General features: G+C 38.1%; 3 protein-coding genes across 3 annotated transcripts; all 3 read left to right on the top strand.

Annotated features, from left to right (window-relative positions):
• The first annotated feature begins 3,299 nt into the window (after nucleotides 1-3,299).
• LOC140229453 (uncharacterized) lies at nucleotides 3,300-13,761 on the top strand. Its single transcript, XM_072309705.1, has 6 exons — nucleotides 3,300-3,395; nucleotides 6,769-6,799; nucleotides 7,480-7,620; nucleotides 8,926-9,061; nucleotides 10,889-10,995; nucleotides 13,415-13,761. The coding sequence occupies exons 1-6, from the start codon at nucleotides 3,393-3,395 to the stop codon at nucleotides 13,435-13,437; spliced, it is 441 nt and encodes a 146-aa protein (XP_072165806.1). The 5' UTR covers nucleotides 3,300-3,392; the 3' UTR covers nucleotides 13,438-13,761.
• A 14,890-nt stretch (nucleotides 13,762-28,651) lies between these two features.
• On the top strand, nucleotides 28,652-34,721 carry LOC140229448 (uncharacterized). The gene is made up of 3 exons (XM_072309701.1): nucleotides 28,652-28,791; nucleotides 31,521-34,226; nucleotides 34,687-34,721. The coding sequence occupies exons 2-3, from the start codon at nucleotides 31,826-31,828 to the stop codon at nucleotides 34,719-34,721; spliced, it is 2,436 nt and encodes an 811-aa protein (XP_072165802.1). The 5' UTR covers nucleotides 28,652-28,791; nucleotides 31,521-31,825.
• An 8,622-nt stretch (nucleotides 34,722-43,343) lies between these two features.
• Nucleotides 43,344-51,577, top strand: LOC140229989 (uncharacterized). The gene is made up of 7 exons (XM_072310186.1): nucleotides 43,344-43,481; nucleotides 47,068-47,308; nucleotides 47,653-47,884; nucleotides 49,046-49,174; nucleotides 49,456-49,684; nucleotides 50,162-50,300; nucleotides 50,992-51,577. Exons 1-7 carry the CDS (start codon nucleotides 43,381-43,383, stop codon nucleotides 51,484-51,486), a joined length of 1,566 nt encoding a protein of 521 aa, XP_072166287.1. The 5' UTR covers nucleotides 43,344-43,380; the 3' UTR covers nucleotides 51,487-51,577.
• Nucleotides 51,578-61,584: the final 10,007 nt, after the last annotated feature.

The following is a 61,584-nucleotide window of genomic DNA, read 5'->3' as shown; positions in this document are numbered from 1 at the left end:
TAAGCGAGGGTTGACGTAGGCCTACCATGTATAAGAATCTATCTCGGTCCACTTTTGTTTATGGTTTGTGTTTGAAATGACTTACCTTACTGCCTTATTGTTGCAATATCCAGGCGTTTCAATGTACGCTGATGACACATGCATTTACTTTCTTGCTGAGAGAATAAGTCAAAATGGAGCCAGACTTAATACCGATCTGGAAAATATTTCCAAAATGGCTTGTGCCATGATTCGAAGATGTTTGTGGGAACTTTGGAATAGTGGATTAGACCCCTGACTCCCAGTTAAAGGACCCGCGTTAAAAACCAGTCCAGTGCTAACGTTCCTGGACAAGATGTTTACTTGCCATGTATACCTCTCGTCCCAAGTGTATAAATGGGGTATCTTACAACGCTAGTGTAATGATAATAACAGGACCCTCTGGTTAGTGTCAACACTGAACCGGTTAATAATAGGCCCTACCTTAAAATTACATCTTGTTATCATTATCGTTCTTCTCTCACACACACATTCTCATTGAAAGGTTAATTTATACTCAAGTTATCAGAATTTTTAGCCTAGATGCTAAATTGCATGCAATTTTACGTAGTCTAAGCATTTGAAATAGTATTGAAATAGTACAATATAATAGACTACAAATCATAATCTGCTAAACAATGCTAAATATACAAAACGTACACAATGAAAAAGTATTACACACCTTCACGAGTATTGAGTATACGAGTATTGCTCACCATTGCTCACCTTGTACTGTGGTATATGTTGTCACTGTTTTTACTCTATATTGCCAATATCAACTACTAAGATGAAAAGATTAACTTTGTGGCACTGAGATATCACACCTTTACAATGTAATCTGCAGCTTAAAGGGATGGTACAGTATTGGTGGAGATGAGAATATTATTGGGCTTACTTTTTACGAGATACCAAGAAAACACTTATGATATAGTACAGAACATACCATTTTAAGAGGAATTCAAAGTTTATTTGATAAAAATCGGGTTTGGAATGACTAAAACATCCAAAAACAAAGTAAAACAAAGCGATCGTAATAAAACGTGGGTCCCACACTTTATTAGAATCGCTCTTTTTTGGATATCTCGGCCATTTCAAAACCAATTTTCATTAAATAAACGTTGAATTCATCATAGAATTACATGCTCTTTCATATTTCATAAGAGGTTTCTCATTATCTCACCAAAAAATGTTAGAAACGTGAAATTAGGTCTCAACCAAAACTATACCATCCCTTTAACGATTGGTATTGATAATCAAAATGCATAATATAACATGAGATTTGCAGGATTTATAGGTGGGAAATACCGTGGCAAACTTTACCACAGTAAGTTTACTGGCATGGAAAGTTATGCTATTGAAATCACGTCATGCACATAGTTTTAACCAGAACCACCCATGATAATACTACATCACTCTACCCAGACCACCCTTCTTAAAGTTACAGAAGACTGATTCAGTTAATGTGGATGAAGGGAAAATAATTGTCTTATTTACTCTATTAACCAGCGGAGAGTTTTTGATATAAATTACGGTTGATCACTTTCTACTCCTCAATAAACTGCGCGTAATATAAGGGTCCTCAAACTTGTGCATTGTTTGGGGATTATCATTTGAATATTCGCTTTCACTACACCGTGGATCTGAGTATACAGTAAATTCAACGAAGGTAAAATCCAACCCTTAAGTGAGGGTTGGCGTAGGCCTACCATGTATATGAATCTATATCTCGGTCCACTTTTGCTTATGGTTTGTGTTTGAAATGACTTACCTAATTGTTGCAATATTCAGGCGTTTCAATGTATACACGCTGATGACACATACATTTACTTTCCTGGTGAGAGAATAAGTCAAAATTGGAGCCAGACTTAATACCGATCTGGAAAATATTTCCAAATGGCTTGTGCAATCAAAACATTTTAACATCCAAATTCGAAGATGTTTGTGGGAACTTCGGAATAGTGGACTAGACTCCTGACTCCCAGTCAGAGGACCCGCGTTCAAAACCAGTCCAGTGCTTACGTCCCTGGACAAGATGTTTACCTGCCATTCCTCTCGTCCCAGGTGTATAAATGGGGTATCTTATAACGCGATAATGGCAGGGCCCTTTGGTTAGTGTCAACACTGAACAGGTTAATAATAGGCCCTACCTTACCTGTATTGTTGTTATCATTATCGTTCGTCTCTCTCACACACACATTCTCATTGAAAGGTTGATTTATACTCAATATATCATAATTTATAGCCTAGATGCTAAATTGCATACAACTTTACGTATATAGTCTAAATATTTGAAATAGTATTCAAATAGTACAATATAATAGACTACAAAAATCATCACCGCTAAACAATACTAAATATACAAAACGTACACAATTAAAAAATATTACACACCCTCACCCTGTCATTTAACAAGGCACACACCAAGCATGTCAAAATTTATTCTTATAGTGTTAATAAAACACTATAAGAATAAATTAGAATGTTGATCTTGTCTGACTTTACCATTATACGAACTTGCCTGGAATCTTTGGGTGGTGTGAGTTTTGTATGATCATAAGTCAAAACTGGGGAAAGTCAGAATTCTCAGCATCATTATTAGTACATGTATTATGATCACAGTTTTATTATTATCATCAGTATTGTTATCATTATATTCACTGCGTCTGATCTCTGTTCGCACTTGCGGGGTTAAATAGTTGCTAACGACATGGCTCCTGATGATCATGGGACTTACTATTAACCAATCACGAGCTTCAAAGCTCATAAGCTGAAAATCGAGTTGATCAGATTCGCAATTATAGACACGCATACACAACACGGATTCAACACAGACAGATAGACAGACCATATTGTATAGCTCACCCTCTGGAAAGTCGTGAGAAAAGTCTCATCGAACGTAACCGACTTTTGGTGTATGCTAAGCACACGATTTATTGTACATGTTGTCAAATTATGAAATTCTTACGTCGACCAAGGGCAAATTTGTCAATCAGTTACAATATTGTAGGCCTACATAATTTGTTTTTATGTATAAGTTGGGCTTTTGAATTGTTTTAGTATATTGCACCTTTTTATGAGGTGAATGGAGAAGAAATAAAATGAAATGAAATGAAATAGCGATGAGTAGGTGGAACCATGGACCCACTATCATGGCGGAACGATGGTGTGAGTGTAATGTGTATGCACGCGTCATGCGCAGGGGAGATGGGCGTGGCAGACACGTGCTAGCTGAACAGAGAGCTGATTCGTTGTTAGAAAGTATTTAACTGGCTCCACTCAGGACTAAAAGCCTCAGACACGACCAGCCCGCCGCACTCTTCTGCCGAACTTCAAGTCCCTCCAATCCCAGCGGTATACCCTTTGAACGACTGACAATGGTGAGTACTTTATAGGGAGCCAAGTTTCCTTCAGGAAATTCTGGTCGGTGAACGCAACACACCAAAGATAATACGACGTCTTGAATTTTATGAGGCTGTCTTGATTATTTTCCATAATTTGTCGGCAGTCATCCGAACCGTCGTATATGCAATTTTCGCGTAAGAATGATATTTCCAGATAATCGGATTTGAGGTTTATCCATTTTTCAATCATGATTGCTAGTATTTGTTACAGTTTTATGTCTGGCATTTCCAATTAATTTTGTGATACGTCAGGCTTCAATTCTTACTCTAACGTGTGATGTTTTCGTCGAATTGTATTGTTTGGAATTATGCAAGAAATCGCAAGAGAGCTACAACAGTACATGTATGTTTGGGGTTTGCAAAGACCATTGCCATTTACCATGTAGGCCTATACGACAGTTTTGTTGACCGCGCGCACTGTACAGTATGTCCAAAAAGAAAAATGCAGTCCGATTTTCGCATTGATAACTTTCAATATGATTAAACTGTCTGAATGCTATTTCAGGATCTAAAAATAGAATATCTTACCGATATTTAGCAGACAACCCCATTCAATTTTGTTAAATGGTCACAGAGAAATGTGGATCGTTGTATCATGTCATGGGTCTGCTTCTTCCATGTTTAGCACTTGGATGCTTTTGGGACTGCAAATTAATGTGTGAACACAATGGACAAAACTTGGAAGGAAGGGATTCTTGACATGCTCTACAAAGATTAATATTTTTCTTTGACCACTGGAGACAATCGGATGGGATTTTTCTATAAGATGTGGGTAGTAAATTATAGTTTCATACCTCAAATTTTATTAGGGTTGATTCACTATTTTCAAAGTTATCGTTGCGGAGGGTCCCGTAGCGTTTTTTGTTGTTGTTTTTTGTTTGTTTGTTTTTTTTTGGGGGGGGGAGATGTTTTCTTTTTTATCTATTTTGATACAGAAAGTTGTCATCTAGAATAGATTCGTTTGGGTAGGAGTGAGGGCATTTTCGGATGAACAGAGTACTTAAATAAAGGCCTATAAGAAACAATAACAGAAAACCCTTGGATTAAAAATCATAATTTCAGTTTTACCGTCTGTGGATCAATCATCTTAATGTATACAAGATGAATGTCATTTGCTTTATGTCCTCAACTCAGTTTAGTTGATGAAAATTTCATATTCTCACACAAAAGTGGGAGGAAGTATATTCGTCTCTTTCTACAGGTAAAACTCTACACGATTTGAACTGAAACAGCTTTACAGAGTGCTATATCATCTTTGCAGCAAATATTCTCTCCCCTTTCCTTCTCCTTATATGATGTTTGTATAATATTGACTGTCTTTCTCAGTCGCTTCTTCCCACAACCCATTTATCTGTGTATTTGTGTGTCTGCCTTTCTTTCCATCTATCTGTCTGTCTATCTGTGTATATCTAATTTTTAAATGCATTAATATCTATCTATCTATCCATCTTTCCTTGCTTTTTTTTTTCTGGTTCCCCTCCCTCTCCTATAGTTCTTTCTGTCGCAAACTTTCTGTAGTAGACTTATGGGGAAGGCTATATGGCTCGTTGCGTATATAATATATCATCGTTAATTCAATTCTCTCTTTCTCCGGCCCTCCTTTTGTAGTGAACAGTTAGTTTCTAAATTCAGCGCAAGAATCCCTGATGTATAGTCTCCAGTGGTATAGACAACCAAGGCTAGGTAGATAGTCACTCCAGTTCCTGCCGTAAGCCTGAAACGCATTATCATTCCTTGTTCACTGAAGCCAGTGAATCTATACAAGATGTGCACTCACCAGATCCGAGATGTTACCAAAAATTGTTGAAATTTGATTAGATTTGATTTGGCATATTCGCTGTATGGCATTTTCTTTCCAGGTAGGGCCTATAATGAATTCTCTGGAATTTTACTAATATTGTTTAAGTATTTATATTTTCAACAATATTTGTCATTGATATACATCTGTATATTCAATTGCGTAACATCTTAATTTCCATACAGATTAAGAAATAGGCCATTTTAAATGACCATACGGCATCTAAACAAAGTGGAATAATATCTTACAAGCTTAACTGAACGAAAAGAATCGTCATTTGCATGCTGTCGCCATTCACTGAAATAATAGCCTTATAAAAATACATAGCTTGACTTTAGTACAAGTTTTCAATGTAAGCATGTCGAGACAAAACGCTGAAGACCACAAAACTAAACGAAAACAAATAAACAAACAAACAAACAGACGATCTTTTTGGAGAAGTCTGCATGCCAGGGGCTGAACCTTAATGTTTTGCCCGATGTTTCTTTTCTTTTTTCTTTTTCTTTTTCTATTTTGATGGATTTGGTCATATTCGAGGTTGCTAAATCCTAATCTGAATGACGCAACTCTTGCATCCTTGAGGGTTTAGGGATGTGTAAAATGGCTTCCAAAATGGCCGCCAAAATCTGAAATTCCTATAATTCCTTATACATAGTAAGAAAAAAAAATGGAAAAACGAAAGTGAAGGCTTTACCTTATATGCTGAATCCGAATCCGGATGAGGCAACTTGCATCCCTCAGGGTTTGAGATGGCTAAAATTACCTACGCGTTATTACTCACACTGCAGGACTACGTTGTTCAGTAGAGCTGTACTTTGTAGACTATGCACTCAATATATTCTTATACTAAGCGACATATATACGAATCTCGTAAACTGCGTTAGTTTACATTTATATTCTCTATTCGAATAACCCTTCGGTGATGTGAAGCATAATTATTATGCTATAATCATAGACTGTTTAAATGTGTAGGTGTGTTGCCGCGTTGGCTTCTTGGTCTTTGTTTTTCTTTTGTTATTTCTGTAGGATATTTTTGTGCCTCACTCCTCAGCATGAATTTGAGGGAAATGATTCGGGACTTAAGTTTCAAATAAAGCGTAATCGAGAGAATTTTCATTTTTTTTTTAAATCCACAACTGTGTTTATGATAATACAATGTGTATGTTATTACATTGTATCATATTGTACTATTGATATTTAATATGTGAATGATACAATGTTATACTGTTCTTGATTATGAATGGCAATGTTCCGCTTTTGATCAAGCTTTTCAGACTTCAGTTGCAGCAGCTTGTGACTTCCTTAACATTATATGGTGAATCCTTATAAGACCCACAGTGACAATAATAAGAGTATACTACAGTTAGGAACAGTTTCGAAGTCATCTAATTAAGCATCGCAATAATTTGATTATTCTCTCTTTCTCTCTTTCTCTCTTATGTCCTTCCTCCCTCTTCTTTCTCCAATCGTAACTTTCTCTCTTATTTCTCATTATCTTGCTCTCTCAAATTTCCCTTTAAAAAAAATCTCCTCTTTCTCTTTTCGTTACAGGCTTCTCCAGTGACGGACGCCCAACGCGAAGGTATACTAACATGCCAGTGCTGCAATATTTTATTCGACCTTGTTGAAGTCTTTTCGTGTGACTTTACCCTTGAAAACAATGATTGCTTATACACAGTCTTCATATTATGATTTCCAACTTGACTATCACAGTCATGAAATTACAGTATATATTATGAAGAGTTTGATCGCAAATATATGATAATTTATATTTGCGATTAAAAAAATCATATCAAGAAACTACTGGATTCTTTAAAAATAACTTACAGAATATTCATTAAGTTATTGTATTGAGAAAAAAGTGCAAGTAACGATCGGTCTAGAGGAGAAGTCTTTGGTTATCTGTACTAATACCTATACAACAATATTGTCAGTTTATGTCACTGGCAGATTCTTATTTAGGAATGTGTGTGTGTGTGTGTGTGTGTGTGCGTGTGTGCGTGCGTAGTCCAAGTATTCTGACGAAAAAAAATAATGGAAACGTTGTAATAAGAATATAGGGAACGTATTTAGATATTCTTTTGGCCACATAAGTGATATTAGGATGTCATGAGTCATTGCAAGTCAACATAATAATTCCATATATAAGATACGTTTGCATTGCATAGGTACTATAATACAAAGCTTACAAACTGTCCCTATGATTGATTTGTAATTATCTTTATGTCTACTCTAATTTTCCAAAAACTGGTTTTCCTGCAGAATACCGCAAGGCCTTCGACAAGGCAGACAAGGATAGCAGTGGGAAGATTGACGCAAAAGAATTTTTGCATTTAGTCGAAGTTCTCGAAAAGAAGTACCTCCCCCATCTCCTGCCAGAGTTTGGTGACGTGGATAAAGACGGTGAGAAATACAATGTGCACGCTCATGTGTGTGTGTGTGTGTGTGTGTGTTTGTGTTGTGTGTGTGTGTGTGTGTGTGTGTGTGTGTGTGTGTGTTTTCAAGCATATGTGTCTATATGTGTGTACATATTTGCTCTTTTGATTTTTGTGTTTTTAACCTTCATTATATACCCGCGCAAAAACTGATGTTTTGTTTTCTGAACATAATATTTTTACAATAAGAATTTGTATATATCTGAGCTTGATCACTGTATGTGTAATTATAATTGCAATAATATCAATGTGTGTTTGTCAATATTGAGGAGTATGCATTGTTTCTGGACAGTTGTTCATATAGGTGTATCAAACTTCATGATTAGTATTTCTTACAAAATACAAATGATGCTAACAACATGATTTAAAAAAAAATAATGTATGCTTTGTACTTATAATACGTTTTGTTATTGGATGGGAAGAAAAGCACAATAGAATTGAAAACTGACTTGATTTGACCTTTAGTTTATAGATAAAAGTTGAGTCATTCCCTATAAGTTATTTACACTATAAACTTGATATTTTCGAGTACGTCTGGCTGGTAGTTACACTTAAACAGCAATCATTCATGAATTAATTGGTCAAATTATAGGTACAGTTTTACAAAGGCTTTGGTATTGCCGACTGTTGTCCTATAAGCAGAGATTTCTCATGCACACTCGACGCCGCAACACACTAGCACTTATGGCGCGTTTATACACCGAGCACGATACGGGAAAAGGGCCGGGATTTCGTACGCCAAAAGGAGCCTGGTCTGATTCTGTTAGAAAAAGGGGGGAAACAGAAATTCGGTATCACTCAAAATATTATTGTTATGTCAAACTCAAGAGCAACAAAATCAACAGTAAAAGTTTAATTTTGTAACAAAATCATGAGCGGAGAAGTCATATTGTAACAGATTCAGACATGGTTCCTTTTGTCGCACCATCAAACACCACGTTCCGTGACCCTCGCCGGACGTGATAATACGACAGGACGATATTAACTTTTCATGCAACACAAGATGAAGACATGTCACCAAAGGACGCCACAACGAAGATGATACATCTTAACAACTGCCCCGCGCATGTGCAGAACACCGTTTTTAGCCTGACAGCGTCGTCCTCGTGCATTCGCATAGCAGATCTAAAGCTCGCTAATTTCACAGTACGACACCAGCCCGTGAACCAGTTGAACAACTGACCGTACCAATTTAACAACCGACCATCAAATGTATTTAATCAGAATGTCTATACACATCAAGAATTATTCATTTTCGTATTTTTGTGCACAGCCAACAAAAAGATTGACTTCGATGAATTCGTTGTCATGATGGAGAAGCTGCGACCAGCGAAATTGACTGAAAGCGAACAACAGATGGCCATGGATGAATTCAAGAAACTAGACAAGGACGGAAATGGCCTCATCACGTGCGTACATGAACATTTTCTCTACTATTTTTTTTTTTTCATTTTGAGATTTTGCGTCATATGCAGTTCCTCGTTTTATTACACAGGATATTACAAATACAACAATACAAGAAAGAATGCTGAAAATAGCGCTAGAGCGTTCATCGAATTCAATAGCAATACACTTTATTTCTAAAATATTGTTTCCGAAATGAAGGTCATTGAAGTGATGAAATTGGATGAACATGAAACGTATATCAAGTATTCTATAGTATTATGTAATATTTTTGTGAATTTATTTAACTCCCTCAGCTTTTGAGCAATTTGATTTACTTGGTACATGTGACAGCTATGATAGGCCCTATATAGTTGCGCATATTTCATTTTTCCCCATATTTTTTTCTTCATGTCAAACATTGTGTTGCCATGGTAATAGCATTCCTCAACAAAAATCATAGAAATTGTTTATTCCAATACCTTACTCGGGTTATGAGCATTTGATCTGAGATATGGCACATGTGATTATTAGTGAGCAAAGTGTACAGTTGTGCAATGTTGAGCCGCCGCAGCGGTACATTGCCATGGTAGATTTTTGCTTCGTTTTTTCCTTAATAGAAAGCATGCAGTATAATCATTGCTGGTTGAGCTGGCTCCCTGGGTGTTGGGTTGGGTTGGGTTGGGTACGTTGAGTTAAATATTCAGCTACTTATGATGTTTTTCTCTCTACATCTTCTTCTCTCTCTCTCTCTCTCTCCCTCTCTCTCTCTCTCTCTCTCTCTTCGTTAATTGTCCAAATATAATGGAGTTAGAATGAAATGTGGTTAGGAAATATGGTTTACATAGAAACTTCAAATTTATGCATTGCTGGTTGAGCTGGCTCTCTGGGTGTTGCGTTGGGTTGGGTATGTTGAGTTAAATATTTAGTTATTTATGATGGGTTTTTTTCTCTATCTTCTCTTTCTCTCTTTCTCTCTCTCTCTCTCTCTCTTGCAGTTCTGTTTTTGTTAAGTGTCCAAATATAATGCAGTCAAAATGAAATGCTGTAAGGGAATATAATATGGTTTACATGGAAACTTCAAATTTATGCATTGTGCGTTAACTGTATGTATTTGTAAGTGAGTCAGATTTTGATGTCTGTAGCCATTTAAGAGTTCACAAGCATATACGCAATGTATTATTAATATTTGTTCTTAGTTTTGTTATGTAGAAAATGACCTCTGATATTTGAAGAAAGATTGGTAGTTACACATATCCTAAATTGACACTTATAAAGAAACAGTTTTTTATTTTTTGTTTTTGTTTAAATGTATGCCTGTTAATGAAATTTGTATTTTTTATATTGTAAACTGACTGTTTTGGGTGCACCAGGTGGGTTGGGGAGGATGGCCTGAGGGCCCAAGTCATTCAGTTGGCTCATTCAAGACCCGGGCTGCCCAACCTGGTGCACCCTTACCACTCCACTGTATGTTCTGATTTCGAAATATGTACTATGATAGGCTATTTGTGAATGAAAGCCGAATAAATGATAATAATGATAATAATAATAAGTATTTAAAATTACAAAATGAATGACAGAACATACACATGAAAGACTTTTTGAGAAGTGCCGGCAAAACAATACGAAATGAGTAAACATTTTCACCATAATAAAGGCAAGTGTATATTTACTTGTACTATATTCCTTGAGTGCGTCACGTGGTTTGACTTCATCTGTTTTGTATGGATATATTTTCGTACATGATGTATATCATATGTTCTCACAATGTCACATAATTATAAAAACCGTTGACCTTATAATTATGTCTAAGTAACATTTTCCGCACATTGCTCCCGGTTATTGCTTTCTAGGCTAGATGAAATGGTCCAGGCGCTGTCCTTTGCGTACACTGAGGAGGAGCTCAAGAAAAAGATCGCTGACGTCGACAAGGACGCTGATGGGAAAATGAATTACAAGGGTGGGTGCACTGTGGAGTATATACTGCAGCTCAGTCTCTCAATAATATGATTAGGCCTTAGCATTATAGGGCTGTTGTAACGATGTTAATATCTGTGTGTATAATTAAATCACGTCTTCTTTATGCCAGTTAAGAGTGCTTACAAGGTGGTAAACATTGCAGATGTATTTCTATGATTACTATTCTCATCGTCCTGAGGTCGACCTCCGCAAAAATGCGAACAGTCCTACCCAAGATATGTTTTTTTCTTCAAAATGTTCCGTCTCACCAAAATTGTTTTAAATGACTGCCAAGCAATGACACACAGCCATGGTGACATATGGACCTCTGAGAGACAAATATTAACTGTGGAGAGGTTTATTTGGGCTATAAATAGGTCCTACTTGTTTTTTTTTACGTTTTGCTCTATATTCCTCCATTTTCTTCCAATAAGATCACATTCACATCTGCAAAAAAAAAAAACAACTCTCCAATATTAACGTCACATTATTTCCTCCTTTACAGTTCATATCAATCTATTGTTATGAGTGCGTGTTATGATTGCTTGAGGCACATGTGACCGGGTATGAAGCATACTGGTCATGAGCTTGATGCTCCCAATTCTTTTCGTTTGTTTGCTTGTTTGTTCGTTTGTTTGTCTGTCTGTGTGCAAAATAACTCAGAAGTTGTGAACGTATTTGGATGAAATCACAGGAAAGATTAAGACACAAGGAACAGACGATTAAAGTTAGGTAGTGATCTGGGAATTATTTGAATTTTTGAAGGATTTTTATCTGCGAAGCTGATGATGTAAGCAAAAGGCTTATAGTAGCGTTGAGGAATTTGGCGATTTTCAGCATGCATGTATGAGTGGAAATCACTGATGTCTGCAACTGTGGAAGAACATCAAGATCAGGGGTGAAAATGAGCTGCTTGGCGGAGGTCTGCGCTCTCAGAGTACATTTCTAGTTCATAAAGTCGTAACCAATTAACAGCAAACGTTAACCGACTGTCTCATAGATCATGAAGGGAAACTGGGAGAACTAGAACAGAAACTATTGCGTGCATTTATTAGCTGTCCTTCGATCTATTGCTGTTACATAAAGTTGGGTTTCCGAGTCAGTACCCAATACATTAGAGTTCAACTCTAAAGACGCATGTCTCTATCCAGTATTTTATTCGAGCTCGCAAGACTCCATGACTGTCACACACCAGTGCTGATACCAAGACTGACTTTCACTCCAGTCAACTTCAGTGGAGTTACTCCTCAAGACTGACTCTTAATTCCTTACAAAACCAGACATCGTTCATTCATGTATACAATAAACTACTTTAAGAACAATAACTGTATTGAATAGTGACCGTAACCGATGACCATTTTATGGTTTGGTCTGGGACAGAGAGTCTACTTGGGGGTGAAAAACTCTATAGGGGGCTCGTCCGTGGTAAGGGGAAAGGAAGAACCACAGATACAATGTTCGCCGTCAATGTGTCCGCCCATAAGACTTTCAAAGTAGAGTCCCAATTTGTCTAACTCTGGGTAGTAACAATAAGTTTTTGTTGTTGTTCTTCTTCTTCTTCTTCTTCTTCTTCTTCTTCTTCTTCTTTAAGTTATCTTTTCTAAATATTGTAAATCGTGATTTTGGTTCCATTGGTTAGGTATGCTGTCATTTAGATTCATGCCTACTTCTTGACATAGTTTGTGTGATTTTATGTGTAGTTAATTGTTTGACTACCACCACGAGTAGGGCAGACGACAATTTCCTAAAAGAGCAACAACGAATTTTTGAGTCAACAAACTCTCGCTAGTGATACGCAGATGGCATTGCTGCTAGAAATCTGTGCTTGCTCAATCATGCACACCACATTACCTGACACTCCTATTATATATTTTGCCCAGGATCAATGTAAAGAATCGTTTTCTCGTAGCAAATTTCCTTTGATCTCATGGAGTCTTGGTTCGGTGTGAAGTCGTAACTGCGTCAGCGATTGTGACAAGAATTTTGGTTGTATAGCTTCCAATTATCGAAACCCACCGATTTGGAGTAGGTCGTAAATTCAGAGTATAAGACGCAAGGAAAGAATAGTTGTGATGGTTTTTGCTCCTAAAACGACGCTTGAAAAGGTTTGTGGCTTTTGCGTGTCCCAGTTTTTTTTTTTTTTTTTTCATTTTATTCCCATGATTCAGGAGACTTAACATGTCGTAACTGGTGGTCACCCAAGCAAAGTCACAAAGACGTACAGCGGGGGAAGAAAAGTGCGGAAGAATTTATGTGGCAGAAAATCCCTCACTCAACTATTGACCTTTGAATCTGTTTGGATTAGATTCAGGTAGTCAAGTGTGTATTATTCTTAATCTTCACCGGATTAGATATAGTTAGTCAAGTGTGCATTTTTCTTAATCTTCTCAATTCCTTCATCTTTATTTCTCTTCCTGCAGAGTTCCTCGCAATGCTGTATTAGGAAGGACATAATATGGCTCGTGTGCACTGCAGACAAATCGGAAAACGTCTTCGGAAAAGGGCGTGCCCTCACTCAAACTTCTCCCGCAACAGCATGCCATAAATCTGCATGGGCGCTCGGAGCATCATTGTTCTTACTTACAATATAGTTGATGCACTTTATGGGCAATAGTTTTTTGGGTGTTTTTTTTTTAAGACAAAAAAAAAACTATTTCGCATTCTACTTTTATTCTTCGATGGTGAAACAGCCTTATAATTACAATGTATCAGCAAATGAAAGAAATCTAGCGTTGTATGATGTAGAGTTAAACACGACAAAGGATAAATCGATGCTGCGTGCATATACGCATTTTGCTAATCGTAAGAGAATACAGTGCGCAAAGGTTTTTATTATCATAAGTAGTTGTAGTAGTAGTATAGTTGTAGTAATTGTAGTATAGTGCTAGTAGTAGAAGTGATAGTATGATAGTGGTAGTAGTAGTAGTAGTAGTAGTAGTAGCAGTAGTAGTAGTACTTTATAAGTATCACATTCAAACACACAGATATACACAGAAGTCATCTCTCAACAGCGTGACGTTTCCACAGAAAAGTATATGTGAGCTTACAGCAATTTCATTCTGCTGGCCTTCCTTCTTTCAGCAACAGGGCAGGATATAATCTTATAAATTATTACGATGCGATGTATACATCGTAAATATAACTACTCAAGTTTCTTTATCTGAATAGGTATATATAATAATATATATATATATATATATTATATATATATATACATACTGATATATATACATATGTATATATATATATATATACATATATATATATATATATATATATATATATATATATATATATATATGCTAATTGGTCTTTCTATGTTTTGCTCAAAATTTGGTCAAATCTTGGTCAAAATTATACCCTGCTCATGATTTTGGAAGCTACTGATGAATAAATGAGAGATCGCCTGCACTGCCAGTTGCCGAGTATTTGGCCTACGTACATTTAGATCTAATGAGGTGTTATGTGGTAACGTTGATAAATTCGACACCTTCGAGTCATTACATAAACTGATTATCAACGTTTGTTTGATTTTACCTTTTATTTCAATGGAGAAGAGAAGGGAGAGCGAACGTGTTATGTGTACGTGTGCGTGTGTGTGTGTGTGTGTGTGTGTGTGTGGACAGATAGAATATCGCTATATATGTATTTGCAGTTTGCCCATCAAGCAAGTACTGATTTCAAATAAGATAGGCCTACTTTTTAAAACAGTTCAAACAGTATTTCATGCATTATGAATTAAGACCTCATAACACAATCCTATAATGAACTGTCTGTACGAGAACACTCGTGATAATATTTGTCTCCAAAAGGAGATCATATAGTTATTCCTAACTAGAAAATCGATAGCAAGTTCTCTCTACCCAGGGCAGGGGCTACGTTTATTAAAGTAAAGCCCCCGTTCCACTATGCCGTTCTCGCTATACGATTTGATAATTTTCTCAGATCGGGAAGGATCGGGTAAAACCTGAGCCGATCTGGACACAGTGTGACGATGTTAGAACGCTCTAAGTACGCTGCAGTTACGACTATACCACGTGCTTTCTGCGCTCTTACTACGATGATCGGGAATGAGGCATTACGATCTCTGCCGCTGCAGCCACGCTTTAGAACGATGAAGCTACGCTGTCAGTGCGATGTTCGCGATGTTATCCGACCGATGTGAGTTGGCTCAGTCGGTAGCGCGTCTGCCTCACGATCACGCGGCCCGGGTTCGAACCCGAGTCTGGACTGAGCATATGTTGTGTGTAAACATACCGTCCCCTCTAGCAAGAGGCAAAACACTCTGTCCCTCGGATAGGACATAAAATGGAGGTCCCGTGTATGAGAGAGTCGCAGCTCATGCACGTAAAAGATCCCACTTCATTCATTCATCGCAAAGAGCAGGGTGTCTAACCCGGTGAAGTGGTCCCCACCCCACATCCAACTGGACCCCATGGAAGACCAGCTTAGTGTAGCTGAATATGGGCTATCCAGCCATCTTCACAGATGGAAAATGAGCAACAACAACAACCGATGCACACTGTATCTACGCTCTGAACGATCTATACGATTTTATCACGCTGTCACCCCGTTCAGAGAGCTGAAAAGTGCCCGATGTACCCCGATTCGACTGTCGATCTGCAGTCAGTCAACTTATTAGCATGCAGAACCGAAGAATTATTATACTGTGGACCTCGAAGAGGCTCCTCAACTCACGGTTCTTTTGCAGCAATGCATTGTTATAAACAAAGACATGCTGATTTTTCCAAGGCTTTTTCTTGATGTCCTTGCTTTGATAGTCCGTCTTCCTCCAGTTGTAGATGACTTCATATTCTTCAAAATTCTGCTATATCCTCTCCCTCCTCTTTAAGCATCACGTGCAGTCTCTCTTTCTTCGCCTTTTGAATAGCTGCTTTGCTGTGCTTTCTTCTCTTCTTTTTCTTCATCTTTTTCTTGAGCTCCTTCTTCTTCTTCTTCATGTTCTGCCCTGACAGGTGCAGCGACAATGCCCTCCTCCTCCTCAACAGTTCTTCCTCTCGATCTTCTTCTGGCAGACATTTTGTGTAAGTTTTCGTTCCGTTCTTGTGCCGATGTTACTACGCTCAGAAAGACCTTGTTACGCTCATCCCGCTGCGTTTACGCCGTCACTACGCTCTCCCCGCTACGGTTATACCCCGTTCCCACTGCCGATCAGATCAACTCGATCAAGCGAGATCAATCCCGATCACCTATTTTGACCAGAGCAATCCCGACCAAATGCTCGATCGTCCTTCAACACGATCCCTTCCCGACCGCTATTCGACTTTGTACGATCCACACCCGACCATTCTCGACATCTCCAGAATCTCTCCTCGACAACCACATAGCTCTCTACTCGAACATCCCGATCTACACACAATCAATACACGATCGTTACACGGTCAATACTCGATTTCTACTAGACTTCTTAGACCAGCTCGACATGACACGATCTGTGTAAGATCTTGCATTGAACGGGTCGGCAGGTTCGTACAGTGATCGAGTGAAAGAAGAATTGGTTACAGTTATTCGTTTGGTTATATAAGACAATTCAGTATTTACACTTCAATTTCAATTTCAATTTCAATTTATTTTTCATACTTCTCAATGAAGGAATGTACAGCAAATATAATAAAAACATAGTGAATCATAGTATCCGGCTTGGATGTACAGTAAATTAATGTAAGAATATAAAACATAGTGGTCAATCATCGTACGTTTGGTTCTATGTATAACGCTAAAGAAATATGACGGAACCTACTTAAAAGCGAGCTTGTTAAGCGTAGGTCCCAAATTCTGAACAGAGTGTAAAGATGAGGAGCACGGATGCAACGTAGGACCACAATAAAGAGAAACAAAAATGAAGGGCAAAAATACCTGGTGTACTAACAGAATCTTCTCAATACATTAATAGTGATATACAGACAACCACATTCTGCAGATGTAAGAACAGTTGATTTAACAATGTTGACAATAGTGTAGTAGTATGATTTGAATAACGGTGAAGAGAAAACAACTCGACATGCGAGTCCTCGGAGGAGATACGGGAAACCTAAAAAGTGAACATACAAGTACTAACATTCAAAGAAAATTTGGAATAAATTAGAATTAGAATTACCAGCCAGTATAGCACTAAGGGGAATACAACAAGCCAGCTGTTCACGCGTTCCGAAGTCTTAGGGTATCAAAAAGGGGTACTGGTGTGAAGGAATTTAAGAGCGCAAACAGAGAGGCTTAGCTGATTTGAATAACAACAACCAACACAGCAGGTAGAGGCACATAAACAAGAAAGAAGGAAATTTCAATGGACTTACGCGATGTAATTATTCAATAAATTATGTCTTAATTTGTATTTGAAGGTCGACAAGGACAAACAACCTGCGAGTTCTATGGGGAGATCGTTCCAGTACTTAGGCCCTGCATACATAATTGTTTTTTTCGCAAAAATGGTTCGGGTACGTGGTAGGTGATAATCGTCACGTTGGCGGGTGGGATAGTTATGAATAGAGTAATTTCTTTTAAACATATGCAAAAAAATATCAGGAAGATCATTTTTGGATAATTTGTACATGAATATCCCTAAATTGTAATAAAACAAATCTGACAATTTTAAAATTTTGTTCTTATGGAAAAATTCATCTGTATGAGATAGATACCCGGTCTTATTAATTATTCTAATAGCGCGCTTTTGTAAGAGAAAGAGCGAGTCAAGCAAAGACTGGGTCGTGTTACCCCATGCCAGTATTCCGTAGTTGAGGTAAGGGGAAATCGTAGTCGAGTATATAATTTGCAATATATTGGTGGGGAAGTAATCTTTCAGTTTATTTAGAATTCCTGCATTCCTAGATAAAACTTTGGTTAAAAAGTTGATGTGAGACTTCCAAGATAAATCGCTATCAATATACAGTCCGAGAAACTTGACACTATCAACCTTCGTTAAATTAATGCCATTAATTTGGACATGACCAGGAATAAATTGCAAAGAGTTACTGAACAGCATATAATATGTTTTATCAATGTTTAGTGATAACTTGTTGGCATGAATCCAGGATTGAACAAGTTTCAATTCGCTGTTTAACATATGAATAAGCGTATTAGGATTGCGATGTGAAAGAAATAGATTTGTGTCATCTGCAAAGCATATAAAAGAAAGAATCTTTGATGAATTTTGGAGATCATTTATGTACAAAATGAATAGTAGCGGGCCGAGTAGGGAACCCTGGGGGACACCACATGTAATTGATTTCATTGAGGACTCATGACCATTAAGATAAACATACTGCTTTCTATCAGTAAGATAATCTCTAAACCATTCTAAAGCCGTCCCGCGAATGCCGTAATGGCTTAACTTATAAAGGAGAATATCGTGGTCTATCGTGTCAAAAGCCTTCGAGAAATCAATAAAAACACCGATGGTGTGTGAAGCATCGTCAAGGGCATGTGCCACTTTATCAATAAAAGCCAATAAAGCGTGGGTTGTGCTGTGTTGCTTTCTGAAACCGAACTGAAAATTCGAAAGAATATTACAATTAATAAGAAATCTGAGAGTTCTTTTATGAACAAGCTTTTCCAAAATTTTTGAAATTGAAGTTAAAAGAGATATCGGGCGATAATTATTAACATGTTCTTTAGGACCCTTTTTGTATATAGGAACAACTCTAGCGACTTTCATTTTATCAGGGAATTTTCCGCTTAATAAAGATTGATTGAAAATATAAACGAGAGGAGAAACTATTTACACTTGAATACGGCATGGCCCAAAAGAGTGCTATAAAACTGACTATTAATTGCAAAAGAATGAATGAACGAAAGAAATGATTATCTTTGGTACAGGTTTTCCCGGCCAATTTTCGCACTTTTGTCAGTCCATTTGATAAAAGGATCATTCAATTTAGCAAAATCCTCGTCACTGCACATTCTGTCATTCAAAATTGCAAGTTGCTCGTTCAATTAGCATTCCGATCCATGAGATTTGCATATGTGCCTTTCGAATTCGTAAAAGGGGCATTCAAATTGGCACGTGCTCTTCAGTCATTCAAAATCGCCAGCACTGGCGAAAGGGGTACTTCAGTCATTTAATTTCGCGTATGGGCAGTCAAATTCCTAACATGTTCAATCAAATTAATGTCATGTTTTTCTTTTTTGAAAAGTTGATAACATTTAAACGCGTACAATGTATTTGTATGTGACTTATTGTTTCATCCACGCACTGTTAAGCAGTAAAAGTATCGTATTTTTGATCATTACTCGAGTCTGCTGTTCTGTAACGCCCCTTTCCTTTCATACATGCCATTTTAGGCCTACATGTACCAATACTATTATATAGTTTAACTTCATCTTCTTCCAGTCATGACGGCACAAGTTAGATACACACGTATTACAATTTTCTCAAGGGGACAGAAAAAGAATTATAGGAATATTTGATGATCATAACCTTGACTTCCTAGAAGTGGCCGACACACGGAATAAAGCGCTCAACGGCGAGATAAGTTGTGGCCATGCACATATTGCATTATCTTCGGACTTGAAAAGTCACTAAGCACATTAAAGAAAAAAAATGTTGCCAAAATGTCTAAAATGAGTACGAAAATATGAAATATAATGACGCTTGGAAAACAATAACTACATTAAAAAAATAAAGAAAGAACCAGACCATAAACATGCGTGCTAAATTGACTGCAAAAGATGTTAAATTGATTGCCAAAAATGAATTTCAATGAACGAGAGCAGCATGCCCGTGATCACGTGACTATATATCATTCTAAACTGAATGAACGAATAACGAAATGGTGCTTGTTTTACGAATTTCAATTGAAAAAGTGTTAATTAGAATGAGGCTAAAGGTAATTTGAATGCTCCAAAATGAATTTGAATGAAGAGATCATAAAATTGAACAACCGAACATGCGGATTGTCATCCTATGCTATATTTTGCTAAATTGAATGCAGCAATTAGGAACTGGACTGACAAAAGTGCGAAATTGGCCAGCAAAACCTATAGTTGATAGAAGAACACTTCCTATTTTGAAACCACAATCATCAATTCTCGCGCAGGCGTTTCGATTCTATAGTCATTTTTCCTGAAAAAAACGATGATAAAGACTGATCACTCTGTTTGTGAGCCACTCAAAAAGGTACCAAAAAAAATGCATTCACTTGCATTCATTCATTTTATCCGTTTTCAGTAGTTATTTTGGACGCATTCGTTATCAGTTTTTACGGCTTCACTATCGCTCAGTCAAGTAGGATATCAGTGCCCAAAAGTTACAGATTTTGTAAATCACAAATTTTCATGGAGATCAAAGCGCCTGCACGAAGATTGATTATCATTGTATCAAATAGAATTTGAGGTGTTTTTCCCTATTGAATAATGTAAGGATTTCATTCAGTCGCTCATATCTTTTTAAATAAGAGACAATTTTGTAGCACTCTGTCTGCCGGGACACCATATTTTAACAGGTTCGTTCATATTATACATTCAATATTGGCATTGGATGTGAAGAATAGCAAATCAAAGTTTGATGTCTCATAAAAAAAAAAAAAAAGATGTTACACCGCCACGCTTCGTAAGTGCATTACATATAGGTGGGCTGAAATTAATTTGGTCTAAAATGAAACATAGGCCTATATGCCCATAAATGCACCATTATATAGAGTTAAAAAAATAACTGTTCTACAACCCTATTGAGTCGTGTTATCTTTGTCATTGTTGTTCTCATTATTTAAGAATGAAAAAGTGAATGAAAAAAATATATGTATTAATTGATAAAGTATAAGCCCAAGAGTGTGTAAAAGAAAATGCATGTATCACATTAATTTCTAAATTCATGAAGTGTGCTGATAGGTGGAACAGAGTACATTATTATGAAAATTAAAACAGTATAACATTTTATATTAGCAAAAATGATGAAAATCTTGGTTGTTTATTTTTTTTTTGGTCAACTCATCCCAGCCAATCGATATCAAGGTGGACTTCAAGCAATGTACATACAACTCTCAATAAAAAAATTACATTATTAAGCGAAGCAAAAGTGTAATATCTACGTAAATAAAAGTAAAGTAAGTCACTGAGCATTTATGAATCTAAGTTACAACTACTGTTTTAACACGTCAGCGTAAGAAAAAGATTTTATATCAACGTAATCAACTTCAACTTTGAAACAGACAAGCTAGCAAAAGAATTCAAGAAACAGTTCTCAGTTTATAACTAAAGTAAATAATTTCTTTTCACGTTACAGTCATATTGCCAGAATACTGAATTTTTCTCAGTTTCAGTCGTGTTTCCTTTCTTTCTTCTGAAATTTTTGTCTGGAAAGTCTAATTCTGCCATGTCTGTTTAGGATTTGTTGTCTTTTCTTTCTTCGTGGCCCTTTTCTTTTCTTCAGTGGGCCAGAAGTGGCTGAAGATACTGACGACATTTAACTTTTTAACGTGACCAAGGACTGCATATATTTTTCATGAACAATAAATGAGTGTTAAGAAAGTACGTCTGCACCTGCTGTGCAAGCACTGTCAAAAAGTGCTCGGTATTTGATCGAGTGCCGGTCGAAGCATGATCGAGTTTAGTCGAGTATCAATCGACAGCAGTCCTGTATCGGTCGTGTAGCGGTCGAGTTATTCATGAAACTGATGAATCCTGGATCGAGATGATCTAAAATCAATCGTGCAGCATTCGAGTATAACTCGAGATGATCGGGAACTGAGCTCGGGGAAAAATCGGTCCCGACCACACTAGATTTCTATACGACCGATTCCCGATCAGCTCGATCTCTTCTCGATCACTACCCGAGCTGTTGGTGTTCGGGCTTCCTACTCGAATATTTTGGACATGTCCAAAATTATCGTGAAGGAAGCAGGAGCGATGCCGATCAAGGTAGATCGACAACGAATACCAATGCCGAGCGAGCCCGACCAGGCCAAAAAAGCTTGATCGGGATTGATCGAGTTGATCTGATCGGCAGTGGGAACGTACCATTACTCTGTCACTACGCTCTCCCCGCTTGCCGTACGATTAAAAATAGGTCAATTTTGATCGGGGAGATCGGGAAGAAATTTTGACCAGGTTCAAAATTTCTTCCCGATCTGAAAAAAATGCCCGCTCCAACCCCGACCTCCTTACGCTGCTGCTACGATGCTTCCGATCCCCGGACGCTTTTGCCGCTTTCTCCCGATCTGCTATAGATCGGGACAGATCGGGGTCCAGATCGTGATAGTGGAACGGGGCTTAAGGGGCCCATTTTATGGAACATGAAGGACGTCGATTCGTTTGATGCATGGGGTCGAGGGGGAAAGCATTTTGGATAACAACAAACACACACATAAACAGAGCTAAATATTTTTCTAGTTTCCCTTTTAAAAAAAAAGAAGGATGGCTTGATATTAAAGGGATAGTATAGTTTTGGTTGAGACCACATTTCAGGTTTCTAGCATTTTTTGGTGAGATAATGAGAAAACTCGTATGAAATATGAAAGAGCATGTAATTCTATGAGGAATTCAATGTTTATTTGATGAAAATTGGTTTTGAAATTGTTGAGATATCCAAAAAGGGCGATTTTAATAAAGTGTGGGACCCACACTTCATTACTTTTGCTTTGTTTTACTTTTTTTTTTGATGTTTCAGTCATTCCAAACCCGTTTTTTTTTTAAATAAACTTTGAATTCCTCTTAAAATGGTAGCTCTGTACTATATCCATAAGTGTTTTCTTGGTATCTCGCAAAAAGTTAAAAGCCCAATTCTCATGATTCTCCACCAATACTGTATCATCCCTTTAACACCTGTTGTTTTCTGGCTGGCAGCAAAAAAAAAAAAAAAAAAAAAAAAAAAGCAAACAGGTTATGTATTAACACAATCGGTGTTTTCTGGTTTTTGATGCCACTTCCGGAATTATATTCCGGGATGCAGCTATCTTTCCTGTATACGCAAAACGTCTGATGCGGCGATCAGAGACTTCAACCAGCGTGCCCACAAGAAAAGATGAATGGATTTCTGAAAGAAAAACGTTCAGCTAATGTTTTAACAGAAAAATGGTTGTCACAAAATGTAGATTGTTCATGAAAGAAACGATTCTAGCAGAGAACAAGAGAAAGTTACGAGAAGAATGGCGAAACCAGACGAATCATAAATGATGATTTGGATGACGGATACCCCGATGTCTCTGAAACCGTGCTGAAAAGGCGAACGCTCTGTGCACAGATAAATGAATTGTCAAAGGAAAATCAATAGTTACGAAAATACAAACGTTTTACACAGAGATAAACGATTTCAACCAGACGAATGATTTGCAAAAAGAATTGCTTTATGAAAAGACAAACAGTTCACAACAAAATGAATGGTGTCGCTGAAAAGATTCATCTGATTGGAAAATCAACTGGATGAACGTTCGTTTTAGCACAATCAGTGGAAATTACCTTTGCTTGATAAGACTTTCGCCTGCTGGATCTCCAGGCTTCTTCAGATCGAGCGCTGTGAGAAGGACTTCCCACGAGCCGACGTAGCTGGCGCACGCCAATCTGAGAGAATGGGATCGTATATTGTACTGGTATTGGGGGAAAAAAAAAGCGGACTCAGTCGACAGACTCAAGGCACACTTGGATCAAGTTGATGACACAGGCTGCATCTAATTCACTCATGAGCTAGAGGTTGATAACTCCATCCCTTTCCTGGACACCAAGATCACCAAAAGACCGGATGGCACAACCAAGATGGTCGTCACAAGAAAAAAAAAGACACACACGGGACAGTACTTGAACTTCCAATCACACCATCCACTCCACCAGAAATTAGGGGTTATCCGCACACTCATGGATAGAGCGCACTGCATCGTCACTGAGGAGGCAGACCTGAAGGCAGAGGAAGAATACATCCAGTCCTCTCTCAGGAAATATGGATACCCTGGCTGGTCCTTCAAGAAAACCAAAAGAAATAGGGGGAAAATCAGACCAAGAAGAACTCAGAGACCAAACTAACCAATCAGAGGAGGAAGTTGGTAACCATCCCATGTGTAAAGGGTACCTCTGAAGCCTTGCGAAGGATTTACCAGAAATACCACATCTCCACAGCATTCAGGCCACACAAGATACTCAGGAACTGATCTTAGTACACCCAAAAGACAAAAGATGGCCAAGCGGGGGTAGTTTACCAGATCCCATGTGGGAACTGCGAAATAAGCTATGCATTGGAGAAACAGCCAGGAGATTTGGTACATGTACCAGGAAAAATAGCTAAAAATGCAACACAAACAAGAAGTGGACACAGTTAGTGCATCCTATACTTCATGAGAGGAAAAAGAAAGGAAGCCACCTCCCACATATGCACAAGTCGGCCATCAGCGACCATGTGCCAGTGAAAATCGCCACATCAACTGGGAGAAGTATTCCATTCTAGCCAGAGACTCTGGGAAAACCTCACACTGGATAAGGGAAGCCATTCACATTCGAAAAGAAAAAACCCCAAGGGAAAACTTTCAACTGAGACCTGGGACAATACTCACTTTCCTCAATACTTCATATACAATCTTATTCTCTCAGATCAGAGCGGGTTGACTGTCTCAGATCGGCATGCGCCAGCTACGTCGGCTCGTGGAAAGTCCTTCTCACAGCGCTCGATCACAGAACTCTTACAATTCCACCTGTGCGCTCGATTTGAAGAAGCCTTCAGATCCAGCAGGCGAAAGTCTTATCAAGCAAAGGTAATTTCCACTGATTGTGATAAAACAAACATTCATCCATCAACCACTAGATGAATGGTGTGAGGGGGGGGGGGGAGATAAATTGTTTTGCTGGCAACGGTGTTACTACAGATAAATGATTTGCAAAAACAAGAATTGATAATGAAAACGCAAAAAGTTCACTAACAAAATGACTGGTTTACAAAGAAAACGAATTGTTTGCAACTAGACCTAGACGAACTATAGTTAAGTTAAGTTAAGTTAAGTTAAGTTAAGTTAAGTTAAGTTAAGTTAAATTAAGTTAAATTAAGTTTTGATAAGTTAAGTTAAGTTAAGTTAAGTTAAGTTAAGTTAAATTAAGTTAAAGGGTGTGTACAGTTCTGGTCGAGGTGAGGATTTAGCTTTTAACTTTTTGCGAGACATTCAGAAACCACTCTGTGAGATGTCAAAGAGCATGCAATTCTAAGGGGTATCAAAAGTTTATTTGATGAAAATCGGTTTTGAAGTGGCCGAGATATCCAAAAACAAGGTGAAACAAAGAGATCCTAATAAAGTTGTGGCCTGTAGTCTTTTATTATTATCACTTTTTTTGATATCTCAGCCATTTGAAAACCAATTTTCATCAAATAAACGTTGAATCCTTCCTAGGATTGCATGCTCTTTCATTTTTCATAAGAGGTTTCTCATTATCTCACTTAGGAATGTAAAAAAAAACATGAATCCCCACCTCAACCAGTACTGTACAGCCCCTTTAAGCTAAGCTAAGTTAAGTTAAGTTTACTTTAGTTTAGTTTAGTTAAGTTAAGTACATGTAGATTAATATCGAAGTCAGATAATCCATTGTTTCAAAATCAAATGAGTTTAGAAATTACACAGAAGAAAATGGAGTTATCATGCTGGCATTTGTCCTGTCTTTGTAAAAAAAAAAAAAAAAAAAAAAAAAAAGTTTAATGTATTCACAGGAATCCTTTGAGTGGTTCACAATTTACAAACATGCTTCTCAGTGAACCTCTCAGTTCTTTCTTTTTTTTCTCCAAACATAACTTTGTATTTTGCCGGTATGCATGTATAATTTCGTATTTTGTTAACCATTATCTACCATGTAAAGTCGAATACATGCCTATGTTATATCTTCTGGATTCATTTCGTGTTATGTTTGTCGAAAAAGAAAGAAGGAATGAAATAAATGAAATGAAATGAAATACACGGATGGATCAAGAAGTCGGACAGGCTTTAACCCTATTAAGCCCAAGCTATTTTGACCACTCGCAGGCCCATGGGGGGGGGGGGGCACGTTGTGCCCCCTATATAACTATTTTATTATATGATGTATCATCATCATATTTGGCACGTGGGTAGAGTAACTCATACTCTACATGACCGTGCGTTTGAATTTTCACAAGGTCACCAATGGAGGGCGCTATTTACCAAAATATAAAGAAATACATAGGAAATATGCTAAAAACATGATTTTTCTGTATAATTTTTTTATCCCCATATATGTCTCATTATAGACCAATCATTTTCATATTTGCCACAAATAATAAGCAAGTGGAATTTTATCATTTTTTATGGTTGAACTTTCTCAAGGTCACTACATGGGGGCGCTATTCATATCAACATAGTGATACATTATGAGACCTGAGATGAAATGTTTGGGATGGGTACATGTATAGTTATGACATGTCATATTTGCATAATACTGGAATTTTGAGATTGCAAATTTATAATATGATAAACTAATGATATTAGAGGCATAACTTGGGTGAAGCAATCAAAATAACTCAAAATATAAGGGGTAATCTTTAGAAAACATTATTGTTTTCAATTATCTCTATTATATCTATTGTTTTATGCCTTTGTCACATAAAAACAAAGGAAACAATAAGAAAAACTTTCCAGGACCATAATTACTTCAAATTTTGCTCCTTCAACAAATTTCAGCCAAGAAATACCCATCTCATACACTGTAATGCTGTTAAATGAAATGGGAACAGAAAAAAGATGCAAAATCTGACTGACATGGTTGTCACTTTATGGTTGCCATGGCAACCAGCAACATCAAATATAGCTAAATAATACCAATATCAAAATGTGCGCAATAAGATTTTAGGAAAAGTCACCAAATTTGGTTGAAATCAAATGAGTAGCAAATGAAAAATATGGTAGGGGGCACAATGTGCCCCCCCCCCCCTTGGGCTTTATACGGTTAATAGTGGGAGCTGCTTTTTTCGTTCCCTCAAGTACACTGAATCGAAAAGATTGCAGGATTTCACGTCGTCATATAGGTCGAAACTTGCTGCAATTCGTATGGCATTAACCTGGTTGAGACAACTAAGGAATGTGTATACAGGAGTTGTAATTTTCACTAACAGTTTAAGTGCCCTCCGGGACGTTGGAAAATGTAAATTTGAGGATGCTTTTGTTAAAGATATACACATTCTTTCGATGCATTTGCTGTTCAGGGGTATGATAGTGCATCCGTTGAATGGGTGCCTGGCCACTGTGGCATCGCGGGAAATTAGACAGCAGATAAAGTGGCAAAAACAGCCCTACAAGAAAAATATCTCGGAATCAATAATGGACTCAATAAGACGGAAGCTAAATATGCTTTAAGTAGTTATTTTGATATAAGAAGTGGCAAAAAGATGGGAAGAAACACAGTATCCTTTAAAAGAAGTACAGAAGTATGTCTTTGGAAAATTTGAACGAAGATTTGAAAAACAGGGATGAACAAAATAATACTTATTCACCAGTCCGTATGGGTAATATTGGACTGAACTATCATCAACTATGACAAGTGGAAAGTAAATTTGCATGAAACAGGCAACTGCCCCCATTGCCCGGAAAAAGAAAACTTAAGTCATTTCTTACTATGATTGTCCGAAATATTTGATAGAGAGACACATGTTGATCGCAGACATTGGACAATGGTTACAATGGTAACCATTTGAAGGCATTCATTTTGTATGTGAAGAGAACCAGAAGGTTTTCCAAAAAAAAAAAAAAAACAACAAAGACTGATAGATTTAAGTAATTATTATTTGAGTTTTGTTTAACTTAAGACTTCCACATTGCACAACCGGATGTTTGCTTATTACATAATGTAAAAATAGAATTTTTTGTAAATCATATGTGTATTCATTGGAAAGTATTATGAAGTAATTGTTTAGATGTTTATATATTGTACTCGGGAGTCTGCTTGTGCACCATTTGCGTTGGGCAGAGGGTCAGTGCCGGGCAAATGAGGGGTCTAGGTCTGTGTGCGCGACCGAGAAGCCTGCTCAATGTAACGAGCCGGGCTGGTCAGAGTCAGCCATCAGCATGCTCTGTACTATTTATTTGCCCTATTAATATTTACCATTTATTTTTCCTATTATTTGTACTATTTGTACTACTTATTTGCCCTATTAATATTTACCATTTATTTTTCCTATTATTTGTACTATTTGTACTACTTATTTGCCCTAACCCTATGACAGCAGACAGAGAGCGCGCATACAAATAATGTTGAAGTATTAAGTTTATTATTTTTTTGAGAAGTTGATTATATATTTTATGTAAAATAATGATACTACACGTACTTAGATGAAGTCTCAACTTACTATTCATATCTGAATGACGCGCCTCAAATACAACAACAGCAACAACAACAACAACATATTTGTGAAAAAGATGAAAAGTTTTTGAACAAATAGACGAATGCGAGAGCGGAATGAGAGTGAAATGGTTGAGTGACGTGAAGGACCTGTGCAATAGACGAATTGTCTTTGTTTTGTTTTGGCTTTTTTTAGGGGGGGGGGGGTTTGTTTGTTTGTTTGTTTGTTTTTTTTGTTTTGTTTTTTTTTGTTTTTTGTTTTTTGTTTTTAACGAATGGTGGTACCAAAGCAATGAAATGTACCTCCTTGGTGGTGGCGGGGTATGTCGTTTTGGGCCGATAAAGAAAAGGCAGCGCCTGCCTGCGCATAAATGCACGCGTCGTACCTACACACGTCGTGTTGAAGTTTTTCACTTGATCTGTAGAACATGAACGTTTGACAACAGGATTGGAATCTAGGTCTAGGCCCAGGCCTTTAATTCGTATGGACCGATGGATTGCAGAATGGGAGACGAGTAGTCTTTCAAAATTGGTGAGTACACCCTTTATTGAGCTAGTTTCATTATTCTTTTGACCCTCCTGCGCGACTGTGTGTGTGAAGACGTCTGTGAATACGATTTGCATTGTACCACATATTGATTTTGCTGTGTGGTGATCAGTGGTGATGTCGGTTTTCTTCACTCAGCTCAGGACAGGGGAGAAGCTTTGTCCTTCTTCTTCTTCCGAGTAAGTGCAGTCCACCATCTGGTGTATTTTCACACTGTTTCCTTGTCTCCTATAAACGTCTAACAACCTAAAATCAATGCTGGGAACCATCAAAATATTTTCTGGATAAGCATAAAGTTCTGTCTTCACTTTTCTAGCATTAGATCTGGCATTATTATGAAAGAGCACTTGATTAACCGCTTTCAGAAAGCAGGGGGAATAATTGCATGCTACCTTTAACATATGTTAGTACCAAGGTATCCAGTTGATGGAATTTGTAATTTTCATGAAAAATGATTTTTTTTTTTTTTTTTTGGGGGGGGGGGTGGAATTTTCTTTGTATTTTCTTTACATTGTTGTCCATTCATAGTACATCATAACCTCTAGTAGTCTCCTCATCCAGCGGTTCCAACACCAAAACTTTACAAATTCATAAATTTTGCATCGATTGTCCGATTTTCTTCAAACTTTCACTGATGTGTTCTACTAATGTTGCTGCTTTCACTCAATCCACATTGCTCTTTGAGTTTGTGTTCCCTTTTCTTTAAGGAATATTCAATGATATTCTTCTCTACAATCAGAAGTGATTGATAGAGCTCTAATTCTTTTTTTTTTTAACTGCAAAGTCAAATATTCTGTATTTAAAGTACGTTGTACAGTGTACTTAGCAGGTATTTTTACCAGTGTGATGAAACATACAAATGCCACCATGCCTCCAGCTCTCAAAGCTGCCCCCCCCCCCCCCCCCCAAGTTTCCAATGTTCTCAGAAGAGGGTCTGCCTAAATGCATCATGGAAGGTTATTTACCCTTCGGTGACCGCGAGACCCCCAGATCTCTTGTTGCTCAAACTTTCACTGCTGCATTTTCTCTATCCTTATGTATATGAAGGTAGACTTGTCCTTTAGCAATCATGCCCGACAATCATGAATTGCATTGATCACCAACCAGCTGATTACAAAGCTACAAAGCTTTAGTTTTCTGAATAGAAATATCACAAAAGTGGGGAATTTTTCAGAGTAAGGACTTTACTCTGCAATTTATTCAGAGAACTAAACCAGTGACCATCACTATTAGAACCTTAACCATGTGCTTGGCAATGAGAGACTCAACACAATACATGTAATAGTACTACAAGTATACTTTATTCAAATGCTGTCTCCCAAATGGCCCAGTTATGCATTTGGGTATGCAGTGAGGGTCTCATGCTTTAAACAGATGTTGAGAGCTTCGTATTATTTGCTCGTCAATGAATTTGGTTTATTGCCACTTTGTCTATTGTTAGGCGGTATACTGTCCAGTTCATCTAAGACCACTGTGACTAAACTCATTTGGCCTACTATTAATTTCGTCTAATGCCCGTTCAGTCCAATCTTCACTTTGTCCAATGCCCAGTTTGACTAATTATAAATTTGTTGAATGATCAGATGGTCTAATTGTAATTTCATCTGCTTGATTTTTTCCAGCTTCATCTAATGTCATTTTGTTAAATTCATCCAAGTAGTATGTACAGACCAAATGGCAATAGACCAAATGGATATTATAGATGAAGTACATGTAGGTACAGTGCACTCCCGTTATAACGAAATGCTCGGGACCGGCAGTTTTCTTTCGTTATAACGAAATTTCGTTATAACCGAACAAATACAATATAACGAAAACAAGGAAACCACGTATATGTAACATATTCTGTTTGCTGAATACTCATCATACACTGGAAAGCTATGTGAAATGTGATGGGATAACTGTATTACAATAATAAACGCAAGTTCCCCTCAGAAACTGTGCGTGACACAAGGAGCGAACACACAGTGGTGTGAAGCGTTCACCCATACAGAGACGCTATAAATGCTTGTTCCCCTACATATTTTCGAAAACAATTCGCATTTCGTTATAACGGAGCACATTTCTTTTGTTTTTCTTTGTCTGTGGCGCTCGGAAAAGACTTCGTTATAACGGAAATTTCGCTATAACCGTGTTCGTTATAGGCGAATTTTGTATCATAGACTTTAATGGTGATAATTTTGGGACCAGACGATTGACTTCGTTATAACGAAATTTCGTTATAACCGTGTTCGTTGTAACGGGAGTGCACTGTATTACCTGTCTGATAGTGGTCATGTGGTCATGAGGCTGAGTGGCAATTGGACTAAAATGGTTATTATTAGACAATGCAAATGAGAATATAAAATTACACATGATTCAAGTTTGTCTTTTCAATGTGGGAAAAGATGAGGACTTTGCACAAGTTTGACATGAGAGACATTAACAGCTTAATGGGTTCCTTGAGCATCTTCTTTTGCTTCAAACAAAAGGGCACTGTAGCATTTATGTAAGCTTTAGCAGAGACCAGAAACATTCATGTTTTAATTGTTTCAGTAGGCAATGTATGCCTAGTAAGAGCATGCATCTGTTACTGCTCTATGAATTCCAAATTGACTGGAATGTTTGCATAATCATTCAGATTGTTCCTAATGTATCGTCAAAGATTCTAAATATGACACTGAATGATTTTTCTTCTCTGTCCTGTTCTTTTTGTTGAACATGTGACCAGACAGGAAAGCAGACACAGTGACTGTGACTCCTGGCTGTGCTAACAAATCTGGACTGCAGTGCAGCAGCTGGCAAGCGAACATCTCGTGAGTGGACTGGATTTGATGAAGTGAAAAAGGACGGAACATCTGCATCTGTGCTGTGGTGGAGACACAGTGATTTGACTTGACTACTTTCAAAACAAAGTTGGTATTGAGTATGTTGAAAGTATCACATTGTATTTAAAACCAAATTTGATGAGAAGTATCAACAGAGTGTGCCATTTCATCTACACGTAATAAAATTTCTGGAGGTCGACAAGCTCTGAACCATGTCATCAGGGTCAGACAATACACAGTCATCTGAAGGTAATGACATCTCTGACTGTGATGAGGCAGGTGCTGACACTCAAGGCCAACAACATGATGACTCTAATTTTGAACAAGCTGATGTTACTGAAGAGTCAGATTCTCCTACTTGTAATCTTTCTGAAAACATTTCCAGAAAAAGGGATTTGCATTTGAAGCACAGGCAAAGCTCATTAGGAGACATGAAAAGTCATCACAGAACCTTGAAGCAAAATCAAACAGCAGTCAGGAAATTATCATGTAGAACTGGAAAGTGTGAAAAACCCAATGAACCAAGAGCTATGAAGGAAAATCCGAGTGGCAAACTGCCTGTGAGATGGAATCTGAGACAAAGTGATGGATTGATAAAGAAAAAAAAGATGTATGCACGGATAAAATTAATCAAATGGAAAGGATTCCCTTCAATAGAAGCTGCTTCAGTCAGCACATCAGCAGAGCCAGTCCACAAAGGTAGTTGCAGACAAGAGTCAGTTTCCGAAAGTGTAGACATTAGTCAAGGAGAGACGCTTGATAACCCCAGAGAACCTGAGCTAGAAGACCCACTTAAACTCAGTGCAATAAAGTTTAGGCAGGCTGGGGAAAACTCTTCAGAAAGCAGCAGTGATCCAAGCATTACAACTGCTGCATGGAGTGTATTATGTGCAGAGCAAGAGAATGAATCCAGTACCAAAATCTCCCTGAAACCTGTTAATTCAAAACAAGAGGATTCTAGACGGAGTAGAGACAGCTGTTTTGTCAATGATGCTGCTTCTGCTCCATTTTTGTCATGTGATAAGAGGTGTAATCCCGACTGTCCATTGCATTTGTTAGGGACCAAAATGGTTACAAATCCATATAAACTGCAGAGAATTGTAATGTGTATGTGTGAAGGTATGTCAAAACTTATGAATTCAAAGGAAATGTCTATTCCATCATCAGATATTACGCAGGTGCCCAGCTCATTATCAGTACGAACGAGAGCGAGTCAAAGAAGTACTGAAAGAGAAAAGCAAGCTGGTGATAGAAGTCCTACTAGTGTCCAAGCAGAATTAAGTGAGGATGCTGAAAGTTTGAGGGACACCAGGCAAGATACTAGTGACAGTGATTACAAGGTTTCTTGCACAGATAAGAGTGACTCAGAGGATGAAGACTGGGAGGCACAGAGTACTAAGGCAAGCAAGAAAAAGGTTAGTCGTAACAGAAGTAAGAGTGATGGAAAGACAAGTTCCCCAGCCAAGAGACGTGGTAGGAAGCCAGTGGACAGGTTCTGCACCATCTGCCAGAAAGAATTTGTCACCATCGAGAGACACATGCTGATACATAACGCCACCCGCTCATTCAAATGCGATGAATGTGGGAAAGCATTCTTTGAAATGCGTGTGTTGCAGAAACACAAAGCAACCCATGACAACAAGTTCAAATGCAATGTATGTGGACAGCAATTCTCCAAAGTACGTCAGGCAAGGCGGCATGCTAGGATACATGTTGCAGAGAAACCATACATCTGTGATGTCTGCAAGCGACCGTTTCGCGCCCGCAGGGAACTTCGCAAGCACATGCTCATGCACAGCAATATCCGGCAATATATGTGTCACATATGTGGCCACAGTTCCCGCTTGCTTTCACAATTCAAAGTGCACCAACGGAGCCACACTGGAGAGAAGCCTTACGTTTGTGAGATTTGTGGAAAGGCATTCAGATACTCAAGTGGTTTGCGTGTGCACAGCTTCAGTCACACGACAGGAAAGCCATACCGCTGTTTGATTTGCAACGAGTCATTTGCCCATAACTACTTGTTGAAGCGCCATCGCTTGTCACATGATGAAACGGAAAGTGCTCCATGTGAAACTCAGGAACTCTCAACAATAACCATTGAACTGCCTGACTCAAACACACACTCTGAGCAATCGGGTACGCCACTGCAGCTTAGATTGGTAGAGTTTCTACCCAAGACAAATATGCAGCACCATTCTTCAGAATATTCATCTGAGTTTTCCATACCAAGTCTGAACCAAACACTACAACTTGAACACCCTACTCCCCCTCAGCTATTGGAGCAAGCACCACAGGACCCAAACACCTCCACGCAGACCAGTGACAGTCCACCACAGATTCAGCCATCAAAAGAGTCTGGAGATTTCACTACATGTCAAAGCAATGCCTTGCCAGAGTTACAATCTCAGAACCCAGCCACATCTCAACAACGTACCAGCTCAGGTCTGCTCAATGAACAGATAATGCAGGCAGGTGATGCCTCCCTGATCCACACTTTCCTTGGTCCAGAGATGCTTAAGGAGAATCTCATGTATGGACCTGGTAGCAGGAGAAGAACTGTTGAGGACTGCCTGGTTGTTCCACTCTCCAAAGAAAGCGTCAAAGGGCAACAGTAGGTGTTTTCACATCAGCCCAATGTTTCGAAATAGTGCGCTATTTTCTGACTTGAGAAAGTAACCCAATCACGAAATAGCGCGCTATTTGATAATTATGAACATAAATTAGCGAGCTAATTGTATTGCTCTGATCGAGAAAATTTCTAGAGTCCAACTCGGGAAATTTCTGAAATAGCAGGATAATTGGCGAACTAGTTCGCTATGATAATATGAAATCGCCTCAAGAAATTAGCGCGATGCATCCCATCATGCCTTGCGTGTGTGACCCAAAAGTGTGGGCTCTACTGGTATACCCGACACTGTTTGCGCATGTTCAGCTGTTGAATTAGCTCGAAAAGATTTCGGGCTAATTCTCTTCGAAATGATGTGAATAGGAAATGAAATAGCGCGCTAATTTGCTATCGCGAAAAATATCTCGAGCTTGGATTTTTATCGGGCTGATGTTGAAAATGCCTACTTAGACAGCAAGACTTCAGTTGGAATGTCATAAAATTTTTGGAGAGGTTGGTGCTTTGAGGAAGCAGAAAATATGGGAAGACACTTGTAAAAAAAGGATTTACTTTACATTATCACAAAAGCATTTTTCCTTTTTTCTTGACAACTTCATGTAGCTTGCATGTTTTCAATCGACTGTGTGATACAACTGTCAGACACCATTTTCTAGCTGACAATTTCTGACCATATAACATTTGATTCAGTGATACATGGTAGTCTTAATGTGTGGTTGAACACGGCTCCAATTAGAACATTGATTTCAAAGTTTCACTTTCAATGTTCACTGTTCTATAGTTTTTGGATTACAAGATTGTATGTAGGGAGACCTTATGAACTCAAAAGTTATTGTTGCTTTAATCCTTCATGTGCTTTGAGTGCAGATTGGCACAGATAGTCTCTTACAATTGTACACACTATCCATAGTCCCTGGCACAGAAATTGTTATGGGTAAGAAAATCTATCACAAAACTTATCAAACAGTTCGGAGATACAATGATTTCTCTGTACTCTTCATTATGTCATCTATCTACATGACAGTACTTCAGGCATTTAGAGAGAAAAGAATGTGAGGAAATACTTTGTGATTTCTGTGTTATGAGCATGTACCATATTGAATCTGCCTTAGGCACATTTTCAACCATTGTCACATTGGTTCACCTGATCTAAAGTAATATAATGTCCATTTCCCTTTCGGTTCCTGAGTAAGCCAGAAGTACTTGATATCAGAATCAATTGTTTTATTTGGGGCACTGTGAAGTGAAAGGAGATTGATGTTTGTGTTTTATTTTTGCTTGTAAGAGACACTAGAGTGGGCCTGTTCCATCTTATCTTTCCCACTGTAAGATACACAGTAAGCTTCAGAGTTTTCAATATTTCATTGAGCACAGTCTAATACCTTCTGCTGCAAAATTACCAGAAAGACTTGGTGGATTTAATCATACATTAGGGTTTTATGTTTGTTTTTTTCATGATGGCAGAATATAATTCAGTAGAGTTACAGCATGACTACTCTTTCCACTTTATGTACAATTGTATTTGGAAAATGATTTAGACAATGTTGTTGAATGTGGTTTCATGCGTGAAAAGCACAAAAAGGATTTGTGATTGGCAATCTGCATTGTTGTACACATAGCAGGCAGTCAACAAGACTGGTTCTGTGCATACATTGCATATTGTGAAGATTTATAATGAGGTGACATGTATGTCAACATCTTGCTATAGCTGTCCTATATTCAGCTTCATTGGACTGTGACAAAATTAAAACACCCTGAATTAGAGTGAGGCATTTCCCCTGTGAATTAAAATCAAAGCTTTTCGTTGTGTTTGGCACTATGGGGTTTGGAGTTCTTTAGTTGAAGAAGAGTGTGGACTGGCAATATGTTACCACTGGATTTTTTTTGTGTGCATACAGTTGTATGTGGAATCATTAATTCAAAAAGGCAAGCACAATGAAAATACTAAGATGTTGCATACAGTGATGTGCTATTAGTAAAGTGTGGAGCATTATTTAATGGTTGATTTGCCCCATTTCTAATTTGGAGATGATATACTGTCGCAACATGATATACTGAACAATATTTGAATATTTCCCTGCTCTTTTTAGCTCATCTGAATCAAAGGCACAAGTTAGCTATTGCAATCATTCACCTGCCAGTGTCCCGTGTACGTCATCTGTATATCTTCAGTCATCAATAACTGTCTAAGTGTCAATGGAGGCATTATGCTTTCGGGTTGCTCATCCGTCCGTCCTTCTGTAATTAAGTTTTGTGGAAAGCGTAACTTCAGAACCATTTGAAGTATCCTAATGAAACTTGACGTTTGTATGTATTAGTGGACAAAGTTGTGCCTATAAACTTTTGGGTGCATATTCTAAAAGTCAAAGGTCATGGTCAAATTCTCAAAATTTCACTATTTCCCCCATATGTATACAATGCCTGAAGGCATTTCCATGAAACTGAGTGTATCCATGTAGTACCCCTATTCTCACCCACACAAGAAAACTGGAGAATGATGCTGACCACTCGTGGTTCACCCCAGGTGACTAGCAGAGTCACCAAATGGTATCAACCAAGCACACACTGTGTCATACGCTTGAATGAATGAATGGCCCAATAATGATTCTGTTGGGAAGGTTTTTGGCCATGGTGTCAAAGGTCTAAGGAAAAGGCTAAAATTTCATTTTTCTTCATACTCTATCTCAAAAATAGCTCAAGGAGTCTTCATAAACTTAGTACATATGCGTATACTGCCTGTCAGTGTTATCTTTGAACATTTAAGAGTCATGGGGTCAATGGTCAAGGTCAAATTCTCAAGATTTCACTATTTCCCCCATACCCATGCAATGCCTGAAGTTATTTTCTTGAAACTTAGTGTTTACATTTATTACCAGATAAAGATTCTCTGGGAAAGTTTATGGCCATGGGGTCAAAGGTTAAAGGTTGAGTGAAAATGATAGAATTCTTCTCTTTAATGCTCAAATTTCATTTTTTTTTCCATACCTTGGAGATCACTCTATGCATAAACTTAATAAAACTAGGTCTGTACTGCATAATGATTCTGTTGGAGGGAAAAAGATGGCCATGGGGTCAAAAGTCCAGGGAAAATGTTCAAAAACAGTGATTCAGATTTTTTTCCGTAAGTTGAAAACAGCTCAAAGTATTGCCGTGAAAATGGATGTTGACCAATTAAGTAATAAAGAATTATGGACCATGGGGTCAAAGGGCAAGGTTCAAATGTCAAGTGAAAATGTTCAAATCCCCAAATACTGATCCCATAAACAATTTACCATCCATCCAAATGAAACTTAGTTCAAGAAAAGTAAACATTCAGCACATTTTTCACAAACATGTCATTTAGATTTTTGCTAATTATGCGAAACTGTCATCCCACTGGTCAAGGTATACTCTAGACCTCTTGGGAGAACCATGCATTATGGCATAGGCATATCAGTCGCCATAGCGACCTTTGTTCAAGTGGGCACCATGCCCCCCCCCCCCCCCTTGCTATGTTCTTAGGTGTTGTCTGCAAGAATGCATGGAAGGAAAGGTGAACGTGTGATGCTCAGGTGAGCCCTAGACTCTCAAGTCTCTTCTTCATGAGATGTAAAAATTCATTCTCATTTCGCATTGTGATGTTCATGTATCTTCTTGCTGATGTGCTCCAGATACTTATCTTAGGAATGGTGTCTTGGAACCAGCACTGTGTGTGATGTTGAGAATTTCTCTCATTTCGTGATCACAGCAGGAATTTTGTGAGATTAGAACAACATGCTGAAATGACAGTTCAGCTGTCCGTCAGCATTCATCTTGTGTACACAAAATTAAAAGTGAACATTGATAAAATGAGCAGTATTGCATTAATATTGGAGTAAAACAATAAACATGATTCTGACAAACTGTAAATGTTCTTAATGATTTGTCATATTCAGTACAGGCTGAAGGTAATGTATGTACTGTAAAGCAAGAAATATTTGCGGCATGAAATTTTCGTGAATTGTAGCCGACAGCCGTTTTCGCGGCATGATATTTTCGCAAATTGCAATGGCATTCAGTGCATTATGTAGACATTCTAATTCTGAAAATCTGGGCTCTTGCAAAATTCACAAAAATAGAATGCGTGCAAAAATTTCTGGTATTGAAGTAAGCAATGGTAAGCTTATAAGAAACAGTGTATGGGTGTATGATTATGACATTTACTGTCATAAATATGTGGTGTTCTGTATTGTCTGGAAATGTTTCATGCTAAATGTGATGTTTTGAGCTGTTTTATGCTTTCTCAAATTTGGAGAAAAGCAGTGATACAGTGTAAGTTGCCAATCTTTATTGCCATTAAATATGCCACTCATAGGATGCTAACAGTACGTATTTCATTGCGGTGCATGTAATTAATCAAGTCTGAATGTAAACTATGGATATATTAGTAGGTGTTACCAGGTTAGATTTGAATAGACAATGACATCTCAGATGTTGGACTTATGTTACAACTGTTAAACCTGACATATGACTTTGAACATGACATTATGAGACAAATGTCATAATTGTACAGTGGCTACAATGATGGGAGAAATAAATATACATTCAAATTGCTGATGATCTGCAAATCATTTTGCATCCGTAGATTTGGGGCATAAATGTGGCGTTGTCCTCGGAAAGATGAGGTGGCAGTATAGATGTTGTAAAGAATTTGCTAGAAAAAAAAGAGAAGAAAAAATCTGTTGTTGTTCAGGTAAATTGGAAAATATTGGTCATGTTCTCGGTACAAAGAAACTTGACATAAATAGATGCATGACATATCAAACCGTTCCCTTTTATCCTGTGGGACAATCCCTGTGATTTGGATTGTACTTTTTTGTGTTGTTGATTTTTTTAGGGCGAGGGTTGCTTTTCTCTCTCTTTGGGAGAGGATTTGTGTTTGTTATTTAATGCATCTACTGACAACAAGATGCATAATGATGAAAAAGTTCCTTGGTCCCAATTAAATACCTCGTTATACTGAATTCCGCTGGACTATACTAGGTAGGGATGTGAAACCAAGACCATTCTGATTCATTTGGATGTGGAAAGATTCTATCAAACCAGCCCAGATGCTTGAATAGGAATCGTGATGTAATGTTGTCCAATGCTTTGTTTGGTTTCTTATTTTATTTACAGTGTATACAGAAATTCACTCTGTTACCAAGTTGCATTCTACAAGTTGATGTCAAACAAACTGTCAAACTTTGAAAGTTTTGATTACAGGACAAAGTGAACAAGGTTATTGAACTTTACTGCACTTACTGATCAGAAGTCAACTCGCAACATGCAATGGAGTTTTCCCTTGCCTGTACATAACTACACGTACGTGTATAAGCATCTTGCCATTAGGGGATTGCTCTTGTTTTCAGGAGAAACAAAGGTTTTTTGCATTCTTTATTCATTCTGTTATAGAAAGGAAATGATATGTCCATGAAAACATGTACATGTATAGTTCACTTGAATACTTGTGCAGTGATCACAAGTCCGTTGGTCACTTTAACAAGCCACCTTTACAGTTTCATGTTGATAATGTTATTTATTTTGAACATGATAGAACAAAATGTTCAAAGTGAAAATCAGCACTACATGCAAATGAATGTATTGTATACAGCTGTATTGTTTTTAAAAAAATACACACACACAATTAGTTTGTACAGTGCCATCTTTCAACTACAGCAGAGAACCAAGAACAATAAAGCATCAAAAACGAGAACCTACACTAATTGTTGTGCTAGTATATTTGCCAGTATGTTTTAGTTTGCATGTTTTCAAAAAGCTTATTGAATGTGTTGATGGCTTGCAGGATAGCTGAATGCGCATGATGATGTCACAAACATAACCTCTGCGTAAATGCAACTTTCTCTTTGAAGGGAAATGATACGATTGCTGCTGTTTTCTGTTTTGTTTGGAATATTTTGTGTGTGTTCTGAGTTTGCGTGAGTGTGATAGTGTGATGGGAGTCCCAAGAATTCTTGGGTATGGAAGATATGGATGACTGTGAAGTGCAAGGGGGGAAAATTCCCCGAGGAAATGATATTTGACCTCATGCTTTCTCAGAATGTAGAGAAGGACTGTGATAAGTTGCCAATCTTCATTGCTAACAGTACAGTACATGTATTTCCTTCAATCGAAATGTAAACGATGGATGTACGTATAGTTGTTAGGCAAAGAGGAAATACAGAATAATGATGATGATAAAAGTAATATGGAAAATTTGTCTAGCGTTTATAACCAAAATGTTTCTGAGCGCTTTACAATCAACAAAAGAGAAACAAATATATACATGTAAATCGGCTACAAGAATCTCTTTCCTGTCAGGTTAGGTGTGAATTCGTACGAATATATTGAGAATTGAAGTTTGCCCGAGTATGGCAGTGTGATGATAGCCCCAAAGATTCTTGGGTGTGTAAGAGGTGGAGATGGATACATGTGGAGTGTTTGGAGGAGGGGGATCTGAGGTGCGGCTCCAACCACCCGAAACGTCGATAAAACCTTGCTCTTCACAGACCTTTGCAGAAATCTTTGCGAGAACACCCGATCTCATTTCTCTCTCTTTCTCTTCTGTCTACCCGCCCCCCCCCTTCTCTATCTCTCTCTCTCTCTCTCTCTCTCTCTCCCTCTCCCTCTCTTTCTCCCCCCCCCCCCCCTTCCCTGTCTTTCCACCCCTTCACATCACAAAATTCCGCTTGAAATATCCGTCTATTTCCCCTTCGGTTTTCTCTTCTCCATCTCCTGTATGTCTGCTTTCTGCCCTAGCTATTTCCAAACAATATCGTAGTAGGAGATACAAATCACATGGGAACATGCTCACAATGTTCCTTTGAAGTTACAACTTGCCGGGGATACGCACGAAGTGCAATAAACCCTATTTACTTGCAAGCTTAAAGGGGTTGTACAGTTTCGGTTGAGACCTAACTTCAGATTTCTAACATTTTTTTGGTAAGATAATGAGAAACCTTTTTATGAATTAATATGAAAGAGCATGTAATTTTAAGAGGAATTCGGCGTTATTTGATGAAAATTGGTTTTGAAATGGCCGAGATATCCAAAAAAGACCGATTCCAATAAAAGGTGGGACCCAGCTTTTATTACGATCGCTTTGTTTTACTTTGTTTTTGGGTGCCTCAGCCATACCAAAACCGATTTTCATCAAATTATACTTCGAATTCCTCCTAGAATGGTATCCTCTGTACTATTTCATAAGTGGTTTCCTGGTATCTCGAAAAAAGTTGAAAGACAAATTCTCATCTCCACCAATACTAAACTATCCATTAATTGCTCAGCCTGGTTTGCTTGTTTACTTGTTTGTTTGTTTGTTTGTTTGTCCCAGAGAGGAACGAACACCTCAAATTTCTTTTGGGAAATTGGCAAGGGGTACATGCCTGGAAAAAAAAAAATGGGTCAAGGTTATTGATTAAACATTGTATGCCCTACAGTTTTGGTTGAGATGGGAGATTTAGCTTTTAACTTTTTGCGAGATATTCGAAACCACTCTATGAGACGTCAAAGAGCATGCAATTCTAAAGGGTATCAAAAGTTTAGTTGATGAAAATCGGTCTTGAAATGGCTGAGATATCCAAAAACAAGGTGAAACAAAGAGATCCTAATAAAGTTGTGGCCTGTCGCCTTTTATTATCACTTTTTTTTTGGATATCTCAGCCATTTTAAAACCAATTTTCATCAAATAAATGTTGAATCCTTCTTAAAATTACATGCTCTTTCAAATTTCATAAAAGGTTTCTCATTATCTCACTTAGAAATGTTCAAAACATGAATCCCCACCTCAGCCAGTACTGCCCCAGTCCCTTTAAACTTTTTACCTTACTCTATGTAGTCGACACCTTGATTTTCGCCAAAGCACCGGGTGACTTGCAAAATGCGTTAAATGCACTGAAGATACTGTTGCAACTGGTCATTACATGTTAATTCAGACCACTATGGAGCATACAATTTTGATAGGAATTCAAAGTTTATTGGATGAAAATCTGTTTTGAAATTACTGAGATATTAAAAAAAAAAACAACAAAGCGATCCTAATAAAAGGTGGGTCCCATCTTTCATAGGATCGCTTTGTTTTTGGATATCTCGACTATTTCAAAATCAAGTTTCATCAATTTAATAAACTTTGAATTTCTCGTAGAATTGATATGCTCTTGTATTTCATGAGACGTTTCTCATACGCTAACATAAGTTTGAAACCTGAATCCCTATCTCAACCAAAACTATATTGTCCCTTAACTCTGTTTTGTTTTGTTTTTTCTTTACTTTTAAGTTTTAATGTTTCAACATTGCAATTCCGGTCTGTCGGTTAGAAATGAACAATAATTTGCCACGGAAAGCTGGGTAATCTAAACTCTTCTTTTCATTCAGTAGAGAGCAAGGTGTCACTGACCAGGAGCATTATATGCATGACAATGTTGACTGCACGCTCTTGGTAGTTACGGATGAACGCTTTTATACTGAAGGTGGAAACGAATGCACCACCAGTTCGACCTTGCAGCGTTCGCGACGACCCTTCATACATATTCATTACACGTCCTTAGCAACGGTCCTACACAACGCTAACAATAGGCGGCTACACTCCCGGCGAGCGATGTTGATAGTTACCGCGTGCAAAGCGTATCGGAACCCATTCATCGCTGTTGTGTGTCTGCCGTAGTGTATATCGGTGGTGTCATGTAAAACGATATGTGATATACCAAGATAGTTTCTTCTCAAACTCCTCTTGAATATCAGTCAGAGGGTGGATTCAGTCTAACTTTCGAAATTTTAATTCGAAAAAAATCTCCAACTCTTCGAATTTGGTGGCAACGATTCAACGATAGAAGTATATTTGTCGCGTTCGTTGCTATCAACCTCTATTTCCGACTGGGACGGTGCGAACTCGCTCTCCGGGACGCGTGGGGGTCGACAGGGCCAGCAGAGGGACAAACAACATGCTGACCCACCAGTGGAAGAGTTCATAGAGACCTTTACCCCGCTCGGTGTACATCCACATCAACATGTCGCCTATTTCAACAACGCCGAGAAATTGAATCCAGCACATACAAACTAAATCCTGCACAGGATAAAAGAACAGATAACTGATAGCATTCACTGAAAGTTCGTGGAGTTAACTAAGAAATTGTGAAATTACACAGAATGATGTCCAGAGGTTTGGTGTCGTCAGACTCGATAGATTCCAACATCTTGAATGTGGAGTTCCCACACTTCACATGCATCTGTGAAATCTGTGACTGTGGGTAAGTAATTTTACCAATTTTTACCTATGAATAGAGACATAATACCACGGAGAGCTGATGTCGTATGTATTAATAAACATATCAAGTAGGACTACTAAATTGATGTATACATTGTACTCGCGCCTACTTTTGGCTGTGAATTACATGTACAACTTTGTATTTATCCCACAACAGTAATAAAACTGGAATAACATTCTATTAATTAACTTTGTTTTGTTTCAACAGACTTAGAGTGAAACTTCAAGGAGCAAAATAAATGATGCGCTGTACACCAGTGCCTATAGCTATATTTTTTTTCGCATATTTCTTAGGGAATATAAGCAAAGTGCATTTGGGTAGAACTACATACACACTTGTATGTCATGTTTTGTCAGACGGAGAGGATAGCAGATCTAGGCCTACGAATTTTGCAATTATTTTGCCGGATGCTAGTGAAATCGGGGCAAATATGTAGCTGTGATATACTTGCAAATAAGAGACTTGATGAAAGCCAATCACTACACCAGTATACAATGTAACTATATAGCGTCCCATATCTACTGTGTAAGTCATTCATAAATGTAGCTGAATTCTCAAAAGGGAAAAATGGAGTATACATAATACATTGACAACATGTGCTTTTACATTTCTTGTGACTGGATAGCAACATAGGAAAGAGCTACAATACTTGTACCGGTAGCTTGCACTGCAAAAAAAAAAAATAATAATAATAATAAATAAAAATAATAATAATAATAATAATAATAATAATAATAATAATAATAATAATAATAGATAAATAAATGAAAATAAAACAAAATAAGATAAAACATCTCGAGGAAATTTGCTATAGGCGTGATCCATCAGACATATACATAGTCTTGATAATCACAGTAAATTACACAATTGTATTGATTTATCGTTCATGTGTCATGTAAAATACCATAATTTCATTACATACGCATTGGCAACAGTATAGTTACACGAATAATATTCGCCTTATACAACTGTAAATCAACATGTATTCTCTGTCTCTCCAAGTGTCTCAAAGATTTTTTAAAGTATGGGGGGTGACAAAAGTTACGTCCAAAGAAGTGTTTATTAGTGAAATGTCCTTGTTGAAACAACATTGGGATCATGCGTGTACACACTACACACGGTACTTATAACAACCGTCGTCAATATACATTGTATCTTAACAAATCATTCCATTTAATTGCCAGTTGAACACACAGTTTTGATAACGTTCTGTGAGTATAGTATGATAACACTCTGCGAGTATTGCAATACAACTTAGAATCACACTTGACTTGCGGTTAGTTAACAGACAAGACAGTCAATATTTACATTGGAGCTGCATTCAAGTATGATATGCAATAAATTCACACACTTGGCAACGCTCACATTAGACAACTGCATTGTACAACTCTGTAGGTCTGCCATTGGAGAATATACAAACATTTTTTTTATTATCTGCGATATTCATAATTGCACGGTAGATCGACCCCTAGAAATGGTCAACAATGGTTGCACTAAAATAGCGCATATACAACATACTATTGATAACCAACAGGCGTTATTTTTCTTTATAGACTTGTGTTGGTCTTATCCTTCGATCAACTGATTTTTTTATTTTTCTTTATAAACTTGTGTTGGTCTTATCCTTCGATCAACTGATTGCAGTATTTCGACATTCGCTGCTATAACATCCTCGATCACAGATAAAATGGAAGCAAGGGATTATTATGAATGAAGACACGTCTAACACCGCTTTGAGTATTACTGCATAAACATTTATCCCAGATATCCGAGAGAATGTCAAAGATGATTAACCTCTAATGCTTATTTGCATATAAAGTTACTATAAATGGGTAATTGAGCAGGAAACGAGCAAGTCGCCACTGCTCGATATTAGGATTGTCGTATAGAAAATACCTTTGCGAAATATATGTATTGTATTTTGTTGATACGTTACAGGGCAATTTCTGATTCATTTTTTTTTTTCTTAAAATAAAAAAAAAACATATCGTTAACTATTTGTGTTGTTACTTATAATGGTGCTGGATAAGTCTGACTATATCCACACGTAGCTGGCCAGTGTTGTTTCACATTATATGCGATACCAATTCTTTGCAGTAAATACAGTGATCTATATTGTGCTGGAATTCGGTCGAGCGCCACAAGTCGTAATCACACATCGAAAATAATCTATGAATCTAAACCAAGCTGGGGATGTACTCGATCCTCCGGAAGATGCCTTTTGTCCGCGAGCTAATATCAAGGCGTTATACACCTGCACGATCCCATCAAATATTCACCAGTGCACTTCACCTGTCATACTATCCCTTGTTTCGCCTATACCATGATATCTCACTTCCTGATGTTGAGCTTCATGCTGTTAGACAGTAATGAAAGGCAGCTGCTGAAACTAGATTCAGACGTGTCTGTGCAGTTAGAATCACATGTGTAGTTGAACTTCGTACCTCCACCCATTGCCGCTTTGTATCGTAAATAGAATTTAAAGTCGATCGCTTTATTCTCACTGACACACTATCGTCATCGAGCATTGGCCGCATCGTCACGCGAGTGTCGCTCTTACAAAATGAAAAATTCACATGAACCTGCAGCATTCTGCGACACGTATATTAATAGGCAGCTGCTTTTCTGGAATAGCGGAGAATGACAGAGTATGTCTTTTGTTGAAGAAACGAACAACCCAAGCTAAGTTGGGTTATGTACACTAGAGGATTGCAGGGTAAAGCCAGAAATAAGGTGACAGAGAGAGATCATTTTGAGAAATCAATTTATCGTAGGCATAAACCATGCTTCAAGTCATAACATTCATTGTAATGGAAATATACAGATGTATGTTGTTGTAGTTGTTTTTTGGGGGGTTGGGGTGGGGGGGTTAAAACACAAACACTTTGGTAGGATAACGCTGTGACTAACACATCATTCTAATACTTAATATTGTTATATGTTACAAAAGAGATAGCACGAAATGGAAATCTTCGACAAAGATGAATATTCTCATTCTCTCCAACGGTGTGTTTTTCTTCGTTTTTATATTTGCTATCATCTTGATGAGGTCCCACTAACGTTCACTATAATAGACCAAAAGTAGGAAAGGGGGAGTTGCCCATTGTGATTCACTGTTATTGTTCAGGCCTACACTATGGAGAGAATTACAGGGGGCGTCCTGGAAAGGGGCATATTCTCCGGATTTGCCATACAGAGAGCGAGAGGGAATAAATTAGAGAAAGACAGGAATAACTTACAAAATTTACAAATAAGAAAGGAGAGCAGGCAAGTCAGTGAGAAAGGAGAAGCGATACATATACACGAATAGACCTTACTCAATTGGAAATGATACGGTTTGTACAAGTCATAATAATCCTTGCATTTAAATGTGTTATTTCCAATGGTAGACTATGTACGCGTAATTGTTTTTTTCCGCAACCATTCAATATCATTTTTACAAACTATTCCATAGACTATGTTATTTTAGAAGCTTTGAGACCCAGTTAACATGCCATGAGAAAACAATCATGAAACACATGTCTTTGTATTTCATCGAACCTCTTTCCCTCCTGCAATGTACGTATAGGAGACACAAGCATCACAATGACTGCAAGAAGAAGCGACGTCCTGTGAACAGCAACCGACCATGTGACCTCAGCCATTACCAGCAAACCTTCACGGGTTTCCCTGGGGCACAGCGTCGGCTACCTCTCATTCCTCCGCCGACACCCCGTGACCCCAACCCACCTAAGATGGTCTTCAATACCACGCAGAGGGTTGACTTTGTTCCACGTGGGGATGGGAAGAAGCCCACCAAAATAAAGCCCGTAAGTCCCACCCGTTCGTTTTCTATTCCGTAAGTAAACCCATCTTAGAAGGAGATAAAAATGGGATGTATTTAATGAGGTATATGTCAGAAAGACATACAGAAATAATTATTGACTACATGAAAGAATGAATCAATGCATGGGTAAATGCATTGATGAAATGCATGAATGCTAGATAGATCGATAAATAGATAGATAAGTAAGTAATTGATCAAGATTTCTTTTATACCTCGAAATTAAAGTTGACGGCCATTGAAACTTTGCAACCCTGTCGTATCCGTACATGGCATATTAAAATCTTGTATGTTCACCGTCTTTGCTGTGCCATTTTAATTTGCTTGTAGACCGAAAACTACGAGCCTTCCAGCGCACCCCTTGATGGGAAGACGGTCTACAAGGAAACCTATCCTGGTCACACGCAGTTTCCTGAAATTGCAGCTCTACGCCCTCCAACAAGGTCCAACCAGCATCGGGCGAGATCGGCGAAGTTCGACCCGCGCACGAGCCACAAGGAAGAGTTTCGACCATGGGATTCGAAACCTTCGGCAGCGTTCGGCGAACTGCCGTCATTTGCAGGTAAAAATTAGAAATACAGCTGTATTCCAAACCCTGATTTTGGTTCCCTTACAAATCATGGATTTTCTGAGGTGTCAGAGTAGTAGGACTACTCTTTTCTGGGTTCGCACAATCCATCTTTGTTAAAGGACAAGTCCACCTTCATATACATGTGGATTCAGTGAATGCAGCAATATTAGTAGTTTGGGGAAAATCAGACAATCCGTTCAAAAGTTATGAATTTTTAAAGTATCTGCGTAGTCACTGCTGGATGAGAAGACTACTACAGTGTATGATGTCATATGCGTACAACCATATAAAGAAAATAAATAGAGAATTTCACAAACTTTACTTTTTGAATAAAGTGCACATTTCTTCGACTTGTTACTGACATACATGTATTATGTTAAGGGTAATATTATTTCCCCTGCCTTCTGAAAGAGAGAAGTCAAATGTTCTTTTGTTACGCGAAAAAAGTGAAAATATGTTGAATTTTCTTTATTCTTTCTTTATATCGTTGTACTCATATGACATCACAAGCTATAGTAGTCTTCTCATCCAGCCTTGAGTGAGCAGAAACTTCAAAAATTCATAACTTATGAACGGATTGTCCGATTATCCTCAAACTCTCAATGATGTGCTCTACTAATACTGTTGCATTCACTCAACCCACATGTCTATGAAGGTGAACTTGTCCTTTAAGTTAGCAGAATGAAACCGTCTCCTGTGTCGTCGAGAATATAATGACAGAGCGTGATATTTTATTTTATGCTATGTCTTGAGAAGAAAAATAGAACATGTCCGAGAGAGAATGTGATATAAGTGGCAAAAATATATTATACATAATAGGAATACGTAGACGACGTAACGGTAATGACACTGAAGGAGACCATCTTTCATTCCTCCGCCCCAAAGGGTATGGGGGCATTGAATAGAGGGGTCCCCTTGTAGTTAGTGAATAACTCATGACTTCCACCCATCTTCCACGCAACTGTGCCAACTTGTTTCGACGATGCAGATGCCAATTTTACATTGTAGAAGAGAGCGTGTGGTAAATGTGGTGAAATATTTTGAAGTTATGGTACAACGTGTGGAAATTTCTAGAAAGCAAATGTTGTAGAAAAAACGAGAACTTATGATATGTTTTGTTTTGTTTTGTTTTTGTTTGTTTTTTTTTTGCAGGTTCAATTTTGTACCCGGGTGACAAGCTTGGCGAGCTGGTATCGATGACACAAAACGATTTTGTCGAGAGACCGATCGATAAGCGAGAGATGATCCGGGCAGACGTAGGCAATATTCACGTTAGAGAAGGTAAACAATATACAGTTGTCAAATTCCCCTCTCATTCTCTCTTTCTCTCATTTTCTCTACTTTTGCCTCTTTTAATTGTTTTCTCCTTTGCCATATTTGATTGAGGGCCCCTTTTGTCTTCTCCACTGAATTTGGTTTGCATAGTAGTTAAGTTCATTACACAAAATGTTTTGTGTGTCAATGATAAACTTATTTCACGAAGTAGATGAACACACAACTGCCGATTTGTACACGACAGTGGCGTATTATAAAAACGGATTCCAATATGTTATTTTCTACAGGAAAGTTCGATCACACCACTGTGCACAAGATGACCTACACCGACCAGGGTCCCGGTCACAAATCGAAGACTGCCCGTCCTTCCAACCAGTACCCTTCGGCTGCCCGCCGGGCTAAGTTCGACGGGCTCACGCAGAGTAAGCGTGACTTCGCTGGCTACCAGAGTCAACCTTTACCACCCAAGCCATGCACACCACCACCTACAACGATAAGACTTAGCATGGATTCAAGGTACGGTCGGCTTAGTCCATTACATCTGCGACAAGATTCATGTTTCATCATTACTACAATAGATGTGATTCACTTTGGTACCTAAGTGAACATGTATTTTCCACTACAGATATTCATAAAGTTCTAGTGTGTGAATAAACACATTCTCACTTCACATTGTCATCGTTTGTGTGGTTGTTTTCTAAGTTATCTTTGTATTTTGCAACCCCGTTGTGGCTTTTTGAAAAGAGATAATCATTCGACTTTTTGAAAGCTCTTCTCTATTTCATAGTACGCGTAGCATTGGTGTGTCTACTTTAAAAAGCCGATATATTTTTTAAAACTCTATAAGGGCATTGCTAGTCAATATTTATTAGTCCCTGCCTGGTGATCGGAATAAATGCTCCACCGACCGCTGCGAATGTATGACATTTTATGCTTTCACCAGAGAAAAATAATGACCATCGCATTGAAATTTGAACGTTTATTTTGTTACAGGATTGACTTTGTGACAGAGCAGAAGCAAGAGTTTCAGGGTGTTGACGTCATGACTAATCCAAAGCCCGCCCTCATGAAGAAGGATTCAGACAAGTACAACCCGCCTACCGTCAAGTTTGCCACTGACTCGTCACACAAGGTTAGTTTACACATGAAAAGCCTTTTGGCACGAAATACATGGCACAATCAAGGAGGTGTCCTCCCTGGCACTATGTATTCTTCCAGCGACATCGCTAAATCTTTAGCATCAGTCATGTCCACCGTTCTGCAATAGAAAATGACTGTGAACAGAAAGATAGTTCGACAACATTATTTTTATCAAAAGCACTCAGTCGTAATTAAGAAAAGATTGGGGAGGCTCTCGGGGAACACAATTTCATCATGCTGCATTTACTAGTAAACGTTTGCAGGCAACGAAAGAATTTGTCACGGGCATGACTGGACCGCAGTTAGGGCTTTATAGGTATAAGACCTGCACCAGTGATGTACACGACACTGCAACAGAAAGATTGTTTATAAGGCATGGCAATAAAATAGAAGTTAACGTGAAATAACGGAACAGATATACGAATACAGGCGTACAACATATCATATTCGCGTTTACATCATTTAAGACCAACTGAACACAGCTCACTCATGATGGAAAAACGCCTTTACTGAATATTGTATATGATAGAGACTTTATCTTTGTATCAGATTAGGCTGGTTTGTGAAACATTGTACATATATCCTTCGATCCTCATCCTCTCCGAAGATTAATTTATATGTGAATACTGCTACGGATAGACACACTGAATTCACTAATCATTTTCTGGTTTGATTGTTTACAGGTCGATTACCGTCCCATCGATGCCAAGGATGCTTACAGGCAACCAAACTTTCGGCGGCCGCACACGCAAGGCGGGATGAGATCGGCTAAATTCTACGACCAGACGACAAACAAGCGATTTTTCAGAGACTGGGGCGCCAAACCACGCATCCGCTACGGCGACTTCCATGAGGCGAATGTGTACGTGAAGCCGCGAGGTAAAATGGAGGTAGAGAGCTGGAATAGCTCCACCTATAAGCACGTCTCGCTGGACGAACCGACGCCAAATTTCGCTCCCGAAAATAAACCTATGGAGCACGCAGGGAAGCAGGACTTCACTACCATACACAAAATGACCTACCAGGGGCTACGGCCGAAGATGTGCAAGTCACAGTTGTACTTGTTGCAGCAGGAAATGAAGAGGAGAAAGGCGTTGAAAGAACGGGTAGCCAAAGAGGGACCGTCCGCTACGGGAGTCCAGTCCGTGCGGAGGACGGCTCTTGCAGGCACTGTCTGACCAGGGAGGTGGAGGTCTATAAGGTTGCTAAGTGACGTGGTTTAGATTGTGCGCCACTGTATTTCATTGGGGATATTACCATAGCCTCTAATTGTCATGGCAAAAATGATGAAAGCATCGAACTTATTTTGCACTCCATACGAAATCCCATCATGATATTCATTGTCACTGGCAATGGTAGGAGAAATTATTTACTGCTTTTCATTGCCGCGTGGAATGTTTTTATTGATGGTCACTTCTTAACGGGAAAGTATTACAGTATGTCGTCTATCTTCCAATCGCTCTCTAAAATGGAGACCTTTGCATATTGGACACGCCCCTTAATTATGCAGTATTCCTAGACGGCCTTAATGGCCTCCGTTTTATGCAACGGGACATATGAGATTATAAAGTGTTCTTCTAAACCATCTTGTACCGTGCCTGAGATTAAAGCTAACTCCAAGAATTATGTGATCAAAGGCAGAATGTTGGGGATTGGAAAGAGAGAAACAAAAATTATTATTATTATTATTATTATTATTATTATTATTATCATTATTATTATTATTATTATTATTATTATTATTATTATTATCATTATTATTATTATTATCATTATTATTATTATTATTATTATTATTATTATTATTATCATTATTATTATTATTATTATTATTATTATTATTATTATTATTATTATTATTATTATTATTATTATTATGGGTATTCCCACCATATTGTAAGGTTCATACCTTCAAGTGGCTATATGAATAGAATACGATTAGTATATGTTAGCAACAGACGAGTTGTCTGTGAGAAGAAAGAAAGATGATGCTCGTGGAGATATAGATACCCTGACAATACATTGTACTATATAGCTTTGACGGTCAATTGTGTTCTCACACGCCCGATGTAGTAAAGAATGGTGTTCTGATGAAAGAGAGCTACAGTATTCCATTCCTCCAGTATTCGCTTTTGAAGCGCCCAGTATTCGACAAGACGCCACCGCATAGTCACTACACTGCGATAGAGCTTTCTTCCACCAGTATTTGTTTCCTTGGCAATATTTGATAAAATATACACTTTTACACTTTAACTACATTGGACCGTTTTTAATTCTCCCCGTAAATGCGTGCTTTGGACAAACACGTAGATTACGTTATATTATTTTGGACACTACAATATAGCACAAAGTGAAGGTTACCACAGGGAACCTGACACAGGCTAATTTCGATAAGCTCGCTACAATGCGCTGGACAGGAGCTAGTGTACTGTACTTTTGGTTTTGTATAATACTTGATGAATCCTGCATGCTTTCTTCTCTCGTTCACGATTAGTCTCTATAATGATGACATCAGAGCTTTTTCAAAACATGTCTATGAAATGCATGGCATTCTTTTGAAGATGACCATATAAACTTGAATATATTTTCCTTCCCACCGAAACGAAATGGACCAAAATTCTTTCTTCGTCGCACAATAGCCCGTCCATTTTCATGCATTAATTTTGCTACCAATTCACCTCCGTGCTGTTTTGATACAAAGTTTTTTAAGAGTCTGATATATACATGTTTTTCTATATGCCATGGAAAAATGGCCACCTTGCCGTGTCGTTGGAAGCATAATGTGAATGTTAAGGTTTGTGCGACTCTCTGTCGGTCTCTTAAAGCTGAACTCCGTTATACGCAAGTCACATACATTGTATACCATGCGGACAAGTCAAAGGGAAGGGGTTAAATTACACATAACAGTCACCATACTCAGCCCTTGTACCAGTGTACTTTAAAACGTTTTGACACACAGGTTTGTGGAAGCAGAACGATTATCATCATGATTTGTTCCTGTGTAAATCTGCATTATTGCACTAAAAGCAATAGTGTCCTTGGGACATGCATCTTTCTGGTACGACGGATTCCATCATCTTTAGCATAGATTATGAAAGAAAAACTGTAGCCTAAGCATGCGTTGTGGTTTATACTTTCAGCTATGATACGCGAAAGTCGTTAGTATGAAATTATCTTGGTTATCGGGTTCTGTCTTTGCGTCTGCCTCGAATGCTATGTGCACTTCGTTGACAGAAGGACATTATTTATCAAAAGGAATTCTCGATGCAGGTGGATACCTGTTTATATCTAACACTGTCTAATGAAGAAGCAGAAATTGCAAGTTTTAATTGACTCTGTATGTATCATCAGAGTGCATACTCTTATGGTCCTCACTATTGGTTGTATCCACTCCGTCAGTAGTAATATAAAAACAATTTGATTCTCTGTAATTAGGATGGTAAGATGCATGTTTGTGTGTCCGTCATCCATGTGTTCCTTCATTCAGGATCCGCAGGGTGGCAGATTGTCCCCTTCTATCTCAACCTTTGAGAAACAAAGAACCTCCTTTATATTGGTTAAATTCACCAGAATGACACAGAACAAAATACCTAGCGTCATAGCAAACAAACTTCTTAAATTGGCTTCCTAGACGTATCCCTGTATACATTTGCCTGTGTCGCTTTGGTGACAGTGGTGTTCTAATCTTTGCGATCTGGCTGCTGGAAATTTCATAGTACATTGTAGTTCTTGTATATTCGTGCCACGTATTGTAAATATCTTCTTATCATCTCAAAGAGAATTTTCATCTCATATATGTTTGTCACAAATCATTTTATGATTTCATTGGTCTTTGGTGCAAACTATTATTGACGTGTACACACTGCTTTGCAAAATAAATTTCTAATCACGCTTCTTTATGGTATTCACCATGATGATATAGTAGCCTGAGTTTTTGCGGTGTATACTGTTCTTGAACAGTAGTCATAAGAGATCAGCGAGGAAAACTTGTGTATAATGTGTGAATAGAGTGTGAGTGTGAGGAGACGTCTTTCTGCCGTGTGGAGAACTGAATGATGATACAGCGTATAATGTTTTCTTGGTGCTGATGACACTGATAAAGACAGTAAAGATGCTTATTGGCTTCTTTACCAAATTATGATACAATGTATGGCCACTAATACGTACAGGCTAAAGAACATCCATTGCTGTCATTTATAGGAACCTTCTCTCTGACGGATGAGTAAGTTGTCCTCATCTTAAGTATATTGTGGTTGACTGTAATCAGGCCGGACGCTTTTGTCTATGCGCTTAGAAACATTAGGTAAGCGCTATATAAATGTTATTCATCATCTTTAAAACCGGAGGGGGGCTTTTTTTTTGACACACACACACACACACACACACACACACACACACACACACAAGCAAACAAACAGTCAAGCATCAGATGGTACACGTGTACATTAACCCACAAAGGCAAGAGTCATTATTTTTATCAAGGCCTGACGAACATTATTCGTCCGAACGCACATCATGGGGGCGTTTCATGAAGGAACTTGTCGGATAAAATATCTGACAAGTCAATTATATCCGACAAGTTTTGAGAAATTCTTTAGTCTGATTGGCTGATTTCTCTGAACTTGTCGGATATAATTGACTTGTCGGCATTTTATCCGACAAGTTCCTTCATGAAACGCCCCCAAGTCTCAAGAACAACGAGAACAGCGCCCTCACATGTTCATGTCCTGTCTGTTGTGTGCCTCGTGGTTAGGGTGCGTCCTTCTTTATAAGGCCGCCAGTTATCTATCATCACTTTTGACACCTTGTACAAGCATTATACATAAATGTTAAATGGAAGAGGGTTATACTGTCATTCACTCATCATTTTTAATCAAATAGGTTTAGCAAACATATTAACAGCTGTATAAATTTATGTCAAAAGCACAATACAATGTCTTAGTCCTGCACCTACAATGTTTACAGAAATTAAATCAACAATCTAAAACCATTGAAGATAACGTTAAGATCAACAAAAACCACAGGACGTGAAACTAAGTTCATAAGGATTTGCTTCAAAGAGATTTGATGATAATGAGTATGACTGTGACAACAGAAATGTTAATGTGTATACAGTATTCATTGAAAGCATTGTCCGCCTTGAACAACTTAACAAAACAATGTAGGAATTTCGGAGCTTGGGTATTTGTTTCAAGTTCATCGTGTCTCGACAACCAGGGATTGCCTGGTAGTACGGTTGCTGCTCGGAAAGCAGTAGATGACAGGTTCGAGCCCCCTGGTTCCTTTATTCCATCAGTCGCGATCGTACAAATTTCATTTGTAGAGGGAGACAAATTGAAGAAAATTCACACCTCAACAGTATTCATCATTAACTGCTCTTCCGTTTACCATCACAACCGTTTTGTCGTTCAATTCATCTCAGTTCAGTTTAATTCAATTTGCATTCTTTACTCATATGGTGGAACACCCTCGTCAGCTAAAAGGCTTGTTTTCAGAGGGGTCCACACTGTCATGGTAAAAATACAAAACATTATACATATACATATATAATAAACAAAAATTACGGAAATGTGTTTATGAATGGCATAATCATTGTCTCAATCCTCAATGTAATTTCCACAACTCACCCTGTCATTGGTAATATCACCTTACACTACTTTATCAAACTTGAAGTCTGTATACTCTTTATGATGAATCATCGTCATACGAAACGCCGTCTTGTTATCCAATGGTGACAAACCCATGAACAGGTGTTTCGATGAGGTGATATAATGCTTGCGTCCTGTACACTACGGGACATGTTGCCATGACAGCTGGAAGGAGAATGGATGGTGGGTGTGCTTTGTGGTTAGTGTCGTTAATTTGGCGCTTCAATCGTTTCTTTTGGGTTTTCTCCATTTCCTCTCTATTTCACACTGAAAGGAATGGTGGTGTCGAAGCGATTTGTCTACTCAAAAAAAAAAAAAAAAAATCCGAAATCAAGGCAGCCACTCTTCTTAGTTTTCAGAGTCTGAAATGAAATTATAGTCCAGTAGCTCTTTCCTAATCTGTGATAAATATGATGTAAGAATGTAATAGGATTTAAGTTTGTCTGTTTTTTTTTTTACTCACAAACATTGGTAACCTAAACCTCAATCAATACTAGTAACTTTGACCTTTAATATGCCCTCAGTGTCTCGAGATATCGTCGAAAACTAAATTGGTTATTACATTATGATAAAACCATGGATATCTTGAGAGGAAAAAAAAAACACGTGAATGAAATAATCTGGATTCCTATAAGATTAGTTCAAAGAACATTATTAGTAGGACAGGGAAGCATTGATGATCCATTCAAGATGAACGAAATTATTTAATTGCACCAGGCAACGCCGAACACAGCTCCATCATTCATTTGCAGTCATCACCTTAACAACCAAAGTCTCCTTCAGGATGACACATTTCCTACCAGGGACAAAGGCATCTCTCTCCAGGCAGGTGGTGCGGCATCCAGCCAGGGCTGCGGAGCTGATTCCGCCCCAATCGCAGAAGACGTCATTCACGCCCATGAAAGCTGTATGTGTATTCCTTTGACAACCACTGGATATGACTCTAACGACGCTCTGTATCATCTATTTAACTTCTCGTTCTACGGATCTAGTTCTAGATTAAATTACTGGTTTAATTTTACCCCATGTTTCACTTCAATCTCCTCAAGGGTTTATTGTGCGGTGACCCATTTATTATATTCTCTTTTACTTATGTTCGCAATTTCTCACGGGAATTCAACGTTCAAGGGCGGTACGCCAATTTGCAGAATGGCAGGTGAAACTCTCGCTCGTGATACTGTAACAAGAAACTGCAGTTGCCTGCATCCGCCTTATGAGATCTTAGCAGCTTTCCCGCTTCATGTCAATTCAGACTGAATCCACTACTGTTTTGCGAAGAAATTGTGAGCTCAAAGTTATTGGTATTCGTGCCATAAGGAGTCCCTGCTGTATGGCTTCTGCCTAGGAATGACGTACCACGGTCATGAGGAATCAGACGTCACGTTAAGATGCAGTCAGCGGAGCATGATATACTCTACATCAAGGTATTTGTGCTGCAGCCTGGACCCAATGACATGACTGAACATGATGAAACCTGATTATGATCTCCCTATATCTTCTCTCTGTGAGCATCGGCACGGCACGATCATCTTTGTTCCTACGGAAAGTCATGGCGTATCATTGCCATGATACCATCGAGAATATACAAATAGTTGTGATCTGACCTAGGAAGAAGTATTCCTCTCAGCGGTGGGGACGGGGAGATGAGAAATGTGTTTTTGATAGCAACATTTCAGTGGCGTTCTTTCAAATATACGGAATACTGTGGAAATAATTACATCAAATCATGCAATCCTTAGGTACTATTGGACTTATAATTCGGACCTTGGATAGCCAATATTCTGGGAATTCTTTGACAGCCGTTTATGATACCAAGTGCTCAATCATATGATTAACATCTTTTTAAAATGGCCAGTACAAGATTTGAATTTTATTCATACCTGCTCGTTGCTTACCACGTATTTTCAGGTAAGACTCTAACTGATGTCAGTGTTCGTAGCACATTGCCCACACACAATGTCACGTGCGAACGTTTTCCTCGCATTTCAACAAAAGATAGATGGAAAGATTGATAATAGAGATGCATACATACATACATACATACATGTTATAGAGAAAGAGAGAGAATGTGTGTGTGTGTGTGTGTGTGTGTGTGTGTGTGTGCGCGCGCGCATGTATGTGTGTTTGTATGATATGTGATGTGAATGACAATATCTGGAAAGGAAATTATGACATACCGGAAGGACAAAGAGAGAAACAGGAATGTGGGAATGGATTAGAAAAGGGTGCCGTCAATAATTATTAACATTCATATGAAGCAGAAGTCACATCATTATCAATCATCGTATGAATGTCTCACATCAAAACACTACTCCAGGTTACATCAACCAAGCGAATGGGTCAGAGATATGTCCACTAAACTGGCTTGAATTCAACTCACACTGCTACTACTTTGAACACGATGCCGACCTCAACTTTCAGGATGCCCGAGTACAGTGCGGGCACGATGCTGATGGAGCAGACTTGGTCGTCATAGAAACTGAGGGTGAAATAAGGTATCACTTTATCTGTCTAAATCACAAGAGATATCATTTGTGACTGATCACTCTACTCAAGTTCTTGATTTCATCTTTTGACTCTTTTGAGTTTCAAGAGAGATAAATAGACGCGCTAACACGTAATCATCTATAATATGGTTTACGAGTCTGCCATGAGTATTCAGTATGACGCGTATGAACATTCTTATCCTTTAAAATGTTTAAGAGACGGAATATCTTCATAATGTATATAAATGACTAGTCATTAGTTTTTAATGATTATCTACTATCTGCTCTTTTTAAGATGAGACATGTAGGACATAAGCCTTATTAACCGATATGTATTTTGGTGGGCCGACATTAAGCAAACAAGAATATTCAGACCAAGTGAATACATTATGTACTTTAAAGTATTTCATTTGTTGTTAACATAATGTAGGAGAACAGTGTTCGGGCTGATTGGTTTCTTTTAAATGGAAAACAGATCTTTTTACTAGCATGATATTTGCTATTAAAACCGCAACTTCAGACGCGTGTAGTTCCATTAACGACAGTTTTGAAATATGCGGGACCCCTACCAGATAGAATGGTGTCAAAGTGAAAATATTACACTTACAGTGTTAGCTGTAACGTTAGTGTTTGGGACTTACAACATTTCGACATGATCATGCACTCACTGTGACTATGGGTTTATCTCCTTTAACTCCTATAGCATTGCATTGATAATGATTATCGATCTTGCTTGTGGCTTGACAAAATAAAGTAAAGCGTATAAGTTCTAAGTAATCCCGTGATGTTATCCTCATATATACCTCCTTTGCTGCAATAATCAATCAGAAAAATGAAGACGCACCTCCATCTCACAAAACTTCTGAACAACAGTAAGTGTAGTTAACATACGAATTCGAGGAATCCCTATTCAGTTTCATCAACAGAATTATCGCCCCTCCTTTCCCCTCGGGGTATATGTGGATTGGTCTAAGTGGAAATTGGAACTTGGACGGACGCTACTATTGGATAACAGGAGACGAGCTCGTTGAAAATTTGTCTAACTGGGAACACGGCCAGCCAAATAACTACTTCGGTGAGTTCCAATCAGAGATAGTTCCAGTATCAAGTTGTTAAGTAAAAAGTTGTGACAACGTACATGCATGTATTTGGGGAGTTATTCATGAATACATAAAACTTCGATTGTTTTTCTCCATGCATATACTGTATATTCACGTCGTTAATGTGACATCTGGTAACCATCATGTCCGTCCTCGCTAATGTTTCATGTTTTTATTCTTTTCATCGTTACCTACTCCATGGCGGATTTTTTTTTCTCTCTCTCACCCTTTTTGAATATCTTGCATACACTCTTGAAGGATGCATCACTCTCAAAGTTAAAATGCTTTTTTTTCCCTAACTGGCAGTTGCCGCGTGCATTCTGGGCAAATAATGAACTTTACCATGTCTTTTTCAATGTTTTTTTTTTTTAACTTTAAACATGTAGTTCTCTTGATTTGAAGTGGTAGATTAAAATTCATTGGTTATTTTTCTATTTCAACAGCATAGGATTGCAGGAAGCTCTCATTTGTGATCTTATCACATAACCAGATCACAGCGGTTAACAATTCCGTCATGAACTTCTATTGACAACACTCATTAACATTGATTAAGGTGAAATACGAGCAAGGTAACGAAGTAACAATTTATAAAAAAAAAAAAAAATTGTTCTGTCATTCTTTGCGAAGGGGAGCTGGTATGGCTCAGAAAGTGAGAAAAAAAAACACATCAAAACCTTAACGAAACATGCACACACAAACACACACGATTGTTTGTGTGCGTGTGTGTGAATGGGTGTGTTGATATGACTCAGAAAAGAATAGTCTAGAATGCATTGAAGAGGAAAAGAAACGGGCAATCATGAACGGAAAATTATGTAACTAAAATCTTTGAATAGGTTAGAAAATAAAGCTTTTATTCTATTATTATTGATGGAACGCGGCTTTCAAGGCGATACACTAGTTTCATAATGGTTTAGATTTATGTATTTTTTCTACTGTTTATTGTTGATGCCTATAGCTAGCTGTGATGTCATTCACCTTCATCAATTCACTATATAAGGGTGGAATTTACCTTGCATACATTAGCTATACTAATATATTACTTGGTAAGGTAAACCACTGAAAACTTTCAGGACAGTGGTGAGCAACATTGGCGTACAAGGTATAAATACACTATGGAACTCACTCATCCGAAATGAGTTAACGAAGTGGGGGAGTGGATGTGAGCAAGAACCCTTGGACTGCTGGGTGTAGGGGTAAGAAGAGTATTTCTGTGTGTGTTTAAGTTTGTGTATAAATCCAAGATGTATGTCACCCCAGCTTTTTAATATGTTTTGTTTCGATGAATTATTAATTACATATTGTTCACATACATTCAGAATGAAGATTTGCTTCAATAAAGATAGTAAAAATCAAATAAGAATTAATGAAAAAAAATGTGTCTGTTTGTTAGCGTGTGTGTATGTGTGTTTATTTACATACACGCAGGACTGGATGCGGTTGCCATGGGATGTAAACTAATACAGGCTGGTAGTGCATGAAAAGAAATGAATGCGATCACTGCAGGTGTTCAACAGAAGCCATATCCGGAGTCACACTATGCGATTAGTCTACGTAAATTATTAAAGGTGCATGGTCCCGGTGTTTTAGTCAAATGCGTACGCGGGCGCACGGCGCAAGTTTCCTACAGAGACCTACGCTATCGACTTCTCTTTGGCGCTTACGCTTTGGCCCACTTTCCCGAGTCCGAAGAAGTCCGATTCAGTGTAGTCAGTGGTCCGATCACAGTTCGGCTCATGAATCGGCTGAGGGGGATGACAGCTTTAGCAAACTTCTTTTGTGATGTCACAATAACAAGCACATATGCACGCACCCTGGTATTACTACAGACTGCGCGATGCGCAAAGAAGACAACAAAGGCAACGTTACTTAGCAACACCTACGCACTTTACTCTTGATGACAGCTCAACTTCGGTAATCTTCGTATCAATGCTAACGATGATCGGCAGTATCATCAACAGCGCCATCTACACTACCGGGACTATGCCCCTTTAAGGGTCATTTTCCGTCCCTGCTGTAAATTCGAAACGACAAGCGAATTA

Source organism: Diadema setosum, chromosome 6 (assembly GCF_964275005.1).
Source record: "Diadema setosum chromosome 6, eeDiaSeto1, whole genome shotgun sequence".
In the NCBI taxonomy this organism is placed as follows: domain Eukaryota; kingdom Metazoa; phylum Echinodermata; class Echinoidea; order Diadematoida; family Diadematidae; genus Diadema; species Diadema setosum.
Note: the sequence above shows the minus strand (reverse complement) of the source record. Positions and strands in the feature narration are given on the sequence as shown.

Bases quoted from the DNA above. Each gene is read 5' to 3' on its own strand.
- LOC140229448 (XM_072309701.1), top strand. From the start codon at position 31,826: ATGTCATCAGGGTCAGACAATACACAGTCATCTGAAGGTAATGACATC. The intron at 34,227-34,686 runs AGTAGGTGTTTT...TTGAAAATGCCT, and splicing joins AGAAAGCGTCAAAGGGCAAC to ACTTAGACAGCAAGACTTCA.
- LOC140229989 (XM_072310186.1), top strand. From the start codon at position 43,381: ATGATGTCCAGAGGTTTGGTGTCGTCAGACTCGATAGATTCCAACATC. The intron at 47,309-47,652 runs GTAAGTCCCACC...ATTTGCTTGTAG, and splicing joins AGCCCACCAAAATAAAGCCC to ACCGAAAACTACGAGCCTTC. The intron at 49,175-49,455 runs GTAAACAATATA...TATTTTCTACAG, and splicing joins CAATATTCACGTTAGAGAAG to GAAAGTTCGATCACACCACT.
- LOC140229453 (XM_072309705.1), top strand. The intron at 7,621-8,925 runs GTGAGAAATACA...TTTTGTGCACAG, and splicing joins TGGTGACGTGGATAAAGACG to CCAACAAAAAGATTGACTTC. The intron at 9,062-10,888 runs GTGCGTACATGA...ATTGCTTTCTAG, and splicing joins GACGGAAATGGCCTCATCAC to GCTAGATGAAATGGTCCAGG.